This window comes from Misgurnus anguillicaudatus, chromosome 22 (genome assembly GCF_027580225.2).
Source record: "Misgurnus anguillicaudatus chromosome 22, ASM2758022v2, whole genome shotgun sequence".
Classification (NCBI taxonomy): domain Eukaryota; kingdom Metazoa; phylum Chordata; class Actinopteri; order Cypriniformes; family Cobitidae; genus Misgurnus; species Misgurnus anguillicaudatus.
Window position 1 is genome coordinate 10,976,701 of NC_073358.2, and position 52,138 is coordinate 11,028,838.

At 38.3% G+C, this 52,138-nt stretch overlaps 1 protein-coding gene across 1 annotated transcript; it reads right to left on the reverse strand.

The window, feature by feature from the left end:
- Window positions 1–1,866: 1,866 nt before the first annotated feature.
- On the reverse strand, window positions 1,867–15,660 carry rgmb (repulsive guidance molecule BMP co-receptor b). Its single transcript, XM_055200904.2, has 3 exons — window positions 15,179–15,660; window positions 8,574–9,100; window positions 1,867–4,666 (listed from the first exon to the last, which is right to left on the reverse strand). The coding sequence occupies exons 1-3, from the start codon at window positions 15,282–15,284 to the stop codon at window positions 3,989–3,991; spliced, it is 1,311 nt and encodes a 436-aa protein (XP_055056879.2). The 5' UTR covers window positions 15,285–15,660; the 3' UTR covers window positions 1,867–3,988.
- Window positions 15,661–52,138: the final 36,478 nt, after the last annotated feature.

A 52,138-nucleotide genomic window follows, 5' to 3' on the forward strand; every position in this document is an offset into this window, starting at 1 on the left:
GGGTCAATTTTTGAAATAAATAAGAATAAAATAAGCCTTCCATTGATGTATGGTTTCTTAGGATATGAAAATACTACTATGTGTTCAACTATAAAATCTGAAGGTGCAAATAAATCAAAAAAATTAGGGAAATCGCCACACATATTACTAACAATAAATACATTTTTAATATATTTACAGGTAGGAATTTTACAAAATATCTTCATGCAACATGATCTTTACTTACTTATTTGACACATGCAATGTATTGTTGGCTATTGCTACAAATATACCTGTGCACTTATGGTCCACGGTCACAAATAAATAGTAGGCATATTTATATACATAAATATGTACCCTATTAGTAAATGCTTTTTTATTTTAGAAATGTATGATGTAGAAATGTTTAATGAAGAAGAAACATCTGATACGTGTTTGGACTATGAAAGCAGTTTACTTCAAGGTAATACTGTAAGCATTTTATTTATCCTACTGTATCCCATTGTTTATTCCCATGAATTAAGTCCAAATGTCTTTTGTTTTCTTTTGCAGAAGTCAAAGCAAACAGCGACTTATTGTTCGTACAAGCTCTCCGAATTCTCCTTGTGAAGATCACAATCTTCAATGTTTTGATGACAGTACAAGTCGTCATAAAGTGGTAAGCAAAAAATACAATACAAAAGTGTCATTTACTTGTCATAAACCAGCAGCAATAACCTTAATTACTATCTAGGTTAACTAGACATAGTCCTGATATAGTCCGGCTATGAGTAACCCACTTCTATCAAAAATGAACTTTAAATTTGGTTACACACAAAATAACTTGTGAGATGTATTTTTTAGCATAGACGTCTGTGCTGTTTTTAAACGCAAAATTGCTTGCTGGGAACCTCTTGATACACAACTCACTGTATCTGATCTACTTCTTTACTAGAGCCCCAACAACGACGGTGTCCCAAGATCAAGTTTTGTGCAAAAACTGAAAAAAAAAACTGGACACAGTAATGCCGATTTACACCATCGGCGGAGTCCAGACCAGTGGAATGAGAATGAATGTTGTCGATGAGCGCTCATACTCTTGAGACTAACATTGTGCTGCAAGGCACAGGTGCTACAATATGTGGTGAGATCAATGTGATATCAGTTCAAAACCACATCATATACCCGGCACAATAAATGGAGTGCAATACAAGGTGCTTTTCTAGGTCAAAAATGGTTTGGATGGCTTTGTAATGTTGTGCACAACACTCTCTTAAAGGGATAGTTCACCAAAAAATGAAAATTCTGTCATCATTTTTTCACCCACAAGTTGTTAAAAATCTGAGATTTTGTTGTTCTGCTTGACACAAAGGAAGATGTTTTGAGAAATGTTTGTTACCAAATTGTTTTTGAGCACCATTGACTTTCATGGTATTTTCTTTCCTACTATGGAAGTCAATGGTGCTCCTGTTTACATATATCTTCAGAGTTCAGCAGAACAAAAAAATCCATACAGGTTTATAACCTAAGGATGAGTAAATGATGAAAGCATTTTCATTTTTGGTTGAACTGTCTCTTTAAAGACTCAGACAATGATTGTTTATCAAGGATTTTGTTTGAATGTGACACGAGTGCTTGAAAGAATTTCATGCAGTTATTTTTGTGACATGAATAATTTGTTGTTCTCATATTACAAATAACAATGATGTCCAATACAACCTGAAATAAACTTTGTTCACTTCAGCTGCAGGACTGTACTGGCTTGGTACCTACAGTATGGTAATTTACTATGGTACGGTGTTATGTTTTCTGTTGTGTTAAATGCTACAACTTTTTGTATTATTCTCTGTGGTAAATTGAGAAAATTATGCAAGTAAAAAGGAAAGTTGCAAAAACTAATAAAAGACAGTAGTATTTATGTATTTTTCATTTATTGTTTTAAATAACACATTTTTTTTTCTCTAATTTTTTTTCTTACTTTTTTAAACAGCATCCGTACAATACTAAAACACTGATGTAACAATGGTGACCCACTAGGTGGCAGTACAATCACATCTGAAAGTTTTTTCAACAGCAAGAGTATGAAGCTTTAACTTCTCTAACAAGACACTATTGTTTCATAAATAATTTAAGTATAAACATCGAGCAGTCACGCTTCACGAAAACAATGTTCACAACCAAAGTAAAAGATATCACAAGATCAAATGTGAAATGGAAAAAAACACAGGATGAAGGCTTTCCTTTGCAGTAAATTGCACTCTTTAAAAAAATCCCACTGTACATGGTTTCGGCCCGATCAGATAATCCCGATAATCCGGCCAATCGCTGCCAATCGTGAAACTCCCAGTGTTCCAAATACAATCTATTGCAATTGTCACAGTATCGTAGCAGCTCTTCTGCACTGGCAGTAGTTGTAAATCAACAAATAAACAATGACGTCTCTACAGTAGCAAGTCGTGTTTTTCAAACGTGCACGTGTCGGCATGGGCTTCCATAGGAGGTGGACAGTTTAGCCCGGATGATTTAACTTCACCAAGTACATATCGCCACGATTACTGACCACATGCATTTGCTTCGAACCTTCAACAGAAATCACTGCTGATTCAGCATCATTTTAGCAAACCGCCGTTTCTCGAGCTGCACACCTGGGTGAAGTTTCACGTAGGGCTAAAGGCGTTGTTAGGCATGACGTGAAGCGTAATATTAAAGCAAAAAAATATTAAAGCAAAAAAATTCATCAACACAACTTTCATGAAGTAAATCACTAAAATTCATCCTTCTGCTGGATAAAATAGTCCCTGACCGACTGTGAAGAGTAACAGAATGTTAAGGGTGATGTGCACCGATACAGAGAATCATTGGGCGCGGGGGTCATAGCTGTGTTTTATTGTATATAAATAAACCACAGCTATTGACCAATCAAAATCAAGCACTGGAAATAACCATTTTATAATAGCGTATAGAACATAACAATATCTACGGCTAATAAAAGCAGATGAGCTGATTGATGGCACAGTCTTGCATGACACTGACACACGTTTGATGGTTTGAGACCATATTTTTGGCAAAAAAATCTCTAGGTCTGGTGAAACATCTGCAAGTGCGTGCCGGTCACGCTGTGTCGTATCTTTGGTCAAGGATAAAACAAGGACATAAGGGAACTTAACACTTTAAACAGAAAGTCGATATTTGTTTGGCAAAGCAACAAAGCTCTGCGTTCTGCAAGTCAGTTTGAGACATGGCCCACTTTAGCACTTACGCAACATCCATTTTCCAGTTCAATCAGTAAGATTAGAGTCACTCACTGTGATGTTAGTCTGAAAGAGGGGACTTTTATTATAAATCATAAATAATTTGCCGACTCTAAAATGCACTCAGATGTAGGCAGATGTATCAAACTGAAAAATTATGATTGTCGTTTTTATGAATTGGACACATTCCAATTGAATAGTTTCAGGTTCTTTTAGACTTAAGTGCACTTCGACCTGCCTGCTGTGTTTGCCTGCATTAGTCTTGGTGTTTTTGCTGTTATAACTGTTACTCAAATTTTACCATAACAGATATGTTTAACCCACACGATCCTTCTTTAAATCACACTATCACTATGCCAGTCACATTATGAAAAAATGTTTCATGCATTTCTACGGCGTAAGAAACCTACAGAAATGTACGGAGAAAAAGCACGGCGCGTACCGAGAAAATTCGCAAACAAAAATACTTAGCACGGGTTTCACGAAACACTGTTTTCTATTTGCAAAAATCAAACAAACAATAAAAATAAAGTGCTTCCAAGATTTCCTCTCCCGAGGACAAGAACATAAAACTTTCACTCACGAAAAAAATGTACAATACTCAAAATATACAGTCTAACGAAGGTTTGTATTCCAACATTCATTTATCAGGACAGACCGGTATATACAGACTACCCTTACGATTTTTTACAGTCTCGTCTTCGGCTCCTTAAGTTTTTACAGTCTCGTCTTCGGCTCCTTAAGTCATTTTCGTTTTTTTTTACGAAACAGTCATCGAATTATAAAAGCCCGGAAAGAAGAAAGAGAACCAGCAGTGCATGTGAGAGCAATGAAAACGGCCTGTGCCCGGCAGTCGAGTTCGGAAAGATATGCCAGCGCTCCCGCTTAGGGTGCAGAATCTCCATGTCTTTCAGGGCATTGTAGGCGGCCGTGGTGAAATTCGCATCTCCTGTGGTAAGCAGGTCAAACACACAGGAATGAAAATAGATGTCTTTAACCTCCAGCTGTTCCCTGCATTTTCTGGAGGCGCTTTCAAGGGTGAAGACTCCCCTTTGGGCTTGAACCCTCGCCTGCTGCTGCTGCATGCCAGCCTGCTGGAGACCCTGCATGGGCATATGGAGATGTCCTTCCTGGTCGATGCGCTCTGACGTGGGGCAGCCATTTATGCACAGCTGCAGGTCCTGTGTTTCGTCAAAGGCCATGGCCAGCTCCTCCGGCATCCGCACGGCCAGAGTCAGGTATCGACCCTGCTGCCGTACGATGATGGTGACCCCGATGTAGGCGGCTTGGATCTCCACGTGGCGACCCGGAGACTTCTCCATTATCCAGATGCTGCGGGTCTCGCTGTCGCCCCCGCTGATGGTCCCGTCCACGAAGGCGGCAGGAAGGTCGTCCGTTATGGCCTGGTAGACTTTCTGATCGGTGCATTCTTGGTATGGTTTGAAGATTATTGTGACCTGAACAGAAACACAGAGAGGGGAGATACATTTGACTAAATGACTTTATTTAGCAAATTCATGTCAAATAACATTCTACGACTAGCGCCATGTAAAAAAAAGAATAAACCCATAGCAATATGAGATTAAAGTAGTACTATTTTGAGAATAAAGTCGAAGTAATACAAAAATAAAATTATAGCAACATAAGAAAATTGCAATATTTTACAAAAAACTTTTTTATGTGAATGTGTTTGGGGTTATTTGGTAGACCAAATTCGATACACACTTTATTGTGTATTGCAAGTTTATTCTCGTATTACTACAATTTTATTCTCCTAATTTTTTATTCAAAATATAATGATTTAAATTTTGTGAAACAAGTTTATACCCAAAATATTACGTCCTTTTAATTTCATAGTGCTACGACTTCATCGTTGTAGCTTCGACTTTATTCTCAAAATATTACAACTAAATTCTTGTATTTTTATTTGTTTTTATGCGCCACTAAAACGTCATTGTATATTTCACGGTAAGGGGCTCTATCTTACACCCGGCGCAATGCAGCGCAATGCTTGATGCAAGTGTCTTTTGCTAGTTTCCACCCTGCGCAGTTATCATTTTCACGTTTAGCGCCACATTGTTTAAATAGCAAATGCATTTGCGCTCCCTTTTGCGCCCACAGGCATTCTGGTCTGAAAACGAGGTGTGTTCAGGCGCATTGTTGGCGCGTTGCTATTTTAAGGCAACTAAAATAGACTACGCCATTAACCAACAAAAACCTGGTCTAAAGTCAATGACGCAATATGTTTTTTGTTATTTAAAGAGCGCATTAGTAATTTGCGCCTAAACGGGACAACCACGCGGGTCTGCTTATCACAAACATAAATGCGCAGCAGCACAAAAACGCTTTTAAATATGAAAGATTAAAGGATTGAATGTAAAAGATTACTATTGAGTCTCTTGGACATAAATGAGGACTAATTATGAGACGTTAGAAGGCGCAAAGAGCTGCTTCACCTGTAGCCTGGTAAGTAAATAAATGCTTTGCTTTAAACAAATGCATCTGTTTTTAAATGGTTTTCAAATGCTACCTCACGAATTTATTGTATATGATGACTCTGTACCTGTGGATATGGTGAGATGAGAAACATTTTAAGTAATGCTTAAAAAAACTCTTTGAAACGTCCAGAGAGCCGTTTGTAAATTCTTTATCTCCTGTTTGTTACAAATAAAGTATTTTTAGAGTACAAACATTTTCTTACATACTTGTAAATAATTTTTTTATGATATTGGATAGCCATACATTTAAAGCAATTAAAAGCCTGTTTTTTTACTACCATGACTAAAAGAAAACGGGTTTTAAAGGTTTTAATAAAAGAATAACAATTTCAATACAAGTGAAAAATAACACAATTATTTAACATTAATCTGGGGATCTTCTTCCTCCGTTTAGTTTTTCAGATTACAAAGTCCGTCATCTAAAAAGGGATTAGACATAAATAATGCCAGCGCAACTGGCATTTAAAGGGGATGATAGCTGAGACTCTCATTGGTTTATTGCACGTTACGCCCAAAATACTCCCGTTACTCATTAAAAAAATAGGACCAACCCTTTTCGACCATGCGCTCGGCGCACAAACCATTTTTCCCGTCATTAAATTAGCAAAAGTGGACACGCCCATTTAGACGCTGCGCTGTGCGCTTTAGACAATGCGCTTAGATCGTTAAAATTGGGCCCTAAGACTAACTCACTTCACACTGTCTCAAAGGCGTTCATTCTTATGCGATACTACATTACAAAATCTATTTTTGATATTATATGTTGATTCAATATAAGAGACATTAAAGATAAAGTGTGTCATTTCTGTGCCACTAGCATGTATGTTTTTGTATTGGTCTGCTTAAACAAACAGTGTAAAGTTTTCATATCACCGTAGCATTTATACTTTCAGTGAACTTGTTGTCATATATATTTGACGGACACGTTTATCCAAAGTAACTCAAGTTATACATTTTATCTGTACATGTAAGCCCTGGGAATCGAATCCACAATCTAGTGTTAGTAGCAGTATGCTCTGACCTACAAAAAAAGCTTGATTGACACATAGCTTACTTATTGTTTTCTCTAGATATTAAAGTAGGAAGGTGTTCATCTACGGTAGCTGACAACACCCAGTATTGGTTCACAAAATGAATTGATCAAATGAACAGGACCTGGAATGCATCGTAAACTGCTTTAGATTTAAACAAACCTGAAGCAGCGAGCACAGAAACTGAGAATTAGTGTCTCACACATGAATACAGAAGCACAAACCTTTGCCCTGTACGTTTTAACCATAAAATCCAGCAAGCACACCGTCCCTATGCTGTGAAACTCTAAAACTCTAAGGAGAAGTGTGGCGTTACATTAGCGCCGTATGAATAGCAGCTTTGTACACAGGACGGGGATGAAAAATGACCAGCGGTGGCCATGAGGAGAGGCGACTGAAAAGCCTTCAGTTAAGCAGCGTGTGCTAATAATTACTCGCCAGTGTTTAATACCACCATCCCACCCTCAATGTCAGAAGGTGAAACTAGGAGTAATTAGTACTAGAGACCGAACCGGTTATAAGCTCAGGGGTTTAAATTTGACAAAGTTATCGATGACTGGATTTTTGGACAGAGCTTTCTTATTTCAAAGGCCTTATTGCAGATCACATTAAGTTATTAATGATAAGAGAATCTTATGTCGGACAGTCAGAAGTGTTGGTCATGAGACACGAGTTGTTTGCTTTGTTTAACCTGTGCCTGTGAATAGTTGGTCAAAGTTGAAAGTTATTGGTCTTTATCGCTCTTATCTTCTGTCTGCAGCTTTCTATACAACAATAGAGATATCACATTAAACACTTAGTGTGCATACTAGGGACAAATAAACAAAGGTTGTGAATTCGAGGTGGGGAAAACTGATCGTGAAACATGTGAGATAAATAAAAAACAATTGACAATTTTTTGGGGGGCGTATTAATTATCATTCACTACTGAAAAAACATCAAAACCAGCATAAATGGTAGCTGGTTTTAGCTGGTATAAGGTGGCAGTAGTTGATTTAAGCTGGTCCTCTCAGCCTGGCAAAGCTGGACAAGCTGGAGGGTTGGCTTGACCAGCTTAAAAAGTGACCAAAACACAGCTAAACCAGCTTGCTACAGCAGCAAAACCAAGCTGGGAGACCAACTAAAACCAGCTAACCAGCTTATGGTTATTGCCATGGGAAATGAAAAGCTACACCATAAAAACAAGTTAAAAAATAAAACATTATAATTTTATAAGTCCTTACACTGAGTGTTTTTAACATGGATAAAACAAACAATTTGCAATTTTACCTGTCTTGGATTAAATTATAATTTATGTTGCACGCTACGCACATGCATTAAATGGACAATAAGTAGGATTTACCCCCATCTAGTGGTGAAATTGTATTTTGCATTTAAACAAATAGTGCTCTCTAGCGCCTCGCTTTTCCGAATGCGTGTTGCAACTACGGTAGCCGTTATGTAATCATCACTGATTTCCTTGTCCGTTTCAGCTGGTTCACGTGTTCTGAATGGAAACGCGTTGGTAGGCTAGTGCTTTTTGTCCCTCTGTGCTATTATAGTTTATCAGTATTATGGAACGACATGGAAGCCTTCTTAGACTTACCTGTTCAATGCAAGTAAAGAGAAGAAATTCTAAGCTTACAACAAAAAGTCAGATCACTAGCAGAGGTCATTTGACACGAACAAGGACATATTTATGAATAAAGACATTGATTTTAATTCATAAAACACTTAAAATCCTACTTACTGCCCATTTAACTTATTTATTAAAAATAAACAAATACTTGCAATAAATATTATAACAAACTAGCAACATGGAAAACTGTTGCAACTACATAATTAAATGGTCTCACCTTATTAGTTGCTGTCGCACTTGATCCATAAACCACCGGAACGTTTGTCACCTGCACCGACAGGTAATTGTTATCAATGAGAGGCCATGCCCCTTCAACCTTACAGGTCTGAAAATGGTCTTTGAAAGTCCTAAGATGAGGGTCCCCAAACAGACCGCAAAACAGGTAAGTCGGCCGTGGGTGTTCCAGGAGCCCAACGCCCGTCCCGGGCCGCGACACTTGATGGTAGCGGCTGTGATAGTTGCACGGTTCAATAGGGTTGACGGGATTGGTGGACGACGTGGGTCCATCTTTAGAGCAGTTCCTCTGACTCATGAGGTCACTAATGCCCAGCATGGCCGAGTGAAAGACCAGGTTGCCCCTGCAGCTTTTGGAGGTCCGCTGGGTGCAGGCCGAATAGGCTCGAAGGGCCTTGCAGAATTCGGTATCAAAGCCATCCAGCGAAGGGTTCAGATGGGAGGTGAGCAAGACGAAGTCTGTGGTGCACTTTTGGATCCGGCACTGTGGGGTTTGGACCTGGCTCTCACCTAAGGTATGACACAGAAGAACAAAATGGTTTATTAAACAGGCAATGAAATGCACATTATAAAGTCACAGTATGGTACACCTGTTTTTGTAAATAGATGTATTTATTTGGTGAATAGCAGAGGTCAGGCCAGATACCTATTGTGTGACATTTTATAAAATGTTGGCATTTTATGCTTTTGCAAATTCATTACAAATTAATCACTTTGAAAATAACTGTATTAATATATATATTTTTTGTTTAATTCACAATTTCCCTATTTTAAAATAGCCTAATGGTAATTAAACTAATACAACTATGAGATGACACTAACTATGGTAATCATTTTGTAAAAAAAATAAGTAAATAAATCAAAACTATATATTTTATCATTCAATTCGATTCAAAGTTATTTATATAGCACTTCAGTGTATGAATAATCGTCAGTCACACGTTCAGGGCTCAACATAGAGGACTGCCCGGTGGGCAAGCATGAGAGACATTCGGGCCAGTAAAAAGTATTGTCACTTGTCATATAAATATATTTTCATCAATCTATATCATTTAACATCTTGGAAGCAGACATTTAAGAAACAATGCAATATTTTGCATAATTTGCTTTCAGTTTACAGGTAAAGCAGAAAAGTTGGGAGCCTTTTTTCCGTTGGAACATGTCTGTTGTATACAATTATATTTGACTTTTAAATTATTATTCATAATTGTGACACTGACATTTTTTTATTGGGGCCAGTAAACATGTTGGCAGGGCAAGTGAAACCTGAACCACTGGCCCGACTGGGCCAATTGAATTTTTATTTGGGTTGAGCCCTGCCGATGTCCAGAATTTGCAGAAGTGTACACTTCTATTTATTTTATCAAGTAGCTACTTGGGGTCTTACCCTGTCCTCATCAACATTAACCATGGTTTTATTACAGTTAACAAAAGAAAAAACTATGGTTACCAATAATTAAGCCATGGTTCCTATAAAACAACCATGGTTTTGCTACAGAAATACTGGTTAAATCATAGATACTATAGTAAGTCAATACCATAGTATTGTAGTAATCAATACCATAAAAACATGCTTATTACAAAAAAGGTAATATTTGAAATAATAAGTTGCTTTAAACAACATTGAATGAGTTTACATCTATCTTCGACTCTTTATTTTTCTTTATTATTTAGTCTAAATCATCTTCGAAAACAATTGTTTTCTATATAACAAAACAACGAATGTTAGCACAGTCATGTTTTTGCTTATTTCAAACATTCAGACATGCCTTCAGATCAAAAGGTTCTCAAGACCATGAGAAACAGTTCAGTCAAGTGACCCTTAACTTTTGCCCCCTCAGTGTAACTGGTTAAACAAATGAACTATGAACCCTAGAAATTCAACTAGAACCTATTGAAAATCTACTATTGTGAGTGTAATAATGCGGTTGAAACTTTTAAAGCATAATAAAATGCACTGTTAATCCTCATGGTGATACTTCTCATGTGTGTTTTTTTATTATGACCTAGAACAGTGGTCTCCAACATGGTGCCCACGGGCACCAGGTTGCCCGCACAGAGTCTGTGAATTGCCCGTCAAAGCACATTCTATTTAATTATATATTTTATTACATATTTTTTATATTAGCTTGCCTTCTTTTATGCCTGATAACATTTTAAATAATGATAAAACATATCAACAAGTAAAATAAAATAAACAAAACTAAAAAGTTTTTAGTAGACTATATCAAAAAGTAGCCCTCCAGATTGTTTTATCCATTGTGGTAGCCCTTGCTCACAAAAAGGTTGAAGACCCCTGGCCTTAAACATTAACAGTCATTCTCAGCAAGTGTGTGAAACCTCTGTTATCTACAAAGGACGACGCTTATGGCTGCAATAAAACCAAATAAAACAGCACTTCAAATGAGAAAAACAGGAGGCTTTTCTGGCACCATTTGCTTGTGAACACCAGAAGACTCACAGCATTCAAACTACACTCACAGCTTCAGCTCTGAAAACTAAAGCAAATTTGTGTCTTAAAAATAAACGATTTCTATTTGCATGCACACTTCTCACCCCAAAATGCCCAATTTTTATGTCACGCATTGCCTTTCCTCAATTATCCGCCAATGACAAAGCACAAACCTGAACAACATCTTCCAGAGAAGAAACACGCTCCATCACTTATAGAGTCCTAATGCCTCACTTTTGAGTGCGGCCCAATTGCATTAGCTGGGAGAGAGGTCCTGCTAATCCGATATCAGATGCAGGCTCTCCATTAACACGCTCACGATGACTGTATCTTACAGCGTCAGGGCCGCCCATTTCTGCCTGCCACACCAGTAACTCGGACCGCTGCGGATTCAAATGCACGCGATTCGATTATCGGATGACAGAGAGCCGCAACGGACCGGACAGTTGGAGAAAGTATGACAAAGCACCGGTGAGATTGTGTTACAGTTACAGTGCTGTAAGACAATATGGTAACCGGTCGGTGTTATGCTTAAGGACATTGGCTGGAAAGGAGAAGAAAAAGGCGGTCCTCGATCGCATCCATCTCTTGTTGTGTTTTATCAAGCAAAGCTCCAGTGACATCTGTACCAGAGTAAAAAACTCAAATAGTTGGCAAGGCATGCAAGCCATTACCAGTTTTAATCGAAAACAACTCAGAAAAGAGCCGCGACCTAGGGTAAGCAGGAAAGGGTATATAATGACAAAGGGTGTGCTGTATGTAACCACATTAGGCAGGTATGTCCCACATATCAGTGAGAAACAGAGAGGCTTTCATGAAGATTTACCCGGGGCGCGAGCTTGTTGATATTTGTCATGATGTGTTTCATCTTTTCACACTACTGTGGCATTATTCTCATACCAGGAATCTAGATATGTGAGCCTGCCTGTGAAAACCCAGGTATCCAACTCTTTTTGTTTTTCTTAATAAATGTAATCTCGATATCTTTAATATTGACCAAGTAAGATTATGTCAAAGATTGTGAAATCAAACTTTGATGCTCTTCTTCTCATTATTAGATTATAAGACTTTAGTTTGGACTTCACAGACAGGGTCAAATATTCTTAAAAGACTTAAAGGGGACATATCATGAAAATCTGATGCTATAATTGTGATCCCCGTGCTTCTATTAACATAGAAAACATAAAAAAGATCAACCCAGTTACTTAGTTTTGATAAACCATTCTTTGCAAGCATGTGAAAAAATAGGTTGGCTCCCCTTGTGATGTCAGAAGGGGATAATACCGCCTCTTAATCCGCACTATCCATCCAGAACACTGCTATTTAGTGCAGCTCATTTGCATTTTAAAGGACACACCCAAAAATGTAAACATTTACAAATTTTTTAGCAACTTTAACGTGCTATAATAAATTATCTATATGGTATTTTGAGCTAGAACTTAACATATGTACTCTAGAGACACCAACGAATTATTTGACATTTAAAAAAAATCTTGTGAAATGTCCCCTTTAAAGACCACCATTAAAAGCAAAACACACTAGTAAGTGCACCCTTATTTAGTTTAAATGTGCATCTGATAGATAACCTACTTTAATTCAAAGCAAGTGCATTACAAGATATACATTTAATCAGCAATCAGCATGTGCGTTCCCTGGGAATTGAACTTATGACCTTTTGCACACTTCTATATCAATGCTTTTCCAGTTGAGTTACCGGAATAATTTCTAAAATGAGCTAAAACTATCAATGGCAGATGAAAGAGAAACAAAGATACTTTTTTATGTAACTAAACACCAAACATAAAGAAATAGTATTGCATTGTGACCCATATACTGTAACCTAAATGCAGTAAAGGATACGGTCTGTAAATTTGTATAAAATTTATTATAAAGTGTACAAAAAGGACACATCTGCTGCTCTTTCATAATCCAATTCATAGCAATCCTGAATCCAAGATGTTTACGGATGGAAAATACAACTGATGAGAGCGACCTTACACAACTGAATTCACAATTATACCTTCGACAGCAGAAACGCACAAAAGAAGCAAATAAAGAAAAAACAGCACCAATATGCCTGTCGGTCTTTGTGCAAAACAGGCATTTCTTTAGCGACCCCCAGATGGGGGCAGCAGATTTCAATTTATTGTTTCAGAAGAGTTCACACTTTTGGTAATTCTGACAAATAACAAACCTAAAGACTAAAACATGACTAGATTACCGCTTCTGAACTTCAGCCTCACTGCTATAGTCTAAAATTCACAAATGCCAGAAATCGACTGTAACAGTTGATTAAAGGTAGAAATTTGCGAAACAAATCTGACTATTAATTGCTTATATACATTAAAACCCCAATAACATATTATCTATTATACCTACTCCTTCTGTCAAAAGCCTTAAACTAAACTCACAGGGGTAAAACACAGGGGATGAATAACACAATGTTTGTTTCAGCAGCTCAGGGGTGTCGGGGTGATTGGTCTGCTTCAGAGCACACTGCACACCCTTGTTGCTGGAAATATTTTCTCAGGGTGGCCGGCCGGTCGGTCGCGCAGACGTTCCCAGCTGCAGAGAGGCCCGCAAATGTGTGCCGAGTTAAATACAAGATGTGGAATTTGGCCAGGGCAGAGAGGTCAACAGGCCTACGCCTTCTCCAGAATTCAACGGTACGATGTGAAGTATAGGGAGGGATTTACAAGAATCTGGGTCTAAATGACATCTCCAGACCCAGAATCTGAGCTTAGACTGAATATGCTAGTTCGGTGTTGTTTTTTAAGCATTGTTTATTAGCGTCCAGCACACTTTTCACACTCACTAATCCAACACTGTACAGTTATTTCTTTATGTTAAGTAAAAACACCTTTGTACAGGTCTGTAAAAGCAATTACTTCCTTAGACATGAGAAAACCAAGAGGAGAAAGGACAAATAAAAACCAAAAACAGCAGCTGCATCTGTCTCTCTTCTGCCAAGATTTAAATCCAATCGTATATCACCAAGAGACAGATTTAGACATATTCAGGACGACACCCACCGAGAGACAATATGGCCATATGTACTGTTGTTGACTCATACAACTGAATGCACAGTATCGTGCATTAGCTCATGAATGAATTAAAAACAAATAAAGCTGTTCAAAATAAATTACTGGCTGTATATGTTAGCACTTATTTCTAGAAAAAATTATTTAGGTTTATGGATCATTTATTACAAATTACTCGAGAAACCATATCTGGCACTTAAAATAAAGATGCATTTATGCTAGTCGGCCATTGTTTTGTTATTTATTTGTTTAGTCTCATTAAAAATAGTGATGTGTGTGATGCCTGACTGGCCAGGATCCATGTTAAATGAATTATGAAGGTGTGACTGCTCAATAGACACACAGCAGTGCTCCTGATCCTCTTAATTCACAATGGCATTAACACAGTTTATGGTCAGGACACCCAAAGTGGAGCACTTGACAAGGTGCCAAGTGAAAACAGTGCATCGTATATGTGTATATAGTATCTCCTCCATAAAGAAACCAAAACAATTTCAACCAGATCACTTTATAGACCTGCCTAAACTGGTTGAAGGCAGACTAAAAGCAGATTAAAATGAAGGTTTCATAGTTTATGTTTTTTGTGGGTTTTTGCATGCTCTAACCAGACAATGAGCATGATACATTACACATTAATGCTAGGATACAAACAAATCTGTCAGAATAAAAGGTGGGAAAGAAAGTATTTATAGATGGATTATAACCAACTTCTGTCATAAGAAATTACCAAGATGAGGTCTTTCACTACAAAAAATGTGAATAACCAAATGAAACAGAAATAAATAACCAAAAAATATACCCTATTATCTTTGTTTGCTTAAGGCAAAGATTTACACTTCACTCTGATCCTTATTTTATAGTCCATATTGATTTTAATCCACTTATAATTATTTCAATTCCTTTATATTTATTCATTTGAATAGTAAGAGACACTTGAAGTACATATTTTGGAAATGTTATACATTGAGCAAAACAAGCATAAAACTTGATTTAGTCATAACAACATGTAAATCCCATTAAATGCATATGTAATATGTCCCGTTTCATTGTTATTAAGCATGCATAAAGTCATATAAGTGTAGAAAAGACGTTTACCTATACGAGTGACAGAAGAGATGGTGCACAGCACAAGCAGATAAAATACAGGAGAGATGAGGCTCTCAGCCCCGGGGTAGTAAGATCCTGCTCTCCCCATACCCATCCATCCATCCAGAGGGACTCAAGAGTACTCCACGGGTCAACAGATCCAACTTCAACCCTTTCTGGGACGCGCAACTTTGTGAAGACGCGGACACGTTTAGGTAACGCACGCCGTCCGCGCCTATTACGCATAGAAGAGAAACAAAGTGAGTCGAGCGCGATCCCAAACACTTTCCCGGACTCAAACACTATCTGGTTTGCGTTGGTCAAACTACGATTTTAGTTCTGTTGACGTTACTGAATTTAATCTGCGCCCCGCGATCGTCCGATTCATGTTGCACGCACATCAGATTTCTCCGCCGCAAAGAAATCAAGCTCAGTCTTTCCCCAATGATCGATAGTGAATCAACCTAACCCGAGTTTAGCGGAAACCCCGCCCACCCCGAGATTTAAGCCACGCCCCTCGGGCCATACATCCCACAAAGGGCTCGTGCTCTCTCACTTTCAGCTAGGATTTAAATGTAGTGTAATGGCTGTGGAGTGTGTTGTGTTTTATTGGGAGAGAGAGAGAGCGAGCATCATATTATTTACATTTACGCATTTGGTGGACACTTTTAACCAAACTGACAGTGCATTCATCCATCAGTGTGTGTGTTCCCTGGGAATGAACCTACAACCTTGGTGTTGCGAACACGATCCTTTACCAAATGAGCAACATATTACAGGGACATCTTTATGATAAACTGACTTTAATACTATATATAGTGCAGGATGAGGCTAAAGGTCTCTGAATGACAGCTTTCTGGAAGCAGATCTCTTGGAAAATCCACTCAGAGACTCATTTATTGGCTATAATGCAGGGTGGCGTACATATAAACCGTCAAGGAGGTGCAATCTTAAGCTAAGAAAAATTCATATTCAGAATGAGACAATGTAACTTGAGTCAGTTACGGGGTGATATCATCAGCTCCTTTATAGCAATAACATACTAAGACCGCAAGGCTTTACAAGACATTAATCCATTCCTGCTTCCTGTGCCGGACAGCTACAGGCCAAGTGGTATTTATAGAGCTCGAGGCAGCTCTCCTATTGTCCAGCAGGGGAGCAGAAGCGTTCAAAATCCAAGATAAGCTTCGCACTGTCAATGCAATACAAAATCAATTCAAAGAGAATCCAGCGAACCTGAATATAAACCCATTTTCTTTATGAATACACAAAATTGGGTTACGCCGCACCACGCGTCTCACGGGAATTCTGGAAAAGCTTCTGTTGCTAGAGAATAGCGGTTTAATAGGAATTGTGGATGTTTAGGGCTCATTGCCTTTAACCCAATTCTTAAGCGGCCAGTTAAAATCAGTCGAGGTGTAAGAACGACTTCAGTCAGTTTAAGGATTAGAGAGATTTTGGTTTTCTTTGGTCATAACAGAGACCTCTTTCTCACTTGTGTGAGCGTGACACTGCTTGGGAACGAGATTAAAGAATTATCTCAAAGCTGCAAAATATTTAGTTCATTTTCTTCACATCCAAGCTGACAGAAACCCATGAGCGTGGCATCCTTAATGCTGATCTCTCAAGCCTTATAGATACACAGCGTGTGTATTGCCTTAATGGTTTATTGATTGGTTATACCCAGGTGACAGGGGTCTCTGCATGAACCCTTCTGCCCCATCATGACACAGGTCAATGACCAGTTACTATCATAACCACTAACTCCCCTATAAACCACAAAAATCATTCAGAATCATTATTAGCTCATATGCAGGCATTCATCGACAAGTTTCCGAGGAATAGTGAAAAGTAATCCATAATGTATTCACCCTCATGCCATCCCAGATGTATCTGACTATTGAGAGTAGACCAGCTTGTGCATATCAGCTCCAGATCACAGCTGCAGGAGGAAGAGCAGAGACCCGAAACCGACTCTCACTAAGAGCTGACCTTAAACATTGCACCTCAGTCACAACATCAAGGGTGAACCTGTCTCAGACTTTGATGTCAGTCGGAGAAAAAGGCAAACCCTGTGCCGTGCCCTCCACCGTAAGAGGACAACAGGATAATCTTACAGCCCTTCCACGTCTCTTCCGCCACCTTTGTTCTCCAGCTGTATATGTTTAATGCATAATACGTCTTACTGTCAAATCCTGGAGGCTGACCTAAAAAGATCAATCTTGCTTTTCTTTCTATTTCGCTTTAAATATATGCATGCTTACTTTATGATGCCACCAGCCAGATCTCACGAGAATTTGTGCGTATTTTAGGAGTTGGCTAATTCGTATAAAAGCTGTGTCCCAATTCAAAGGCTGTGACCTTCTAAAGACGCAACCACAGAAGGCAAGCACTCAGTCTTTGAAGGTCGCAGCCTCTGAAGTCCACAAAGAGAACTGAAATTAGACGGTCTAGCCTTCGAAGGATCCACAATTTGCATCAGCTGCTGCACGCTCCAAGGTTAGATGTTTATTTTAAAATATCCAGCCATTATATTCAGCCGTTCCAGGCGCGCAATGAATCTTGGGATAGCATAGGCTGTTAAGGATCCATTCGTTCTATCCTTAGCAGCACAGAAAAATAAGGACGCATTATGAGGATTCATTTTAAGCATCCTTCGAAATTGGGATAGCCGTACTAGCCATGCTCCTGTGACGCAATCGGTCTTAGAATACGTCCTTCGAAGGTCGCAGCCTTTGAATTGGGACACAGCTGAAGTGAATCGTACAAAACCTGTGATTATTAGAAAAACAAATAATGAAACCCCACCCCGACTGCAAACTGTACAAATAACGTACACATGTGGTCGTACGAATTAAGGGGTGGTCACACAAGATTTTTAATTGTTATTAACTTCCATTCATACGTTTACGAATGTGCTAGACCGAAAATGCAAGCTTGTGCAAAAATATTTCGCTGCACACCAAAGTTGACCTGCGAATTCGTATTTCAAATACGCATGACCTTTCTCTCTACTAATAAAATCAAAAATGGACAAGGCCAAAGAACTTATACTGACGAAACGCTTCCCGCCTATATTCGCAGTAACGTCCGGAAAATATTTGCATACTCAAAGTCTAATGTCACCTTGAAAAATGCGTACGAAGTGCCATGAGATTGGGTTGGAAAAAAACAAACTTGGCTGTATGGTTCCATGAAGAGTAAGAAATTCTTCTCGTTGTGTGAACGTTCCTTAATTTTTAAGAATGTAGATTGAACAAAAACATCAACTGATGTGACATTAATTTAATACGTACAGAAATAAATGATGTAGAACCTCAATGGCATCTGTTGCACCATTAGTAATCCTCAACGGTCCCTGCAGCTCATTTTAGCAAAGCCTCTTGCTGTGTGTAATGTAAAGCTTTGAAAGAAAGCCTAATAAGCGCACTAACTGAAGCACACTAAATTAACCATCCTAATGACTTTCCATTATTGTGAGCGACATGGTAAAACAGTATCATTAACACCCCACAAATCACCCACTAAAGTAAAGGAGCGAGATAGAGTTTGATTACTGAAGATAGAGCTGAAAAGCACTGTAAGAGCATCCGCATGTACTGAGACAACCTGAATAACATAATCACAGCGTTGAGACCACCCACAGGTCATGTAACTGTAAGTTATCATGTAGATACATGGCATTGAAACATCAGTGTAAGTCTTATCATCGGAACACAGGTTATCTTCGATTGGTCTTGTTGCGAAAGGTCAACACAGTGGTTCCTTTCATTCGGCGGCCAGACACAAAGCCGCTCTGTTATCTCTACTTCCCCCCTTAAGCACCTTTAGAGGAAAACAACGAAGCTCCTATTCCAAAGCATCCATTTTAATTAAAATGAGAGGCAAACATCAGATGATGCTCAGTCGTATCAAATGCATTGAGGAGAAAGGAGCGTAGAGAGTGTGTTCGACATCCTCTGACCTTGTTTCTCTGTTCCCAGCCATCTGTTTTGGTCACCGTCAAAAGCCTCTTTGGTGGTGGCTGGATGGCGTGGCCTCACCCCTCGTCAGACTTCCTCTATATGCTTAGGGGACATTTAATATGGTGTCTGATACATACGGCTATGTGACACCTACAAACAAGGGTCTCTTTGTGACGCTGCTGAAGGTAACGTGGGGCCGGCAGTCACACGGCACACACTAACAAAAAACATGACGACTCCTGGAGGGTTTCGCCAAATTCGCTCTCTTGCTCAAGCAGACACACCAAGGATCAGCAGAAAATTCAGCAGGGGGAAAAGGGTAATGAGGCACATCTCTTGCAATTCGGTTTTTGGCAGTAAGGTTTCTACCACAGTCACACAAGCGTGCTTTACATGACTTTACAGGTGTTGACTTAGCATTGGTGCTTGGCAAAAATAGAGCATTTTTAAGCTAGATTTTTCCATTTAACGTGGGACACTGTACACATCAGCGAAATCGAAGCGAGTACTGAAAATATGCGATGCATCCTGTGCTGTTACGTTCGGCACACATGTGCGATTATCCAAATGGGATTGAATGAAAACAAGAATATGCCCCCTTTGCTACAATTAAAAATTGCTAAATAAAAATTATAAAACCAACATGCTATATGTTTCACATTCTTTATAAGAAACAAGCTTCTCTTTCTATCTTGCCAATGTCTTTGCTATCTTTGTTATTTCTAAGCCCAAAACTTTAACTTTTTAAAGCATTAAAGTCTAGTTTAGTTATCGTGAACTATTGCGATATGCACATTTGCACTATTTCCGAGAATTTCGGAATATCTTGCATCCCTAAATCACATGCATAACTTAAAAAGTGACAGTATCTGGGTTTATCATCACCCTGATTTTATGCGCATTTTGAATTTTCACATAAGAAACGAGTGATAAAAATCCCAAATTTCGAAGAAAATCATCTAATTAGCAAAAACTGTTTTTACACTCGCTTGAGGTGTTTTTTGACTTATACAAAAAATAAATGCGACTAATGGGAGATGGGAACTTATTTGCCGAATAAATACATTAAACCCACATGACTGATCATCTAGCGGTTTCCGGTTTCGTTGCCTTTACCATATATGGGGCTCGACGTCATCTTAAAAGGACTCCACTTTTTTTTGAAAATATGCTCATTTTCCAGCTCCCCTAAATAAACATTTGATTTTTACCGTTTTGGAATCCATTTAGCCGATCTCCAGGTCTGGCCCTACTACTTTTAGCATAGCTTAGCACAATCCATTGAATCTGATTAGACCATTTAGCATCACACTAAAAAATAACCAGAGTTTTGATGTTTTTCTTATTTAACACTTTACTCTTCTGTAGTTAGATCATGTACTAAGACCGACGGAAAATTAAAAGTTGAGATTTTCTAGGCAGATATGGTTAGGAACTATACTCTCATTCTGGAGTAATAATCAAGGACGTTGCTGCCGTAACATGGCTGCAGGAGGCACAATGATATTACGCAGCAGCAAAAATAGTCCCCTTGGTAACTTTCAATAGCTGTCTCCATTTTCAAAGCATGCCTTGTTTTATTTAATGTTGGTTACAAGGTTACCAATACCACCGTTATTTGATTTGACAACTTGATGGAAACACATCTAATTCACATTTGTTGTTTTTTCTTTTTTGTGCGAATTTAAAAAAGATTCACGTTTGGATGGAAACCCCTCATCTTTTAGTGAAATAAAAAACATCTTGAACCAGCCTAAGGGGCATTAGCTGGTCTTAGCTGGTTTCATCTGGTCTTTAGCTTAGCCAAGTGTTTTGCTAGTTGTCCAACTGGGCTCACAGCATAACCAGATATTAAGCCCCCAAACCCTCCTTTCTAAAATCACTGAAGCAGACCGCTCTAACCAGCAGTTTCTTCTATTCTCCATTTCCACTTCATGGTATAATATATCTATAACACAAAACCAACCCAACCAAACAGCATTTTTCAGTGATTTCGCACCATGGTCATCAGTATTTATACTGTACATGTTGATGCTCACATGTGACGAATCACAGTGTGAATACAAAACAAACCCCTAACTCTGTAGATATGCAAATACACCACAACTGACAACTTCAATCCCCGTTTTTTCCAGTGCATCAATAGAAAATGCCTCACACCCCCATCCGCAGCGCATCATCCGCGACGCCTCCCGGGAAAACAGTCCACACAAGCCAACATATGGGTTTCATGTTTAATGCATAAGATGGGTACTGAGCCAAACGTCTAATCCTGAAGCACTGCGTGGAGGTTTGGGCTACGAAGGCGAGTCTCTATAGTAATTATAATATTAAATGCCTCTTTTAGGCTTGCTTTCATTTGAAGTGCACACGCCAGAATCCGTAGGCATTATAGCAGTCCATTGGCCGGGTAATGACACTGGCATAAAGACAGCTGTTATGCCTTATGTGGACACGGCTGCACTGGTATTTTATTAATGGATCACACTCGAGATGTCACAGATTCTCTCTAGGTTGTGAAAAAATCTTGTTTCACAATAGCGTAATGAAACTATATCAAGAGGACGATGTGTCGATTAGGTTTCGGCAGGAGTGCATCACAAACTGTTAAGAGTCACTGTGTAACCGCAGTCGTACTGATGGTGATGATGATTTTTGGTTTGTGATGTGCTAGGATCACCACACCCTCGGGCTTTTGGTGATAATGCCTCTTATGTTCTCATAAGCATGTGTCAGACATTCATGAAACATTTTCATCACATTCATTACTCGATTTCTCGGTGGATTTCAGCTCAATTCGTACCCACTGTGAAACTTCTGATGTAGTGCTAACACAATTTAATAGACAGTTGGGATTAGACGGCTATTATGTGAATCACATTTCATTGTTTACGGATTTATATTCCTGCTTTGACACAGTACTGTTGACACATTTAGGGGCGGTTTCCCGGACCAGGATTAGCTTAATCCAGGACTAGGCCTTAGTTTAATTAGGAAATATAACTAGTTTTAACAAACATACCTTACTAAAAACATTACCTGTGTGCATTTTGAGCTAAAACAAAGGGTCCTGATGTATTTTAAGATATGTAAGTGCAAGATGTTTTCAGTTTGGAGAGCTCTTAAAAGTGTTTAAGTCTAGGACTAGTCTAATCCCTGTCCGGGAAACCGCCCCTTATTGTTTTGCCGACTGCAACGATAATGCTTTTGTTTACTTTATTTGTGAACCAAACATAACCAATTATGACAAAAAAAACGTTACAGCGGAATGTAATTTGATGTACTGTAATATAATGTAATGTAATATAACATAATGTCTTGGCAACATACTGTGTTTTCATATAAATGGTGATTTATACTTCTGCCATAGCCTCTATGCCATAGCGGGTAGGTTTAGATTTTTACGTCTGCGGTATTTTTCGCATCGACCTGCAATTACACATGCAGATCACTAGTATGCAGCATCCTCGGGCAGGTTACAGTTTTAAGGCAAAGCCGAAGAAGCAGCAGCTTCTTGTTGAAGAAATGTAACGCAGCTTTTTGAGGGATGGGTTCTAGCACACCAATCACAGCGCTTGCGATCTGTGTAGAAATGATGCATTGTTACATTTCGGAGAGGTGCACGTCAAGATACGCCATAGGGTAAGGCGTGGAGTGTGCATCTGTGTGCGTAAGCTATGCCATAGACTTGCAGAAGTTGAACTTCCACTCATTAAAATAAATTAAGCAATTTCATCTTGCTTTTATTAAATACAGCAACATATTACTATTCAAAATGAAAAAAATTGTATGTTGAAATGACTTTGAAAGCCAACTGATTAAACTTTAAAACTAAAAGCACTTTTTATCGTGCAGATGTTATTTTATCACGTGCCTTATGCATCTGCTGTTTCAAAATCAAACCAGTTTATGGTTTTCAATTCTAAAGAGTGAAAAGTGCCAACGGCCTGAGACTTGTACACATTTAATTGCCAGGATTATAAGCTCTTTTCCAGAACTCCAATCACCAATGCAAATAACCCCCGTGTTACAGTAAAAGACCGGAAATGTGGGATTTGTTGTTCAGGAGTTCTCTGCACATCTGTGATCCCATGTGTGCCGGGGCAGATGTCAAAATTCCTCGGACCCTTCGGGAATAGTTTGCACTCTGCTGAAAATAACCAGCGTGCACCGGTTTGCTCCGCTCCCATTTTAAATGTCTAAGTAAGCAAATTGGCCTTCACAAAACCCACAGTTTTCCCTTTTAAACCATATCATAGAAACATCATTTAGTTGTTGATGGTTTGCAATGAAATTTGTCACGTTTTTGACATGTAAGTGAAAGCAGAAGGCTGTATCAGTTTCAGAGAGGTGATGTGCCACCTTCATACATTTATATTTATGATTTGGTATACACTTTTATTTAAAGCGGCATACAGTGCATTCATTTTTGTGTTCCCTGAGATCGAAGTTACAACTTTTGTGATGCTAATGCTATGCACAACCAATTGAGCTACAGAAACACCAACCATATTGGGATTGAGCAGCACAGTATTGATATTCAGAATGTTTATTGTAAGACAAGATTTTATTTAAATACTTCTACATTTTTCATTTGTGTGTGTGTATCCTATATTAAATTCAGACAATCCCATGAGATCAAATATAACTACGATCGTTTATTCATACTCCAGCTTAAATCAAATGTACCATTGAAAATCCAATTCTCACAGACAAGAGCAAATAAACACTGCAGAGTTTTTAATTTCATGCATTTTTTTTTCTTGAAACAAGCTGACGTTGTCTTTTGAAGTCTCCCCAGCATCTGATAGCTGAAATAACATCCTAAATAATTAATAGATCTGCATATTTAATCAGCACGTCAATTTAAATCAATTTTTCTGACACAATAACTGAAACTAAAGCCAATGAATTTTTGATTCAAGCAGTTTTTGCTCTGCGAAAGAAATCTCAATATTGCATTCATAAAACAATAATCACTCCGAGCCAAGCTTTCTTTATAAAGTAGAAATCCCTGAACCTTGTACACAAGGATATGTGTACATTGTGCATTTGTGACCTTAATCCAACCACACAATGAACATTAATGTTTTTTGCTATTCAGTCGCTTATCATGACTCAAACGGGAAAGAGTTCAATTATAAGGCTGGAATGGCAGGGTAAATGCCGGATTGGCAATAGGAATGATGTTGGAAAGCTGACGAGAATGTTAAAAGTCTAAAAGCAGGTTGATTTATAATGCTTCACATATGACCTGAGGCCTGTGAAATGTGTAACAGCAGAGACTCTACAAACTACAAAAGCAGCGTTGCTGTCTGTCTGCTGTCTGTTGGGATGAAGAAAGTTTGGAGTTGTGCAGTTTTGTGTGCTTTTATGGGGACATCAGAACCAAACACGGATCAAAATGTTAGACAAGCTAATGAGGTAATCATAATAGAGACGGGTGTTCATTGCAATTTGTAAACAGTTATAAAATACAAATAAATATGTGATAACACACTCTTAAACATAAGGATGCTGCATGATGCCATAGAAAAATGGCTTTATGGTTCCATAAAGAACCTTTAAAGAACATCTGGAGAACCTTTCTGGTTCTTTGTAGTGCAAAAGGTTCTTCAGACTTTAAATGTATGCATAGTTTTTACATTCAACTACCCTGGTTTTGAGGCTGGCTTAAAGGAGCATTTCACCCGTAGAAACATTAATCTTTATTGGAAGTGTGTCATATTTGTAGTCAAAATGTAACATACATTTCGAATTTGGTGCCTATTTGACTGAGAAAAGGGGTGTTTGTAGTCTCACCCCCTCAACAAAGATATTGGACTTCCTTCTTTCAATGATGCAATATGATGATTTTTACATCATTGAAAGAAGGAAGTGCAACACTGAAATCCGTATTTCTCCTGTCTCAGGGGAAACTGAGGGAATGATGCATGACCATTCAAAAACATGACTGGGGTTCTAACTATACAAAGCTTAAAGGCGGAGTCCACGATGTTTGAAAAACGCATTGGAAAAGGAGACGGGCCGACTACCAAAACACACTTATAGCCAATGAAATCAAATCAAATGCCGGGTTGCGTATGTGTGGGGCGGGTCTATCAACAGAAGGTCCAGATTCTATTGGGGTAGGGGCGTGTTTGTTTAGGTGATTTCAAATATCAACATTGGCTTTCAAACATCATGGCCTCCGCCTTTAATGCAAATGAGTGAAGTGTCCCTTTAAGAAAAACTTTGTTTTTTTGAGCGGGCCGCATTAAAGACCTGGAAGTAAACGCCCACTGCTATGTGGGGAATTGTTTTGAAAACCTGTAAAAATAGCAGTTGAACATATATATTTTCAAGCCACAAAAAGTTCTGGATGTTAGAGATGATACACATAAATGACAATGCGTATAGTGAAGTAAAAACAAAACTTCAAACCCCACGTGACTAATTTACCGTATACAACACAGTAAGTGCACATCAGAATCTAAATCACTAACTTTGTATATTTCTAATGTGCTTGTGAGGTTGGTCTTATAGACACGTAATGTTACATACCACAGTTATATGATAAAAGTTTTTTTTACTTTGTTGAGTGTTGGACCTTTCAAACACAAGTTGCCTATATTACTGTAAACAACACAGTAAGCGGGCATCAGAATCTTAAGGCTCGTAAGTCCTTATCACTAACTTTGTATATTTCTAACATTATATTACGGTTATATTATGTTAAGTGTTGAACCTTATTAATCATTCAATGTTTTTAGTAAATTAAAACAGTCAAACATACGTGTTTAGACACGGATGTTACACACAATCAGGACATGTCAAGCAATCTCTAATAAAGCAACAGTGTCACATAGTAACTTACTAAAATGTTTTACTCACATAAGACTGAAGTGCCATTCCTGTCAGATCCAATACTGATGGTACAACATTGCTTTTCAATCACAGTCTCTCTGCAAATCCAGCATGGACTTGTGGCTTCTTTACAAATGAATTTGCGGTACAATGACGTAAACAAACAATCTGTTTTCCCCACGCGAGCTTGAACTTCTTTAAAGGACAAGTTTGGTATTTTACACTTAAAGCCCTGTTTTCAGATTGTTTATGATGAAACAGAACGGTTTTGGCTGAAATTTGGACATATGATGCTGGGCCGAGAATTTTCGGGGGTTCGTTGTATTATCCCCACCTTTACAATGGCTGCATAGGTGCACTGGAACAATCCTTACTAAAATCCATTAAACTTTCGTTTACAAAGACATGAAACGAGTGGTCAAGGGTGTTCACGGATATGCTCACACAAAAATCGCTGCAAAAGATGCTTTCCAACAGGTTTTATCATAGTTTTTGTCCAACTCCATTGACTTGTATTAGACTGTGTTTTTCCACAACCGGGCACAGTACAAACTTTGGCAATCTTTAAAGGCATCTTTGCTGATTGTTTGGACACTGCATACAGTTGGCTTCACCCCTGGTCCCCACATGTGTTACTTCCCTACACGCGAACCTGTGGGCGGGGCTACAATAGTAGTCATTGCCATTTGACTTTGGAGGTGGTGTTTAAAATCTCTACAATGTCACACATTGGCACATTCCTGGACCGTCCGTTTTCTGGGCTTGGTGCCAAAAACTGTTATATTTCAGTAACGTTTGCAGTTCTGAAGGTTGCAGGATGTTCATTTAAGTATGATGACCTCTTATATAACAAAAAATCAAGTTAAAATTGATTCTTTGATTCACTGCTCCTTTAATCAAAGATAACCAGTGTTGGGTGTAACTAGTTACACAAGTAAACACAAAATTAAGCTTTTTATGAAGGGACAACAAAATCCAAACACACATGGCCCTGTGTGAAAAAGTGCAGGCCTCACTAGCCTCAGTTAAGATCAGTGTTCGTAAATCCACCATAAGAAAGAGACTGGGCAAAAATGGCCTGCATGGCAGACTTCCAAGATGAAAACCGCTGCTGAGAAAAAAGAACATTAAGGCTCATCTTAGTTTTGCCAGAAAACATCTTGATGATCCCCAAAATATTTGGGAAAAAACTCTGTGGACTGACAAGACTGTGTGTGTCCCATTACGTCTGGCATAAAAGTAACACAGCATACCAACAGAAAGAAATTTGGTGGTGATAGTGTGATGGTCTGGTGGGGCTATTTTGCTGCTTCATGACCTGGAAGACTTGCTGTGATAAATGGAACCATGAGTTCTGCTGTCTAACAAAAAATCCTGAAGGACAATGTCCAGCCATCTGTTTGTGACCTCAAGCTGAAGCAAACTTTGCTTCTGCAGCAGGACAATGATCCAAAACACAGCAGCAAGTCCACCTCTGAATGGCTGAAGAAAATCAAAATGAAGACTTTGGAGTGGCTTAATCAGAGTTATGACCTCAATCCTATTGAATAGGCAATTGTTGTGTTTACTTGTGTTATCTTTGATTAATATTTAAATTTGTTTCATGATCTGAAACATTAATGGATGGCGATTTGACTTGAGGGTGGGATCGGGATTTCATTGCTAGGCGGCTACCTTTAGCATTTTTCAAAATGTGAAATCCTACATTTAAAGTGTGAAAAATCAGGAAGGGGGCCAACACTTTTTCCACACCACTGTACATTTTTCATAGTAACATTAGCTCCGTGTAATAGTTGATAGGCGTTATAAATGATATATGGACGAAGGTAATTTACTTCTCATTTATTTCCCTTGTTATCAAATATCATACTGTAAAAAGACTTTATTGTTATTGATTCTACTGTATGTGGAAGTGTAACGGAAGTTGCGTTTAGTCCACAAAAGCCATTTGTTTATGTTGTTACTGCTGAAACTGTCTTTATCTTCTGTATGCGAATTTGGCAGCGTTTTGGACCACAACAGTTTATATGCTTAAAGGAACAGTATGTAGGATTGTGGCCAAAACTGGTATTGCAATAAAACTTGTGGCTAAAACTGGTACTGCAATCACACAACTGGTGGCCAATACACAAAATGACAACATAAACATCAGTTGAGGGCTGCAACTCCATTTTTTAAAATGACAATATCCTGGCCAGACCACTGTTGTCAGTGTTATAAGTATTTCAAATGAAAATGATTTCTTAATGTCTAGTGACATATCAGGGTCATTTTATGATTAATTGATATAAATTTCTGTAAGGTTTTGTTCTGTGTTTTCTTGTATTCTGTGTATTTTTGTATTTTGGACTTTAATTTTGACATCCTGTCCTGTTCTGGCTTTTATTTTGAAATGCATCATGCCATGTCACGCTTCACACTTCCTGTCTGTTTTGTATTTAAGCACTTCCTGTATACCTGTTCACGGCTGATTATTACATCGCCCCATCCTGTCTGTATTCTGCATCTGTTATCTGTAAATCTGTTTTTGTATCTGTTCCTGTTTTTGACCTGTGCCTGTTATTTTGGATTTTGCCTGTACTGCTGCCTGCCCTAACACATTGCCTGTATTTGGATTCTGATTTTGGATTTACCCTTTGGATTTGTTTGCTGGCCCTTTATGGGATTTTACAATTAAACACCTTTTGCATATGGATTCTCATCTCACTCGCTTTCTTTAAAGCACCCGTTACAGAATAATCAGCCATAACCCGGAATCCAGCAAAGGTCAGTAATCTCCCACCAGCACCATGAAACCTGTTTATACACTACTTGCACTCCGTCAGAACCACCGGCCCATAGAGGATTTTGTAAGTGACTTTTTGGATTTGTCTAATCAAGTACATTATGATGAAGACACTTTGAAACCGATCTTCTATAATGCACTGGATGAATGGTTGCGTTTGTGTATGTCCCATAATATGTCTGCCTGGTCCCTGGAGCGTTATATTGACTTTGCATTGCTGTTGTGTGGTTCTCCGTTCACTGTGGGTGTGGTGGATAATGAAGCAGGGAATATTCACCACACACCTAGCCATGTTCTGCCCAAACCTGTTAAGGTCTTGCCTGATCCTAAAATGGCCGCCACCATGCTTGCTCCCAAAATGGCCGCCATCCTGCCTGTCCCTAAAATGGCCGCCATCCTGCCTGTTCCCAAAATGGCCGCCATCCTGCCTGTTTCTGCACCCACACCTGTTTTCGAGAGAGCTACCATCATCCCTGCACCTGAACTTCAGAGAGCCATCATCACAACCACACCTGCACTCATGAGGGCTGTTATTCACCCAGCACCTAAGGTCAAGATGGCCGCCCTGCCTGAACCGACGACCACAGAGGTATGTTCCATTGACTCTATACTGCCTGAATTTGCAATAGCCCTGTGGTGCGTCTGGTCTGCCTTCTGCTCTGTTATTCCCGAGGTTCCTCAAGGCCCTGCATCTGAACCATCCGATTCATCCGACTCATCTGATCTGCCCGACTCATCTGATCTGCCCGACTCATCTGATCTGCCCGACTCATCTGATCTGTCTGTCCTGCCTGATTCACCAGTCCCGTCTAACTCATCTGATTTGTCTGGTCCACCATCTAGGACATCGCCACCCTTGGCTTTGGAAGCTTTTCCAAGTTTTTTTTTGGGGGGGGGTAGTACCCGGACACAGGAAGGAGGCAGAGGACACCGAGGCGGAGACCGAAGTGGACTCTGATCCTTCCTCTCCTTGTGTTCCAGGACTATTCCTACCCCATGACCTAGCTTCACGTATGCCCCTTTATCCAGGTCCAAGCCTGCCCCATGACCCAGGTCCAAGCCTGCCCCGTGACCCAGGTCCAAGCCTGCCCCGTGACCCAGGTCCAAGCCTGCCCCATGACCCAGGTCCAAGCCTGCCCCATGACCCAGGACCACGCCTGCCCCATGACCCAGGACCAAGCCTGCCCCATGACCCAGGTCCAAGCCTGCCCCATGACCCAGGTCCAAGCCTGCCCCATGACCCAGGTCCAAGCCTGCCCCATGACCCAGGTCCAAGCCTGCCCCATGACCCAGGTCCAAGCCTGCCCCATGACCCAGGTCCGCATCTGCCCCATGACCCAGGGCCCCGCCTGCCCCATGACCCAGGTCCGACGCTGCCCCATGACCCAGGCCCGCATCTGCCCCATGACCCAGGCCCACATCTGCCCCATGACCCTGGACCATCCTGGCCACATGACCCAGGACCTCTCCTGAACTGCCCTGCCATTGCCAAGAGCCCGCCCACCCTCTATTAGACTTTATGATTTGTTTGTTGGGCTCCGGGAGTCGCCCTTTAGAGGGGGGGTTCTGTAAGGTTTTGTTCTGTGTTTTCTTGTATTCTATGTATTTTTGTATTTTGGACTTTTATTTTGACATCCTGTTCTGTTCTGGCTTTTATTTTGAAATACATCATGCCATGTCACGCTTCACACTTCCTGTCTGTTTTGTATTTAAGCACTTCCTCTATACCTGTTCACGGCTGATTATTACATCGCCCCATCCTGTCTGTATTCTGCCTGTATTTCTGAATCTGTTATCTGTAAATCTGTTTTTGTATCTGTTCCTGTTTTTGACCTGTGCCTGTTATTTTGGATTTTGCCTGTACTGTAGTGATGGGAAGTTCGGATCATTTTTCTGATTCGGATCTTTGAATCTCGTTCATCAAAATGAACGAATCTTTTTTGAGTCATTTCGTTCTTTTCGTTCAATTAAAATATGATTACCTATAATTTCACAAATTACCCCAAAATAACCACTTATGCAAACAATTATGATATTTCTAACAAGAAATAAAAATCCTTATTTCATTATTTTTTGACACAAGCTCTGAAACCGGCACAAGAGATAGAAATGATTAGCTTACCTCCTAAGTCAGTCCTCGTGTACAAGTTAGGGTAATGCAGCCAAAGCCAAATTATAAGAAACTGAACTTCATATTTATCACATTTGTACGCCTCCTCTCGTGTCTACAGATGTTAGTTGTCAACTCGTCACTGTCTTACTGACTCTCTGTGTTCGGCCAGGCTGTGCCGTGTGATATATTCAGCACAGTATCGGCCGGAAAGAGAAATGATTAGTTCATCATTCTCTCGAGTTCGGGACGGGTTCGAGTCTTTCGTTCTTCCTGTCAGCCTCATAGAGGCTATGCTTTCAGGACCGGAAAGATAAATGATTAGTTCATCTTTCGGTTACGAGTCTTTCGTTCTTCCTGTCAGTCCCATAGAGGCTATGCTGTCAGTAGGCTACCGGAAAAAGAAATGATTAGTTCATTCAAGTCTTGAGTTCGGGTTCGGCCGGGTCCGAGTCCTTATGTCACGTGACCGCTGGTATATCACATTAAATACAACATTAGATTCGTATTATTGATTGCGTCTAAATGTATCCTATATTGTTTTATATTTAGTAATTAAAATACTAAATATGTCCAAAAACTTTATTTGAAAAATAAAAGTTCCATCTTATTGAAGATCGAAAGACTCGAACCCAGCGGAACCCGAACTCGAAAGGTGAACTAATCATTTCTCTTTCCGGTACTCGTAGCATAGCATCTATGGGACTGACAGGAAGAACAAAAGACTCGAACCTGTCCCGAACTCGAGACTCAAGAGAATTATGAACTAATCATTTCTGTTTCAGATTCAGAACCCATATGTTGCGCAATGCGCATGCGCGGTCAACACAAAATGAACGAATCACTCTCTGAGACAACCCGGTAGTCCCGAGTCATATTAAAGATTCGTTCGAAATGAACGAATCGTTCATGAACGACACACCACTACTGTACTGCTGCCTGCCCTGACACATTGCCTGTATTTGGATTCTGATTTTGGATTTACCCTTTGGATTTGTTTGCTGGCCCTTTATGGGATTTTACAATTAAACACCTTTTGCATATGGATTCTCATCTCACTCGCTTTCTTTAAAGCAACCGTTACAATTTCTTAGCTTAATAGCCATTATAAAATTACATATCAATTAGTTATTTTATATTACATATAAATATAAGTATATTATATAAGTATGTTTCAACAAATGAATATGTAGTTATTTGTTTATTAATTTATAAAACAAAGTATTTATATATTTAAATGGTTTTTAAAATTTCTGCTACAAAAAAGTGGCTTGAATGAGGTCATCTAGATATTTGAAAGATGTTGTTTGACTGCATTTAAACAGAAAATTGCAGTATGGTACAACATTTCATGTTTTTTGAATCACTGTTATTAAACAATATAATTATTGACCTGATATCGCTGCACGTTTTGTCCAAATCTGCCATGTCTGCTCCACACAATAATGCGTATTTGACAATTTAGGCACACGTAATGGGTTCTTGTACTTCAGGGGCTGAATGATGGCCCATTTACATTTATACTCCCCGGTGAATTGCAAATTACAGGAGAGCCCCTTCATGCACCTCCCTGTAAATGGAAGGATGCTGGGTGTCTGATTAAACCATAATTGCAGCCATTTGGCTTAAGATTCACTTGTCTGGCTGGAAGAGTAATAATTAAGGTTTGCATAGAAGCTGCAATTCGCCAGACCGTTCGGAAAATCACGATTCGATCACAGTCCAGAATCTGAATCGGACAATATTTTTACACAACTTGCATTTTTGGTAAACAAGCCAGATTCTGCTCAGCATCACCAAACACTGTTGACATTTTACTTTATAATTTTTGCAATGGTTTCAACTCACAGAACATCTTTACGATCATAACTTTAAACACAAAGGTGTATTAATTTATTAATATTTTGCTATTGCGCTGTAACCAAAGCCTAAGATTTATTAGTAGGTTCCTATGGCCTTCGGTTTGTTTGTTCGGAATCATAGCTGGATGGATAGCTTTTCTTTGCTACCAGTTTTCAAAGCCCATTCTCCAAGTGTTTGAGCTATCCAAATATTTACTCTTTCTTGACCACGCTGAACATCGCAGTGTTTCTTACTTCCCTTGCCAAACACTGCAAAGTCTCTTCGGGTTCTTAAGCTTAGGCCCTTTCATTCAAACGGCATTGCGAACTGACCGTGACTATGAATAAATCTCTACGGTCTATATGAATCATGCATTAATCAAATAATTGATCGACTGGACAAGATTCCAGTAAGCATGAGACCACAAGAAATGTGATTTATTTCTTTCCTGCTGTAAACAACAATATCTTGTGGTCAGAACTTTTTATAACAGCGAGCTGTATCACTTTGAGTGAGTTTATATATATATATATATATATATATATATCACAGAGACAATAATATGAGGCTGTTGTTGCACAAGAGCGTTTGTAAGGCACAGCGTACATCACCTCAAAGAAATTGCTTGGGCAATCATTACACAACGTTTCCAAACCATATATTAAAACGTTTATTGGGTTGAGATTAAAAACAGAACCATAATTAAAAACTAAATTAAAAACAAGCAAGTGAATGTAACAACCCCTGCAAGCAATAACCAAATAACCCGGAGCCAAGATGAGTTAGATGTTTTGTTCATCCCATCCCCCTGAAGTGTGAAACTTAAGCTGATGTTCCTTGAGCTCCTGTCATTGCTGTGTATATTAGTTTGTGTCTTGAGGCTTTGCACCTGGGTGCAGTTGTGTTGACAATATTTATGGTCACTTCAGGGTGACCGCAGATGTTTGAACATCTTCAGTGTTGGACTGGGACACTTTGTCCATCCTGTCGTCCTAAACACAGAACTGCTGGAGCCCTATTAAACAACACATGATCTGTCATATTAGGGCTGCGCTGTCGATCAAAATGTTATGATCTTTCTCTGCAGTGCCAAATGCAAATGACATAATTTTTTATTGACATTTATCTGTTTCCATCTTTCTTTTTCCATCTACTATTTTTGCATACTGTATGCTTGAATGCATAAAAAGTTAAAAACTTTCTTTACCTTCTTGTGTAGGAATGAAGCTTTGTTCCTGTCTAAATGAAATCATGTCTGTTTGATTGAGGTTTACAGTGGAAGGTCGGTTGTGTCGAGCCTGGGGCTCTGGCCCTCTGGGCGTCATAAGTCAAGTCAGGGTAATAAACACAGACAGCAGAATTTCTCATCAGCGAGACAGGTGACTTCTTTGCCACCTGGGTAATGCAATGTGTTTACGCAGTTTAAGGTTAAAAACACATTTTTTTCCACATACCGTACATTTTTTTTTGCTCCTTTATGCCTCACGTCGATTTTTACAGAGCTCATCGTTTTGAAAAGCGTTGTGTGCTCTGATTGGCCAGCTATCCAGTGCGTTATGATAGGCAGAACACCTCAAGTGTGTGACAAAAAAGTTACCTTATTTGTAAAATCAGCTTCTTAAGTGTCTCCACGACATGGCGACGGTGGCAACAATACTACAGCGAGAATAAATGTTACACCTTGCTTTTTTGCGTATATATTTGGGCGGTGTTATGCAAATCTTCCCATACAGTGATTTAGATATATGTTTAAATAGGAATTAAAGAGGCGTTTTAGGAAGTCATGGATGAGCCTTAAATTTTAGAAAGAATATTTGAAGAGTTTGGCTCCAAAACACAATAAAGCCATTTTTTTAAATAATGAGTTACTGCCAAAATCAGTATTTTATCAGGTCAGTATTAAAAAGTTAATTCTTAATTTTACGCAAAATCCAATATCCGCCGTGTTATTCTGTTATCTTTTCTCCCTTTTTTCCCAAAACGCGATAAACGCCAGTCCTCTCTTTTGCAGAATGCAATAAATCCACTCAACAAATCACAGCGCATCATTCCACGCACTGTAAACAATAATGGCGGCGCTTTAAATTCACACGGAATCCTAGTTTTCCTAATCTACTTTTTACTTCATGTTCAACTAACAAACAAAAACAAAATAATACTTTGATGGCATTTTGAAGGCACTTGGGAGACGGATGCATTCTCTGGAATCCTCTCAAGCGGAGGTTTCCGCCTTCCGATTGGTTGACGCCGAACGTTTCCGCCTTCCGATTGGTTGCTGCCGAACCGCATCATAGCTCATTAACATAAAGTTGAGCTGATTTCAACTCTCATCGACGCTCACACCGTACATGACGCGCCGCTGCTTGACAGGGCTCGAAGGCACAGTAACAGCAGCAATGACAGTGTTCCTAATATGACAAAGTAAGTGTTTTGATAAATGCCATTAAAGTTTTTTTTTTAAATCAGTGTATACCACTAGTCTAACTAAATGAATATAACATGGCAAAGATAAATGCACATTTATTGATTCAATAGATTTATAGCATTTTGAAAAAAACCTTGGAAAAGTTTTTATAATAAATCTTTGAAAATCAAATTATGGATTTCAATTTTTTATGTTTTTATAACCCAAAGATACTATGTGAAAGTTTGTAACAGAAAATAGTGTTTTTCTTCTTGGTATAGAATACGCGTTTTTTCCGAAATTAGTCAAAATGGAATTATTGCGTTTTGGAACCAAACTCTTAATTTCTTTAAATTTGAAACTTAAAAAATTTAATTTGATCTTTGCGGCTTTACGGATCATCAAACACCTTAAACACCCATAATACAAATAAAAACATGAAATATCATCGTGTGACACCTTTAATATATCTGAGAGAAAATACATATTGTTTTTGCTTTTACAGTACTTCAAATAATATCAATTAAACTCTAATTTTGGTTTTTGGTTTAAAAATTGATAATTGACAATAAAATTCACAATTGAAATTGAAAACTTTTTTCTTTGGAATATTGTGGTATTTATTACAAATGACTTTGAAGTCCGTGAGCTTCATTATTATTTTTTTAAATGAATGTGCCTCTTAATATTTAATCAAATATTATTTGATATATAAAGATATTTTTGTTTATGAAAATGCCAGATGGGCAAATGCCAGAAATCCATTGGAAAGCTTTAAATATAAAACTGCAATCTTCAAATGATTTTTTTTTAAATGAATTGTTGAGCTTCTGCATACTGTAATAAATGGTTCAAATTCATACACCTTAGGCATCATTCTGACAACTGCCTTTAAAACTGTGAGAATTGATTGGCTTTTTATACCAAGTGACTTGGTTTGCAGCCCCTCGTTTTCAGACAGTGCACAAATCAAAGGCTAAACGCTTAATACCACCAAGTCAGGGTAAGACATTTCCCATGTTGAGCCTTTAATGTCTGTGCACACAGATCAAGCACACTTGGGTGATGGTCTGTCTCCTCTGGCCTTTGTCCCCGAATTCACCCAGACAAAATTTAATTCATCTCACAATTGCGTTTTTTCATTGAATAAAACCCACAGCGACTGGGCACGCTGAACAGCACTGCTTCATTATTCACCAGTAAATGAACTCTGCAGGACCTCTGTCTGTCTGTCGGTGTGCGTACCGCGGTAAGCGACTGAATAATTCACAGCTCTGTGATGATGAAGCATTTAGACTTTTGCTAAAGTGGTTTACCATAACTGTGTCTCATGCACTCCTACTACAGTATTGCACTCCAGGAATCCCTGATAAAGGACTCTTACTGAATACTCTTTAAAGCAACGAACATTAAGAAAAGCATTTTTCCATTAGTTTTTTATGTGTTAACTCTCATTCTGAGACTTTCATTTTAAAGTAATTTCCTATAAATACAGCCTTTTATGTATTACGTCTGTTGGTTGCATTAAGTTTCAACCTATTGCAAAGAGCCTTGTTTTTATAATGTAAAAAAGAATCCTTCATCCAATTATGCATCATTATACACTATGCAAAACGAACCCTGTAAAAATATTCTTTGCTGCCTTAAATTTTTTTGTCAAATCAACTCAGATTTACAAGTCATGTCAACTTACTATTATCTTGACAAGGCAGGAGTTGCTACAACTTAAAAAATGAAGTCAACATAGTCACAGTCAAGATAAATAATGGTAAGTTAAAAAATTAAGGCAGCAAAGAATTTTTACAATGCAGTATGTATAAATATTTAGTATTCATGATATGTGAACAACACTAAACCTGCTCAACTTCAAAAATACTCTCTGCTATCCATAAACCCATGGGAGATGAGGAGACATCAGATTTAAAAATGATCCATGGTTTGAAATTTGCTATACTGTAGGTAAAATGTTTGCTAGTGTCAACTCGTGGTTGGGTAAAATATGGAAAAACCCAACCATTGGATTGTTTTTGGGTTTCTGGGTTACGTTAACTATGGTATTTCACTGCAAAACCCTCTAAGTATATTTGCAGTCTCTCTTCATTTACCTTTTGTAATAAAGGTAATATATTCTGTAAAACTCCTTTAACCAGGTAAAAAGCTCTTGACGTACTGTATGTGCGCCGTTGTTCATCCAATAATTTTTTGGTGCACTGAAAAATCAAACCTATATTTCTGAATAGCCTGAGGATCGGATTAAGCAGATTTGAAGCGAAAGTATTTGACGTACGTATAATTGGTGCCGAGAACATTTAGCCAATATCATTATCTTATTTTTGACGAGTTGGGGTTTAACGGCTTTTCAATCTGAGCTCTTCGTTTGTTTCTTTGAAAAAGGTTTACTCAAGAACACTTGTCAAAGGGATGTTGTATGTAGTATGTATTTAAACAATAACTATACTGTACTACAAACCAAGACGCAGCCTGAGTTTTGACTGATAAAAACACATCACAATCATGTATTCAGCAGTACAGGACAACGACAATTACACTATTTAAAGAGGACCTATTATGTGTTTTCACATTTTCAACTTTTTTTACTGTGTTATGTTGACGTTTAGGCATGAAAATGGACAAAAGGGTTGACCACTCACAACTCTTCGGTCCATCTGACCAATCAGAGCATTTCACTTTTTAGAAGGAGGGGTTTTGAAACAGATTTGGAAGAGAGGTGCTGCAACAATGTCAAACATTAGAAAATAATTTTTTGATCAATTAAAGAGCCACTATAGTCCAATTCACGATTTTACATTTCCTTTGGTGTGTAAGTGTGTATTAGTACAATATTCAAAAGGTACATCCCCCAAAGTAAATGATGATGCAAATTATCATCTCCAACGTAAATTTCTTTTCTTGGACTACAACAAACACACAGATTGAAGGCAACATTTTACTTCCTGGAATTGGTGATGTGGACAAGACCGACATTGAGTGCGTTTACATGTCTTACACACGATCATGTAAACACGTAAAATGTTTTTCTTTTATCGGGGAAAGCCCATAAACGGCGTAAGCAAGAAACGATCGGCAGAGGTGTTTTTTTAGCTCATTACCCCGATTTCGCGTGGCATGTAAACACCTTAACCGGCTTTCTCATGTGCGCATGTCTCCGCGTGTGAAAGATAAACGTCACACGCGTAAGTAAGCGCAAAGTAACACATAAAAGTCTCCACTCAACTGAAGCAATTGGCTGAGAAACTGCAAAAATTGAAACTCATGTTATATTAACAGGTTCTGCAGACACGAGACACAACAGTACATCTTAAGACAGATATGCCGTTGGCTTTTTGAACGACTATTATGTACTAACTATAGGCTGTGACGTCACTGCCTGCGAGAAACCTGATGAATCTCCAAGTCCCATGAAAACAGTTTCTTTAATAAGCAGATTTTTGATGATTATCCGCTTATTCTGTGCATGTAAATGCACTCATTATCATAATTCCTCCCTCTTCGGACTCAGCCTGTAAGTTAACTCCTGTCAGCATTGCATTGTGCGCAAATCTTTCAAACATGGTAACGAGCGTCACATTTCCAATCAGGGACACAGAGCTTTTCAAATCGATGAGTTTTGTACAAAATCAGTGCGTTTCAGGACGAGAGTAAAATCTGGAGCTACAAAAATGTACGGTATGTGGAAAATAATGTGTTTTTTGAACCATAAACCACGCGAACACATTGTATTATACCAAATACACAAAATAACATAGTTTATTTAGCAATGAAATAGGTGCTCTTTACGCATGAAAATCCTTGTTGACCACAAAAACTGTCATTTCTTAAGCTTTTCAAGTTAAAGCTCTTGTTTAGCAAGTTTTTTCATATCCTTTATTTTGGACAATATCACGAGAGCATACGCTCCCCGCTAAAGCTGTTAACCCAGAGATTAGCATACATTTTAGGCTGTAAAAGAGGCAGCTTGTCATGAATAAGCCGTATTTAAGCTTTTTAAGATTCTGTGTATTCTGCTCGGGGTCTTTTGTTGTGCAAACATTACCGCATGGCCACAGCAGTTAATAAGCCGAATACATCTGCATGCATTTCCTAAAGCCAGAAGATCTCTTCCAGAAGCAGAGCTTAAATTGGGGTTCAGCACCGGAGCATGAGGATAAATCCACATCATTCCCTCTGAGCTTTAAAGTCGAGTTTTTCTTCACTTGTGTTTGCTGTGTTAATGCTGATCCAGTGATGCAAAGCTACCTAAATTACATCTGTGAATGGTAGACACCTGGGTAACACAGCCTCCGTCAGCAGTAATTGATCCATAGAGTATAACATAAGCTGTCTGCGACGCCCCCCTGAGGTTAACGGCCAATCGGAGAGCTGCTACTCTTTGCATTGGAGCAAAGACGGCATGTTTTCTCTTCCTTTTTGCATTCAGCGTTGCCAGCGATTACCTCGACGTGGGATCATGTGGAATTAGCATGGGTTTGCATCTGGACGCCATCAGCTTTGTTGGACTGCTGATCTAAATCAATGCAATTAGACATGTAATGAGTAATAAAACAATAACAGCAATATCATCTTTAATACAGAATTAATACAATACATTAAATCTATTCAAGTTAAATCAGTTAAACGAATAAAAGAAACGGATTCATTATGATGCTCAAATGAATATAAAGGGATAAACTGCTCATCCTAGTGAATCAGAACAGATTCTGTACTTACATTGAAAATCCATCTGTATGCATTTTAAACCAAAGCCCCAGTACATCTCTTCAAATCCTTTCTCAGTACAATGCCAAACAGCTCCATAAGAATCGTTCAAGCAAAATATTTCCTGAGGCAGCTGAACTACAGAGTTGGATCAGCAGATTTTAGGCAGTTACTCAAACCCAGACATGGTTGGAAACATAAGGGGTTTGTGAACAGTGGCACTGAGGGTCCATCTGTGCTTTCGGATAACTTAAAAGAGCACACATGGTATTACATTTGGCATTAAGATGCATTTTTGTCGATCGGATCTCAAGTGGACGAGAGAGACACATGTTTGTTCACACCTGGTGTTTAATCTGTCGCTTTTGTCCACTTTCAACCACTTCTCTGCTGATGACTTTGAGGTAATGGTGGGCAAGTCGTTAAAACACAAGCAGGAGAAATGATGGGGTTATATTGACACGCACCAATATTATGTCAGAGTCCGCTGCTTGTGTTGTTAGTAAACATGCTGCATAACATTTAAACGTGTTAATGTAAGAGCCTTCTCTGATATGTCAGAGCAATTGATGAAATAAGCACGTTCGCAAAATCTGAGAGCAGCCGCTTTAGTTTTATCAATGAAAGCCTAAAGACCGCGTTGAATGCTGTGGGGTTGTATAAATAAATAAATAAATAAATAAGTATATATATATATATATATATATATATATATATATATATATATATATATATATATATATATATATATATATATATTACACTAGTCAAATTTAAATTGGATAAAAGTTTTTGTTTTACTTTTTTGATCCACTATTAATAATTTGCCTATTTTTTGTCTTTCTTGTAAAGCTGCTTTGACGCAATTAAACATAGTAATAGTGCTATACAAATAAATATGACTTGACTGAAAATTCTGTCATCATTTACTCGCTCCCATGTTGTTACAAACCTGTATAAATTTCTTTGTTCTGATAAACAAGAAGGAAGATGTTTTGAGAAATCTATGAAGAGTTTGATTCCAAAACGCAATAAATCCATTTTGACAAATTTCGGTAAAAACGTGTTTTCTATACCAAGAAAGTGACAAGATGAAAACCACTATTTTCATTTACAAACTTTCACATAGCATCTTTAGTTTATAAAACCATAAAAAATTCTAATCCACAACTTGATTTTCAAAGATTTATTTTAAAAACGGATAATTTTTTCCACAAAATGCTATAAATTGAATCAATATATACATGTGCATTCATCTTTGCCATTTTATATTCATTTAGTTGACTAGTGGTATACACTGATAAAAAATAAACATTAATGGCATTAATCAAAACACTTACATTGTCATACTGTATTAAGATCACTGTCATTGCTGCGATTATACTTGACGTCGTCGCTTAACATTTTTTACAGCGATCAGCTGTAACAGTTAAAATGTTTTGGTCCTGCTTGATTTTTGTTGACTGAGTAAAATAATGGAAAGTTTTTCATAAGATCCCCTGGGGTCAATGTGTTAGCATGACAGAAACTTGCTGTCGGGAGAACAAGCACCTGTCTCCTGAGTGCCTCTCGTGTAAATTATTAGATGTTGATGGCTTACATTTCTTTCCCGTCACAGAAAACATAACAGGTTTATCAATGCAATTTAAGTAATATTTTGCTTTTGTTTGTTTGTTTATCACGAAGTACAAAGTAGATGAGGAAAACTAGGACTCTGTGTACTCAACACGCCACCATTGTTTGTTTACATTGTGTGCAATGGTGCGCTGTAATTTGTGGAGCGGATTTATTGCATTCTGTAGAAAAGGAGGAGTGGCGTTTATCACGTTTTGGGAAAAAAGGGAGAAAAGATGACAGAATAACACGGCGGATATTGGATTTGACGTAAAATTAAGAATTTACTTTTAAATACTGACCTGATATAATACTGATTTTGGCAGTAATCAAAAAGCAATTTTTTCAAAAATGGCGTTTATCGCGTTTTGGGACCAAACCAAATATATATCCAGAGTAGGAGAAAACAATACTATGGAAGTAAATTGGGTCCACGGATGTTTTGTTTACAAACATTTCTCAAAATATCTTCCTTTGTGTTCATCAGAACAAAGAAATGTATACCGGGTTGTAACAACGTAGGAGTGAGTAAATGTTGACAGAATTACAATTTTTTGGGGTGAACTATCCCTTTAAACTATAGTTTTAGCTCTAGTCACAGGAACCAATTTTTATGCTTTATTTCTGCTGAATAAAGCTTCTACAGAGCCGTGCCTGACCAGGCCTGACCTCATATATGCTTTTTTGGCACAGACTAAGCGAAAGCGCAGATGGTTTATGATTCACAGCAACATACCGTGAATTCCTTACAATGCATTTTTCGCAGTACATAAAACAAAGCTTCCTACAGGACATACTGCAATTACGTACAAATAAAGCACCTTTTATTACGCAGGCTAACTTTCTGTCTTATCGTCTAATGGCCATTTCGAATGAATGACAAATGTCAGGCAACCCAATTTAGAATGAATAAAATGCAAATGCACCAGAACTACATTAACTGCATGTCATTAATAATGCAAATTTCTTTTGTTCCCTCAATGGCAACACAGCTCCAGCAATACCTAAAAACGCTGTAGCTTCACTTTCATCTGTATTAATTAAACGACACAAACAGCTCAGTTAAGCAGCTTCTCATCTGGAGAGAGAGAAACCCCTGCAGTCCACTGCTTTTGTTGCTGGATTTGATAGTGGAGGGAGTCCAAATTAGCATATCTAAATCATTACAGGATTGGATAGCGGCTTTTTCATCTTGATGATATCTCTGATGAGACGCTTTGCATATTAACAAAGATTCAGGCCCAGCTGAGCCGGTCTCACATTAATTTTTATGTCGAATAGAGAGTTTTTCCATTTAAAACAACGATAGCTGTACCGTGTCCACATCAATATTTACCTTTCTCAAATTTGTATGCTCTCATTTTCAGTTTCATCTTCTGCTAACCATTTAACACCAGTGGTCATTTTGTGGATGAAGCATTTCCATCTAAAAATACAAAATGGAAATGAACCTCAGGACCATTTTAAATCGGGCCAGCTGTCCACTTCAGTCTCCATGTGAAGCCTTATTGACGTGTCAGATCTTTTTAAACACCAGCACTTCATGTGGCGAGGACAGAAGCAGGACATTCACTACAGATCTATTCTCAACCTGGGATTCAAATATGGGCCACTTTACTAAGCCGACACCTTCCACTCATTACGTATGCTAATAAAGTCAAGCCATTCAGGTTGCTGTGATGGGTCACGTTGTAGTAAATTGTATGTAATTAAATGAAAGAGAGGCTAACAAAGGATAATGTTGTTAAAATGGCTGCCATATTCAGTCCCTGCCTTTTAATTATGAATTAAACAAAAAAATATTTTCTATGGATGAGTTACCAAATAAACTGATGGAAGAAATTAGCGTTTGACATTTAAAATGATCAGTTTTAAACCACAAGAAAATGCAATAGAGAGATGAACAATATGGCAAGATGCTTTTCCAATACTCTCAGTAGAAATGGTTCAGTAGTCTTTAACAGTGGCAGCCTTTTTCGAGGGCGGACAATGTGAAGCTCGTAAAAACTTGTATTTAGCTTATCGCGCGTCATGTGAACCTATGTGCATCACACCTCATGTGAAAATACGAGCCTGCTGAAGATGCTTCGAAAGGGGTTTATGATATGAGAGACCCTCACATTTGCCAGATCATTGCTTTATCTCACATGTAATCAGAGTTTAGTGTTAAGTTTGTGTCTTGCAAGTATTTTGTGAACGTGAGCGTCTCTTTTATCATAAACCCTTTCGGCGTGCAGCACGCACGTATTTTGACATGATGCATGATGCACATAGGTTCACATGACGCACCAAACACATATTTTAGTAGTCCCCGTTTGCCACTAGCCTTTAATGTGCCATTTAGTTACAGATATGTATACATTTTGAATTAAATTGTACTTCTGAGGTACTAATATGCACTCTTTAGGTACAAATGGGTACTTTTTGTGACCCTGGACCACAAAACCAGTCATATGGGTCAATTTTTTGAAATTGAGATTTATAACTGATATGAAAGTTGAATAAATTAGCTTTCAATTATTTTGTAAGGATAGGACAATATTTGGATGAGATGCAACTATTTGGAATCTGAGGGTGTAAAACATCTAAATATTGAGAAGATTGCCTTTAAAGTTGTCCAAATGAAGTCCTTAGCAACACATCTTACAATTATAAGTATATTTTTGCTATATTTACAGTAGAACATTTACAAAATATCTTCATGAAACATGATCTTTACTTAATATCCTAAAGAATTTTGACAGACAAAATGATCATTTTTACCCATACAATGTATTGTTGGCTATTAGTACAAATATACTTGTGCTACTTATGACACGGTAATAATTAAGAGATTGCTTTTTGACTATTTATCTTACTATTAATAGGTTTGTGTTTAAAGGTGTAGTGTGTAACTTTTAGAAGAATCTCTTGACAGAAATGCAATATAATTTACATAACTATATTATCAGGGGTGGATAAAGACCTCAAATAATGAACAATTATGTTTTAATGACCTTAGCATAATACGTTTTTATCTACATACACTGCGGGTCCCCTTACATGGAAGCCACCATTTTGTGTCACCATGTTTCTACAGAAGCCCTTAACGGAAAAACTTTGTTTAATAAGTTGCCTCTGGTGTAGACATGTTTGTCCTGTGGTATCTACCGTAGCTTCTATGCGTTTCAAAAGCGGGGTCAGGTGTGGATGAGCCGTTGGTTTCAATTTGCAACCTCACCACTAGATGCTGCTAAAAATTACACACTGCACCTTTAAGTAAATCGATCCTTTTTGCTTCATTCTGTCAAATACCAATAACATTTCTGCCAAATTTCTAATGAAAATGATGTTAGGATAAAAAAGTTAGGATATTAAAAAAATACACAAATAATCTGAAAGCAAAAATTTCAAATCAAAATTTAACATTCATTACATTACTAAATGTAAGGTAAATTGTCGTTTTTTGTTTGGTCTCAACATTTACATTTAGGTATTTAGCAGACACTTTTATCTAAAGCATCTTATAAATGCAAGTTTCACTGAACTGAGAACACAGGCCATAAGGATTACCAAGGCAAACACAAATTCAATACCCCGTAAAAGGCCATAACTCACAGTTAACCAAACCTATTGAGCTGATCAAGGTCAGACGAACACCTCTGCATTTTGTAATAACTGCACGCGGATGAGTGAATATTCGGGAATATAAACCACGACAAGTTAATCCAGGATAAAAGTGCTGGTATGACAACAGTTCACACTCAACAAGCCAACGATAGAATGAAACTAAAGTCTGTTTTTCTCTCCGAGCGATAAGTTTATCTTTGCTGACACTCTGGAATGTTCCAGCACAGAGAGTATGATGCTTTGAATAATACAAAGCCTCATACTGAAGCACTGCGTTAAAGCATTTCAATGTTACGTGCTCATAAAGCAGAGAATTATTAAATCCAGAAGTGTGTGGTATCTAAACGATTAAAAACCCATAATAATTGGAAGTGAGAGGGATGAGACTCGTATGAGTCATGATTAAAAAACGCTTGGATGTGAATCTTGGAAAACAAATGGAGATGTAAAAAGCCCCCGCCTCTGTAGGGAAATTTCTTAGAGAATATATACCTAGATTTCAATAAAGATAAATAAATTAATCCACTTTGCGGCATGTACAGCTAGCACGCTTGAATGTCATTGTGGGATCATTTAAACAGGTTACGAAAGATTCAAGTGACCTTATTATGTGATATTTATACTGCCGTATGACTGCTGATCTTCCAATTAAATCAAAGAACAGGAAACTGTGTCATTCTTGCTTAATTTTGAAGGACATCATACGATGACCTTAAAGTCTCTGCTGGTTTCATACGGCAAGAGATGATCAGTTGTTTCGTATGCACAAGTCATTCCAAATGCAGACTTCACTGCCAGTCAGTGGCATGATATCCGGAGTAGTCTTAGGAAATATGATGAGACCAGATGAGCCGTCGTGCGTGCATTATAAATCCTGACAAGTTCACCACAGCATATCAGCAGATACAATACTCCCATAATGACATCCTCACCTTGACTCATTCTTTATTCTTGGCAGTGGTTTCCATGCAGCTGAAGTATCTTCAGCTGGATGAAATCAGTAATGATACACGTATGTCAAGTGTAGATGACAGGGATGTGAAAAAATGGCCTTGTGGTTGTTTTTAAAGATGGACTCTGGAATGCAGGTGTGGCTCTGCAGGACATTTGTAATAGATCTTGTGAAAACAATATGATTTCACAATATATGAATTCTTTATTTGAACACGTGATTCTTTGTTGCTGCAATAGCACCTCCCAAACTTTAAGAATTAACTTGTCAACCATTGGTTGCATCATCATGGATTCCTGTGTAAAAACATTATTATCGTAGTACTGAAGATGCATGAAACTTCTCAATGTACGTTCACACAGCCGCTGGCAAGGACATCTAAAAACGCTCTGACCGCTCTGCCAACGACGCGTTAGAAAAAGATTAGTGGTCGCTCTGACGATCCAAGAGTTCTCTGGAATTCTCTCAAACAGTGGACGTCTGTTGGTTTCTGCCTTCCAATTGGTTGCAGCCGAACTGCTTCATAGCTCATTATCTTCTCAACGCTCACACCATCCAAGACGAACTCGCATTGAAAATGAATGACTTCCAGCAATTTTGACCCTTGTGTCGGTGTGAACACACTATTAAACAGTTGGGCTTGTACAAAATATTGCATTGTAAAGAAATATGTTGTAACCTTAAAATGCGTATTTTGGCAATGAGGAAGGTAACATGTTACCAAAATAGATGCCACTTTGCATTAAAGGGAACCTATTATGCCCATTTTACAAGATGTGATAAGTCTCAGATGTGCCTAGGAATGTGTCTGTGACACAAATCATTTATTATAGCATGTCCAAACACCCCAAAAACATGCTGTTCGAGTGTCTGTACCTATAAATGCAAATGAGCTACAGCTCCTCACTACTTTATCAAAATAGACAGTGTGCGCTTTCGGTTAAAAGAGATTTGTTTCCTCTGAATACTGTACAGTTTGAGACAATAGTATCTAACTATTTATGACAAACAGCGTACAACTCACTGAGGGCGGAAACTATACAGTAAAAATGCAGGACTGTCAGTTAGTGGCTGTGGGCGGGGCTTTATCAATGTGACATCACATTAACAAGAGAATCAAATGGCGTCTTATAAGACTGCTGTGGTTTAATAGGGACTAAAAAAGAGTGGGTATTTTTTCATAGCGTGTTTGTGTTCACACACTGCCAACACACATTTATGTCAAAACAGCTTAAAGTGGATTTTGCCTTGAAATTTATATTTTTTCTTACAAATTCCTGTTTATCCCTCATTATTGGTGTCAAGGATGTTTTTAATTATTTTTCTGATTGGAGTTTTGCTCAACGCACCTCATGTGGACAAAATTTGAGGCTTGCTAAATTACTGGCAATTTTTCATATGTTATTTTTGAAAAAAAAATCCTGGTTACATGGGTAAGCAATTGTAATAATTGGGGTCGTATAAATAAAAAAGCTTTGTGTAATGCACAGTTTTTCTTTAAACGTGCAATGCCTGTAGACCCAGGAACACATTTAGTAAACATGAAATGAAAATATGGACAAATGGTGAACTGCGTTTACCGGTGTGAAATCTCATCAATGATGAAGGGTTGCGATAGACACGAGCTTCACTTGAAATGTGTACAAACAAAAGGACGCTCTTCATCCGTGCCCTTTGACCAACAGAAATAAATTGCCCTGAGCTTTTTGACCTCTCCATAGCCCTTGTCTTTTTTTTAGCCCAACCACAGCCGATTCCCTCATGTGATGTAGATCAATAAATCTCTACTACAATAGGAATGGTAGAGGAAGATCCTTAAAATGGCCAGATGGGTCAAAAGTCATTTGAAATGAAGGAAATATGTGTAATAGGTGTATAATGACCTTAGAGATTAGGGTGTTACACTGCATTGCCTTCTTTGTTCTCAGCTTAGAAATTCACTGTTATTCTGTAAAAACGCTATTAACTAGTTTAAGGGTTAAAAAAATAAATGCAGTAACTCCAATCAACTGTAATTTACCCATGAAGAGCGATGCAAAATAAAGGTTTGAATGATTCAAGGTCCAGAGATATTTCAGCCAACAAAGACGTGAAAGTGAATGTTTAAGAAGCACCCATGAACCAGACAGGATATGTCACGGCAATTGTATGTGAAGTCTTTAAAAAAAACCACTGACAGCACAGGTGGGGGAGATACGCAGAAGGGCACAATATGACACATGAAGTCAATGTGAAAAACAACCAAAGCCGCCTGCAGTATTGCTCATCTAAAGGACGCAGCACAAGGTCAAACTAGAAATAAATGAACCTGACGGACGCTCTTAAAATCTGGCTGTGCCATCATTTAATTCCAACCTGGATTTTAATTGAAGCTCTGTACTGACAGAATGACAGATCCGCTGTGCGGCTGATGCCTCCGCTTGGCAGTATGATGAGCGGAGGGGGGGTAAACATCTGAGAGAAGAGGCAGAGAGCGAGAGACAAAAGAGAAAGAAAGAGAAAGCACACATCACGGTGCTATCATCAGCATCCGCTTTGGTTAAAAATTCAACCTGAGCTCATTATGGCAACATCCTCTTTTATCTCATTTACACTTCAATGCATTGATAGAGAAGCCCGTTAAAACAAAATCTGTTCATTTTTGCTTGTGTTTCCAAAACAGATTGAAGAGTTAAACTACTAGAACGTATCATGGATTCAACATATATCTTTGACATTATCCCAGCGAGCAATCTTGCGTTTAAAAGACATCCAATATGCTTCCAAACACAGCCCAGATGTCTAGACTAAGATTTGGGCTGTCAGTGCAGTGAAAATTTAATAGATGTCTAACCATAGCCAATATTATATATATATATATATAGAAAAGTTTTGCTCCAAAATGAGAAAACTCCGTTTTAATTTTTTTTCTCAAAACATGTTTATTATTATGTTATCATTGTGCTACTTAGCTGTATGTTTTAGTTTTGAAGGCTTAAATCAAAACAAACCAACTGCAGTTTGATTGATATTAAAATAAGAGTAATCTCGTTTTGGAACCAAGCTCTGCACATATATATATATATATATATATATATATACATACACTCACCTAAAGGATTATTAGGAACACCTGTTCAATTTCTCATTAATGCAATTATCTGCAATTATCTAATTAATTATTATTTGTGAAGCCACAACACGCACAACCTCGAGGCGGATGGGCTACAACAGCAGAAGACCCCACCGGGTACCAGCCATCTCCACAACAAATGGGAAAAAGAGGCTACAATTTGCACAAGCTCACCAAAATTGGACAGTTGAAGACTGGAAAAATGTTGCCTGGTTTGATGAGTCTCGATTTCTGTTGAGACATTCAGATGGTAGAGCCAGAATTTGGCGAAAACAGAATGAGAACTGGTGGAGGCTGGTGGTGGTGGTGTAATGGTGTGATGTTTTCTTGGCACACATTAGGCCCCTTAGTGCCAATTGGGCATTGTTTAAATGCCACGGCCTACCTGAGCATTGTTTCTGACCATGTCCATCCCTTTATGACCACCATGTACCCACCTTCTGATGGCTACTTCCAGCAGGATAATGCACCATGTCACAAAGCTCAAATCATTTCAAATTGATTTCTTGAACATGACAATGAGTTCACTGTACTAAAATGGCCCCCAAAGTCACCAGATCTTAACCCCAATAGAGCATCTTTGGGATGTGGTGGAACGGGAGCTTCGCGCCCTGGATGTGCATCCCACAAATCTCCATCAACTGCAATATGCTATCCTATCAATATAGGCCAACATTTCTAAAGAATGCTATATATATGGCTAGGGTACATATTTAAAAAAAAATCTGACAGTGAACAAGGTCATAATTCATTGTTGTTTACAATGCACGTTACCTATTCTAGACTAGCTTATTTATTTATTTACATTTATTGCATATTTTAATCATACTTAATTTAACCTAGTGGATGATCAATGTTTATGAAGTTTAGTCACCTCTAGAAAAATATTTTTATTTTATTTAATGGACCTAATAGCTTATCTATAGAAACACTGAGCAGTTGATTAATGACCTACAGGCATACAGAAACCAAACTGTGGGTTTTTGAATAATCTGGGAGATAATTGGTGAGGATGGTGAAGGAAGATGATCAATAGTTTGTCCATAAAGCCCCGGAGGACATTGATTTTCTTTGACTTTAATTTGGAAGAGCTGCCTAGAAAACTAAGAGGAAGAAAAACAATGCAAGAGCTGTAATATCCACGATAAAGAGCAATTTGTTAAAATGCAGAGGTACGCAACTAAAAGTCACATTAATGATAAATTCAACAATATTATGTAGGAATGGTAGTTGAATAGGATATATTTTACAAGAGCTGGATCCTACAGTAGTGGCCTATGGGAGCGTTACAGGGGTTTGTTAAGAGAGGAGCATAAAGAAGAAATGACTTGGCATGTACAACCACTCCCCCAGCCCTTCACTGTCAGAAAGTAGGGTACAATGCTGCCAGTATACGATCAGTCAGTCTCTCACGCTTCACCAGTCAGCCATGCTTACATTTACAGTACCTGCTGGAGGGCACTGACACAAGTTTGACAGCAATCCACCAAGGGTTGCCAGGTTTTCACAGCAAAACCCACCCAACTGCTACTTAAAACAAGCACAAAACTAGTCCAAAAAGGGGCCCTCATAACTGGCATCTATTGTTCCGTCACGCATCTTTACGGGGATTCTCTAATGATTACGCACAAAATGGGCATGAGTAATGTCGACAAACCCATATTTCAATGTCGGTGATGGAGCAAGGCATGACGGCAGAATCTGAAGATGTAGTGATTAATTGCCCATGGCCATATTTCTTTAAATTCATGGGCCGGATTTACTAACAGTTACCGCCAGCGCAAACCATTATTTTGGCGTTAAATAATGATTGTTGGGATTTTCCAAAAGGCTAAAAAGGTGTGGTCTAGTTATTTTTGTGACTGACCTTATTGCATATGGTTTTTTAGAATGCAAAATTTATGGGAGGAGCCTATTTAAATGTTAAACGCAAGCGATTTACTAAGGTTTGTACTTGTGAAATCAGTGGTATTTGTGTCATTATTTAACTTAGAGCTTGTTGCTTCTAGGAGGAGGCATCGCATAGATCGATTTCACACCCTGCATTTTCAGCTACGTGGTGCTGAACTCAAGTACATCAGGCGTTAGTTGATCACTGAACTAATCTGCACTGCTCTCAGTAGATTGTATTGGTCATTATGAAAACAAGATGTTGCGCATGTGTTATTTAAATTGGACAATTTTAGTGAATTACCCGTAACTATTACAACTCCCATCTGCGTTTTTTTGGAATTGCGCTCTCGTGCTATTTTGCCCCGTTTAGTAAATCTGGCCCCATGTCTCTCAAAGAAACAAACTGTAAAGCTTGCATGTTCCTTATCTGTGCAAACCAAAGATTTGCTTGTCTGCGTCGAAGACTTCAAGCACATACAAGTGAGTAATAGCCATTTTAAAATAATCGTCTTGCTTTATTGCCTTTATATCAAATATCTCTTTCTATTTTAAGTGCAGTGATAAATCTGTGTTTACCATAATTACAAAATCCAATCTGTCATGCCTGCCACAGTTTTGTTAAAAACCTTAGTACATTTAACATAATGTTTGTGCCACTACTTTAGCATATGTCAAACAGATATAACCTATATAACGTTTTTTTTAACAAACCACATAATTTAATTATATACCTTACTTTGGTGGTGGTTGAGGAGAATCCCCTTTCATATCTAAAGCGATTGAGTGCTGGAGAAAAGCGCTATATAAATGTAACAAATTGTTAATGACAAATTACTTAGTTTGTTAATACTAATAATTAATAATGATTCATAATTATTATCATAAAGAGCCTAAATTAAAGTGTTTCTAAGTCACTTAAAATGTCTTTCTGCTCCTTTTTATTCCTATTCATTGTCAATTTTGCAAACTGTCCATATTGGTAACACTTTACTTTAAGGGGTGTTCATAAGACTGACATGACACATTCATAATCATGAGATGTGTCATGAACATGAAGGAGATTTTATGCACATTTATGACAACTGTCATTTCCTATCTTCGCTCAATTATGTCATTTTTAA

Bases quoted from the DNA above. Each gene is read 5' to 3' on its own strand.
- rgmb (XM_055200904.2), bottom strand. From the start codon at position 15,284: ATGGGTATGGGGAGAGCAGGATCTTACTACCCCGGGGCTGAGAGCCTC. The intron at 9,101-15,178 runs GTAAACGTCTTT...GTCATACCTTAG, and splicing joins CTCTTCTGTCACTCGTATAG to GTGAGAGCCAGGTCCAAACC. The intron at 4,667-8,573 runs GTGAGACCATTT...GTTTCTGTTCAG, and splicing joins GTGCGACAGCAACTAATAAG to GTCACAATAATCTTCAAACC.